This window comes from Ahaetulla prasina, chromosome 1, assembly GCF_028640845.1.
Source record: "Ahaetulla prasina isolate Xishuangbanna chromosome 1, ASM2864084v1, whole genome shotgun sequence".
In the NCBI taxonomy this organism is placed as follows: Eukaryota; Metazoa; Chordata; class Lepidosauria; order Squamata; family Colubridae; genus Ahaetulla; species Ahaetulla prasina.
Genome location: NC_080539.1, coordinates 237,354,124 through 237,426,212, shown reverse-complemented (window position 1 = coordinate 237,426,212; position 72,089 = coordinate 237,354,124). Strand labels below are relative to the sequence as shown.

Sequence of the window (72,089 nt, the reverse complement as noted above, 5' to 3'; positions counted from 1 at the left end):
GACTTCTTGACCCTGTGTGCAGTATGGTTTGTACCAAAGCACCGTGCATATTTTCTTAAATATTCGAAGTTTTATGTAATTGGTGTTACTCTCAAGTAATTGGGTATAGGACTGCAATGAAAACTTCCTCTCCCCTCCCCTATTTCCTCCCCTCCCCTCCCTTCCCCTCTCCTTTCCTTTTGCCTTGCCTTGCCTTTTCTTTCCATCCCTCCCCTTCTCCTGCTCCTCTCCTCTCTCCTTTCCTTTTTTCATGCTATGCTATGCTATGCTATGCTATGCTATGCTATGCAATGCTATGCTATGCAATGCTATGCTATGCTATGCTATGCAATGCTATGCTATGCTATGCAATGCTATGCTATGCTATACAATGCTATGCTATGCTATGCAATGCTATGCTATGCTATGCTATGCTATGCTATGCTATGCTATGCTATGCTATGCTATGCTATGCAATGCTATGCTATGCTATGCTATGCTATGCTATGCAATGCTATGCTATGCTATGCTATGCTATGCAATGCTATGCTATGCTATGCTATGCTATGCTATGCTATGCTATGCTATGCTATGCTATGCTATGCTATGCTATGCAATGCTATGCTATGCAATGCTATGCTATGCTATGCTATGCTATGCTATGCTATGCTATGCAATGCAATGCTATGCTATGCTATGCTATGCTATGCTATGCTATGCTATGCTATGCTATGCTATGCTATGCTATGCTATGCTATGCTATGCAATACTATGCTATGCTATGCTATGCTATGCTATGCTATGCTATGCTATCTCAAAAATAAAAGAGACCCCCTTTGCACCACCCAAAGCCCAGCCCCAGTCTGGCAAAGTGCAAAGGCGTATTAGACAGGGGTGGGTTTCAAAACCCGCCACTACTGGTTTGCTCGTGTGTGTGCGCGCGCTCACGCACAACGCTTCTTTACTTGCACAGAAGCGTCCGGGCAGGTGGGTGGAGCCTCCCACTGCCGCTGCTACCAGTTCACCCGATCCAGGGTGAACTGGTAGCAACCAACTGCCTAAAACAAACTGCAAATTGCCTCACTCCCATGATGTTGAAGTACCAGCTCCACAGTGAAAAAGCTTCTTCACATAATTTGAAAAAGAAAATCCTGTAAGTTTCTCTCTTCTGGCAAAACAATACATATTTAATTCAATATGTTTGATTATTTAAGGTGTTACATTTAAATGTTTAAGATGACTCACTTGTATTTAATGTTAGGAGAGAGCAGACTGTGTGGTTGCTGCTGATCCTAAAATATCATTCACTATGTTCCATGCCATCTTTCAATCAGAATAGAGCTGGAAGGGACCTTGGAGGTCCTCTAGTCTAACTCCCACACACACTCAAGCATGTGTTTTTGTTAAAAACCTCCAGTGATGAAACACTTACAACTTCCAAAGACAAGCTGTTCCACTGGTTAACTATACTCACTGTTAGCAATAGCAATAGCACTTTGCCTAATATACCACTTTATAGTGCTTTACAGCCCTCTCTAAGCAGTTTACAGAGTCAGCCTATGGCCCCCAACAATCTGGGTCCTCATTTTACCCACTTCGTAAGGATGGAAAGCTGAGTCAACCTTGAACCTGGTGAGATTCGACCTGCCAAACTGCTGGCAGCCGGTGATGAGCAGAAGTACTGCGCTCTAATCACTGTGCCACCACAGCTCATTAAGGAAGTTTCTCCTTCTAGATTGCTTCTCTCCTTGATTAGTTTCCATCCATTGTTTCTTGCCTTGCCTTGGATATTTCTTTTCTACAACCTGTTTTTATTAGATTTGCTCTCCCTACCTCAGTTAACATTCTTTGAGAGATTAGATCCAGAATCTTGGACATTCTGTTCTCTTTTGAAGTTGAACAGAAGACTCCTATTGGGACTATGTAGCAGTTCCACCAACAGGCAGCAGAGGTCAGCATTGTTCTGCTCAGTAGAACAACACAAACATCCTGCTGTGATAAGCTCTAGATGAAACCTATTGATGCACTTGGAATGAGTATTCCACTAAAATAAAAATAAATCAGCTCCTCAGAAGGCAACTAAAGGTAGATATGGATCAACATAGGCCACAAACAGTGCAAAACTTTTGATATGGTCACTTATTATTGTTGGAAGAAATTTCCCTGGTTAGTTCCCAGCTGGGAAGCAGTCACAGATGCTAAGAAGAAATAGACATGGAAGCAGCTGCCAGAAAAGGGATCCTTTAATTCAGGAAGGCAAGAAAAGTAGTGACACAGCTGGAGCGTTCCTGGCTTGCAAGCAAACTTGGAAGTGTGACATTGAGCCTTTTATTCTTAATTCCCCTTTGAAGCTCCTGCAGCTTGATGGGTTTATTTGTGTGCCTCTAGTTAAAGTGATTGCCCTGGATCCTGTCTTTCAGGTTAATCTGGTTCCTGGGGCTTCGTCTTTCCTATCCTGGGGGTTAATTCTGCCAGGAAAGAGGAAAAGGGGACTTCTATGTGAGTTATTTTTAGCCTGATTCCCCTTATCTTAAAGGCTCTACTTAAGTATTTCTATTGTCACCTCTGTTAGCAGGGCTGCTCTGTATTTTTTCTTTCAGCTGGTGCTTCTTGGTTTTCTTAAAGGGGGAAGGGCTGGCTTGAGCCTTTTGGTGCTGTTTTCTGAGGTTTCTGGTGTTATGAGGTCCCTGGCACTGTCCCCCTGGGGTACACTTCCCACATTATTATTTCAGAATCTGCATTCGGTCTTCTCAAATACCAAAGAGATTACTCCTCACACTTTCTGCCAATACTTAACCAGATGGATAAACTACAGAAGAGGTTGGTTATTCTTCAAGATTAGTCATCACATTATAGAGAAAGCTTCCTTCCCAGACTTCTTCCAGCACAGATTTTAGCCCAATTATTCCCTCACGGGAGCATTCCAAACCCACCAGCGAAAACAACACACAGCCATCTTCATTATTATAGCACTGCCTGCCGCCTAATGGAGTTGGTGGCGTATGATGGTTGTGAAGCAATACAGAATTTTAAACTGGCACGTTGGAATGCGGTGCAGATTAAATTAAAAGCATTGAGTGTAGATAATATTGTTCCCTGTGGACCTCGTTAATTGTCCTCTTTTGTCACGTTAAATGTGACGATAGGGTCCAATTTTTGAAGATGCTCTGAAGGTTTATAGTCTGGTGGGAAAGGAATCTCATCACCTACCATGTGTTATTGTGCCAACAAACCTTTCTCAGAGATTTCCTTTCTTTAGGAATGTTAAGTAAAAAGAAAAAAGTGGGGGGCGGGAGGGAGAACAGTTGATTAAGATGATTCTCCTTGCCTTGAAATTGTAGGGGGTGATATACCTGCACAGCACAGGTTTAATGCAGCACTGCCATTAAAGCGCTGCCCAATTAGAGGGCTCTCTCAGTTGTTTTATGTACCGTCTGGATATTCAGCAGCTTAGGTTGATTTGGTGGATGTATATAAAATTCCAGCTGTGGAATTTTAATCAGAGATGCCCACTAGGGAAGGGAGTTTGCTGAAGGCATTGTTGTAAACGCTATACTTAGGATTGCCTTATCCTCTCTGCACAATGGAAGACGATCAGAAGTCGTTACCAAAGCATGAAGTAGCTTCTTGTACTTCTTCGCTGTCTTCCTGGGGTTTTTTTGCTGTCCAGATCTTGTAATTCTAATGGCACCTGCATTTTGGAATGGTGCCGGGGCATAAGTGAGGACACGGTTCTACCTACTCAATGATCCATCTGTTAATGACAGTGCTCACCGAATGTAATCATGGAGTGGTGAGGGAGTAACCCATATCAGTATACAGTAATTTTTAATGGATTAAGCGATTAGGCTGCCGTCCATAAGTCACTGAGCATTGTTATTAAAGCCAAAGGATTGTGGTTTTCAGAGCTGATGATAAGCCAGCATGTCAACATAATTTTCCAAAGTAACATAGGGTCAATAGGCAATTTTGGTTGAGGTGCCTTATGCTCACTCTGAAGTCACAGTGTAATTTCATTATAGTTGCTTGGATGTTTGCATGACAAAAGATTGCCTTAAACATTGGATTACCATAACTAAGATGCTAAACTGATTCATTTTGTCCCACATTTCCTCAAATGGTCAGCTACTATTCTACAAAATCTGACTGCTGTGTAAGGAGTAAATAGAGACAGTGAGCATACATATAGTATAAGGACATGGGGACTGACCCCACCATATAACTGCATATGGTGGGGTCAGTCCCCATGTCCTTATACTGTATGTATGCTCACTGTCTCTATTCACTCCTTGCATAGGAGTACATTAATTTGCTCTAAAAAAGTCAAATGGATGCCCGAAGGGGGATTTTGTTTAATTTCCCTTTTTTGTTTTTTGCTTAAAAAAGCCCTATCCCCAAAATAAAAAAAAAAATCTCTGCTTGCTTTCCAAATAATGTTTACACATTAGTGCACTTCCAGAATGTAACCATAAGGCAATACCCTCATTAAGGCATCGTTCTGTTGTGTTGCCTTGCTTTGTTTTGTTTTAGCAGTTCGCACCCCCATCTGTAAAGCTTTCCTTCAAAGAATATTTTTTTTTTGTAAAAAAAAAAAAAGGCTGTATGATGCTAAATTGCAGGATGGGAAAAGGAAGCCATTCTTTGAATGCTCTGGAATGGAATGACTCTTTGAAGAAATAAATGGGTCTGCAATATAGAGACTTCCGCTTTTTCCAGGGTGATATTTAGTAGAAAGGATTGCAAATAAATGAGCTGCTTTGCTTAATTAGCACTGGAACTGTGGGTGCGTGGTTGCTGACTGTTAAAAGCCCATCTGGCCAAAGACTGTGCAGAAGCCTCCAAAACTGGCTCAACAAGACCTCCTAACTGTTGTTTGGGGAAGGGTAAGCTTTTATAAAAGAACACAAGGCCTTGTTAAAAGTCCCTAAATAAGAGGAGAAATTAGCGCTAGGATATGAAATGTTAATAGAGAAGAACTAGAGGCCACAGCAAAAACAAACATTTTCTAGGCCTTCTATGCTTCTGCACATGAGGAGAAGTGGAGGGTCTTTTCTTGATGTAACAGGAGGGAGCGATTTGCATCCAGGTTTATACAAAATAGGACACAATAATGGTCTGATTTTGCTGCCCAGATCTTGTAATTCTAATTGCACCTGCCTTTTGCACAAGGTTTGTACAAAATATGATGCAATAATTAATGGTCAGCCCAGTATAAATGATGACTTGTACGTCGGGAATTGTTTCTCGGAGGATTGCATCACTCTTCCCATTTGTGATTTATTCACCAAACCATGAATGAGAAAATGAGTGAACCAAATGAGTTTAACAGAGTCAAAGAACCATTTGGACCCGTTTCCCACAGAAAAGAAAACACCGGGAGCCACAAAACCTGGGTGGGCATGGCCAACTTGATGTCACTCACTCCCACCCAGTCACCCCCCTAGCCATGCCTACCCAGTCAGTCATTAGGGCAGAGAACCGGTTGTTAAAAAACACCGGGAACCACAAAAGGCAATGGTCAGATAAAAGTCTGGGGCAGAAATGTAATTTGAGAAACTCTCAAACAGGATCCCCCCTCTTTTGTTCTCATAAAGATAAAGGAAGGAAGGAAGGAAGGAAGGAAGGAAGGAAGGAAGGAAGGAAGGAAGGAAGGAAGGAAGTGCTTTCAGATTGTGTTAATTTTTGTGTGTTGGGTTTCCAAGTTTGATCTACCTTGACATATTGACATCATCTTGTACTTTAGCCAGGATTTAAGGCTCACCATGTCACCAACTCTACTTCTATGGTCAATATTTAGTCTCTCATTAAATCTGTGTTTCTTGTTAAGAAGAGATAATAGCAAGAAAAATTCCCACAAACTCTCCTTTCCATCCAGAAACGTTGCAGGATAGGGTAACAGAATCTTGAAAGTGTTTCTTTGCGCCCTGTCTTAAACAAATGAAGGCAGGGTTATTTGATTTAGCAATGAAATTTAGAGGGCACCTGGCTCCAGAATAACTTGAGCAGCTTACCTTAAAAGCAGAAAACATTTTTTAAAAATTCCAAGCGTCCAAATAAATTCATTCCCTATAACAGAAATCACAACCAATAGGAGATTTTACAGTACCCTTTCCTTGCCATACCCACCAAGCCAAACCCACAGAACCGCCAGTAAAAAAATTTTTAAACCCACCACTGGCTTCAACCCATCCCACAAACACCCAACCAACAGTGTTCTTCTAAAAAGTACAGGCCATTCACCTGTTACTCTCTACATAATACTATAAGGGGTGGTAATAATGTTTCCAAAAATCAGTTTCAAAGCCGTCACTGAGATAGGCTGAGATCTAGTTCACACAAGAAAAATATTGAAGCTGTAGTTGCTCACTAAAACCTTGGTAGAACTTAGAATTCCTGAAAGCATTTTGGTTTAGAACGTGACAAAATATAAATGACTGTGAGAACTAGTTTGGAGCACACACGATTATTCCTTTATGAGAGATTGCAATCCTTCACTTCCTGTCTCCCTCTAAATCATTCGTCTGCCTTTCCAACTGTCAGCAGGGTTATAGATTGCCTTGTCAGAAGCAATAAAGCTCATTTGTCTTCTCCCCCAAAGCCATAAATACCTGTGGGAAGTTTAGTATAAGAAACGCCAATAGAAGTGGCTTCTTCCGAATCCCATTGGTATCAAAACATCTGTAGTAAAAAGGTAGCTTCATCTGCTACCAATGCTAACTGAGGAAAGCTGAAATACATTCTTCACATCAAGAAGGAAACATTGCAGAAACTACCCAGATGGCGCTGAAGAAACGGTCGGCTTATTTGTGGGTTAGTCTGTTCTCTGAATCTTGTCATTGTGGTTTCTAAATCATGACTGGGAAATGAGTACTTTCAAATCACAGCTGGAAAAAATTCCTGGAGGCCACCTTTGTAATGGGTGGGTGGGTGAGAGGCAAGAGAAATTTGTCCATTTCAGTCTCTCAAAAGATGGCTGTAGCTCATTCTAGTGACAGGACAATGAAGTAATGTGGATAACTCACGAATCCTTTCCTGTTTTAAGCGGGGTGAAATTTAGCAAGTTCTGACAGGTTCTGGAAAACCGGTAGCAGAAATTTTGAGTAGTTTGGAGAACTGGCAAATGCCACCTCTGGCTGGCCCCAGAGTGGGGTGGGAATGGAGATTTAAGTATTGTGGCTAATTAGCACATGCAAACAAAACCAGCCGTTTAGAATTTTTGTACTGTTGTAACATAAAATAATTTAACAAGTTTGCTCTAATAAGAATGTTAGGGGTGAAAAACCGATCTTTAGGGCAGAAATAGGTGAGGCCTGTTTCCTTTCTGTTCAGAAACCAGGATAAAAAGGGAGAAAAAAGCAACATAATAGTGAGATCAGAGCCAAATAATAATTTATTTATTTATTTATTTATTTATTATTCATATTTGTATACCGCCCTATCTCCCGAAGGACTCAGGGCGGTTCACAGGCACATAAAACATTTATATATAAGTTAAGATAATCATTAAAAAACTTATTCTAATGCCAGATTATTAAAAATATAAATATAAATATTAAAACCAATTTAAAACCCCTATAAATTTAAAATCTAAGCCAGTCCTACACAGATGAATAGATGTGTCTTGAGCTCGCGACGGAAGGTTCGGAGGTCCGGAAGTTGACGGAGTCCTCGGGGGAGTTCGTTCCAGAGGGTGGGAGCCCCCACAGAGAAGGCCCTTCCCCTGGGCGTCGCCAGATGACACTGCCTAGCTGACGGCACCCTGAGGAGTCCCTCTCTGTGAGAGCGCACGGGCCGGTGAGAGGTATTCGGTAGCAGTAGACGGTCCCATAAATAACCCGGCCCTATGCCATGGAGCGCTTTGAAGGTGGTTACCAGAACCTTGAAGCGCACCCGGAAGGCCACAGGTAGCCAGTGCAGTCTGCGCAGGATTGGTGTCATACGGGAGCCACGAGGGGCTCCCTCTATAACCCGCGCAGCCGCATTCTGAACTAACTGCAGCCTCCGGATGCCCTTCAAGGGGAGCCCCATGTAGAGAGCATTGCAGTAATCCAGGCGAGACGTCACGAGGGCGTGAGTGACCGTGCATAGGGCATCCCGGTCTAATAATGGAAAGAGTAGGAGATGAGTGCCGAGGCAAATCTACCAGAGATCAGAGATTAAAACCCAAAATTCTAAAAACTGGCATCAAGATTGGAGCATTAGTGACCATTTCACGCTTAGATTTTATAGGTGTGAGGAATATCAAAATGGAACAAGGTCGTAAATTCTGTAACAAAAAATAAATAAAATTCAGTTTTACAAAACAGAGCATTGTGCCAGCACTCCGAAACATCAAGCTTAATTTAACAGTTCAGGAATATAAGATTTACCCAGGAACTAGATGCAAAAATTGCCATAAGACTGCAGTTGTTTTACTATTTGATACCCTTAAATAGTCAACATTCAGCCTCTTGCTGATTTATGGCAAATCATTTTGTAAGATCTGATCTCTCTTCTGTCAGCCCACACCTTGGAGAGTATCAATTTGTGCACACCGTTCAGATATTTGTAGTTATCAAATATCATTGGAAAGGGTTTTTAACCAAGCCATTTGGATAACTGCTTCACAGATGTGAAGTTTTTTCTTGCAAAGGCTCAAATAGTTGTTTTGCTCCCAAGGGTGGGTGGATGGTGGGAGCTACTGCAGATTAGCTCTTGCTAATTCTAAATATGAGTCTAACAGCAGTGCAGATAAATTTCTGCCTGGGTTCACATACCATTAAATTCTAAATTTGGGATGACAATGCACAATTCTTTTGTTCTGCTAATAAACCCCAGCCCCCTCAAAAAACCTCATCAAACCACAAAATGGCTCATAGTGATAGCATGCTAACACAGTGTTCAAGTTTTTATTATATGGCGAACCACGGACCACCCAACCTAGTTTAACCTACTTTACCATATTGTGTGTTTGAGATACCACCCAGCACGGAAAACAGTCATCCATGCAGGGCCTAGCATGAATTGTTGATTCCTTTTGTTCTCCATGGGCAGTGATTTTGTTTTTCTTTCCCAAATCCTTTTCGTTTAGCATAATCAATCTGCCCTCTATGGCAGGAAAATAATGGGGGAAGGAAAACAGAATCAACTAGGATTATTACAAAAACAAACTAATAACTCGTGCCAGCTTGGATTTTGGAAAGGGTAAGCAATATGCCACGTTGTATTTTTCTCACTCTTAATTCAGACTGTACAGTTATTTATCCAGTAGTCGGTACCTGTGTCAAAATATACATGCCTTGATTTCTCTCATTGTGGAATCTCACTGTTTTTATGTGGACAGCATCAGGAATGCTTTATGCAGGAAGAAAGAACCCTTTATTCCCCCAATGGCTAATTGTCTGCAAAAGCTGATTAGCAGAGATGGCTACAATGACTGCTTTAATTAAAGAAAAGATTAAAGAAAAGAACTTTGCTTCTACTTGGAAACCACTTCTGGACTTTGTGCTTGAGGTGAGGAAAAAAATGAAACATTGAATTTGGGTTTTGCTGATTAGATAGGTTTGTTGTTATAAAAATGGCTTTGTGCCATTTTTGAGGGAAGTAGTACATACATTACTATGTAAAGGTAAAAAGTTGAGGCTCTATATTATTACCTTATTCTACTGCACTAAAAAGAGTCAGAAATCAATGCTTTTCTTTCTTTTCCCCCTTTTACCTTCCCCATTTTCTACTTCCCTTTTTCCCTTCCTTACTCTCCCATTATTTTCATTTCTCTTATTGAATTCATAAATAAAAATAATGTGAAATCAATCATATTGGTGCTGGGGTCAACCGGAGATTTTCCTATCTCCTCTCTCTCTCTCTCTCTCTCTCTCTGTCTCTCTGTCTCTCTCTCTCCTAATTTACATAGTAAGAAGCAGTAGGTGGAGCCAGGGTACAAAAACCCAGATGGTTGGACTATAGAATAGAATAGAATAGAATAGAATAGAATAGAATAGAACTTTTTATTGGCCAAGTGTGATTGGACACACGAGGAATTTGTCTTGGTATGTTATTGAAACTGCTATAAAAACATAAGATTTCCTAGTTTATATTTCTCCTGCTCTGCTTTCACACTATAATGCCAGACATTCCTTAGATGTCTTATCTTGGTCTCTTTGAACCTCTAAGTGAGTTGATGCAGGGGTGAAATCTAAAAATTTTCCCTACCGGTTCTGTGGGCGTGGCTTAATTGGTGGGCGTGGCTTGGTGGTCAGATGACTGAGTGGGCATGGCCAATAACAATAAATAATAAAAATAATAAACAAAGTATAAAAAACAATAAGAGGTATCAAAAACCAACTTTCACACTTTACACACACACAAGACAACACAACTGACTCACACACAATGTAAAAGCAGCTGCACTTCACACTTCACACAGCCACAAAAAGCTCAAAAACCAACTTTCACACTTTACACACACACAACTCACACACACTCACACACTCACAAAATGCCATATACAGCTTTCTGAGATTTTGTGTGTTTGTGTACTTAGAGTGAAACACTACAGAAACACCCCAAATCTCAGAAAGCTGCACAAATATTTTATTTTATTTTATGTGACTTCAACTCCCAGAGTTCCTCAGCCAGCAAAGCAGGAAGTTAAAGCAAGCTTTTTTTTTTTCTTCAGTAGCTGAAGAAAACATGCTGTTGCCAGCCCAAAAGAGCAGTAATTATAGGTAAGTGAGGAGGGAGAATTGGCTGGGCTTGGGTGGGGGCTCTTGTAAGTGGGGGCTGTTAAAAAGTGAGTTTAAAAACCTGTGAGGATCAGGAAACTCCTCTGGGATCGCCAGAGGAGGCTTTTAAAACCTCCGTTTTTTTTCTTGTTTTTTTTCCCCCTTCGGCTGAAGGGTTTTTTTTAAAAAAACTTTTAAAGTGTTCTGATGATCTCTGCTCAGCCCCGCGATCATCAGAGGGTTTTTTTTTTCCTTTTCAAGGCATGTTTCAGTTGAAGAAAAACTTTTAAAAGTAAAAAAACCAAACCTCTGCTGATGGTGCGGCTCAGCAGAGGCAGGGGGGCGGGGCCAGGGATTTTTGCTACCGGTCCACCAAACCAGCAGCTGCCATCGCTACCTAATCGGGGGAGCCGGTGCGAACCGGGAGCATTTCACCCCTGAGTTGATGGCCACTAATATTTTATCAATTGAGATATTTTCTTACTCGGATTCAAATTCATTTCTCTTTGTGTTTTATACTTCGATAAAATAATAAAAATTTGTCAACCGAATTTCACTGTTGGGGGCTCAGTCCACAGTTAACTGGGACATCAATTAAACAATCCTGTGACTTCTTGTGACAGTTTCTTGGTTTGGCCTACTCTGAACCTTGCTGCCTTTGAGTAATAGTGGAAGTGTTCTCCAAGGCGTAGTTCTGCTGCAGGGACAAAGGTTGACTGCTATGTCCAAAACTGTGTGACATTGTGGGTGTGGACTGCCTCCTCCCTGACACTTTTCCACTGAGAACAAATATCATTTAAATACTCCATCGTTGCAAAGCTAGATTAAATCAGTTGCAGCCCATTACTTTAAATAATCAGTACCGGTAAGATCAGGCTGCCGTCTCTCACTTCACTGGTAAAAGCTGGAAAGTTAAAGGAGGAGACATGTAATTACAGACATTTTCAAGGTTCATTTTTGGGGAAATTAAAATCTAACATTATGACATTCGACAGGCTGTTTCTTTCAACAGCATTGGCTCATCCGTACAAATATAGACTGAGCCAGAGAACAGGGCAGAGAAAAGATTGTATTATTGAATTTTTTTACTGATGCTTTGTACTTTGCCAGGAAACTGAACATAATATTGAAGGCACAAATAAAATCCTTATTTTAAAAGATCAAATTATATTTGGACAGCTTGCATGCAGATTACATTATACTAGGGAAACGTGTGTCTTGTGTTTTTATTTTCCTTCAATCCAGCAGTGGGTTTCACATTATGTTATTACCCGTTCACTGTGCGTGCACACTCTCACTTCATGCACGCGTGAGCCCAGTTTGCATGTGAGCCCGCTTCCACACATGCACCCGGCCTTCCGCACAAGTGCCCTGCCTCAAAAACGTGCCTAAATAGGATGGCATAGAGCCAGGGCGGGTGGCAATTTTCACTACCGGTTTGGGTGAATCGGTCCAAACCAGCTGAATATCATCTCTGCTTCAATCCTATTGTGCTGATGACTCACCAAAGTCAACATGTAAAAAAGAAGCGTTATACTGGCTGGGAATAATGGAATTTACCCACCTGGAGTGGAACAAAATGAAAATAAATGTATCTGCGATGCTAAACATATCTTTTTGGTCTGCTATATTTAAATTAACCTTGAAATTTCAAAGTTGCCGCACATACATAAAATACAAAAGGCATCACAAAAAGCTGTTTACTTCCTCCTTAGAGTATCAAACCAAGCTCTCAACCTATAACTGTAGACATATGAGAAAGAAAAATAAGGGGTTGGGGTGGGCCTTAGCAGTGCCCAAAGCTGAATACTGCTGAAAATTGGTGAGAAGGTCTCAGCGCATAAAAGGAGCCCTCAGAATATTCGTGAGCTAGATGATTTCTGCCTGGAACAATGAGGAACATTCCAAAAGCAAGATTAGAAAGATTCTTGGATGTTAGCAACTAGCAGAAAATGAAGCTGTTATTTCTACTAAAAGAAGTATTGCAAAGTATTGACTGCAGGGGTGACCATAATTTGACACCTGCCATATTCATGGTAGTCTTATTTCAAAATATGCTCATTTTGAATCATGAACAACTATACATACAACATAAATATGCATTCAAGCACAAGATACGTTTATCTCTGTTCTATGTAGAAATTGTGTTGGTTTCTGCTCCCTTATAGATTCATTGAAACGTACAGTTGTATTAGGGGTATTTAAACATCTCTACATGGGGCTCCCCTTGAGGAGCACCCGGAGGCTCCAGTTGGTCCAGAACGCAGCTGCGCGGGTGATAGAGGGAGCCACTCATGGCTCTCATATAACACCTATCCTGCGCAGACTGCACTGGCTGCCTGTGGTCTTCCGGGTGCACTTCAAGGTGCTGGTTACCACCTTTAAAGCGCTCTATGGCATAGGACCGGGATACCTTCAGGACCGCCTTCTGTTACCACATGCCTCCCACCGACCAGTACGCTCCCATAGAGAGGGTCTCCTCAGGGTGCTGTCAGCCAAACAGTGTCGGCTGGCGACCCCCAGGGGGAGAGCCTTCTCGGTGGGGGCACCTACCCTCTGGAATGAGCTTCCCCCAGGACTTCAACAACTTCCTGACCTTTCGCCGCGAGCTGAAGACGTATCTATTCTTCCGAGCAGGACTGGCTTAACATGGGTTTTTTAAATTGGATTTTAAATGGGGTTTTATATTATATTATGTATTTTATATTTAATTTAGGCCATATTGAATAAGTTTTTTAAATAGTGATTTTATTGTAGTGTATTGTATTGTTTTTATCTGGCTGTTCACCGCCCTGGGTCCTTCGGGAGAAGGGCGGTATAAAATTAAATAATAATAATAATAATAATAATAATAATAATAATAATAATAATAATAATAATAATAATAATAATAATCTGCAGACAGGTATACATATAAGGGCTTTTGTTCAGATTGTTTTAATGTGAATGCTTTTATTCATATTAGTATTATGGTTTTAACCTTTTTGGACTGTCTTGTACTGAATTTTCTAATGCTAGAATGGTGCCTAGGAAAGAGTTTTATCATAAAATAATAATTTACACTATTCATAATACATAATACATACATCATGTAAATACTGAATTACAAGTCTGAGGTAAATAAAAAGAAATCCACTTTACTCTCACAACATCTGGTTGAGAGCTGCTGTAGAAAAAAAGGCTGGATTAGAAGCTTCTTGCAAATTATTTATTTTTATGTACGTAACTGGCAAAGCTGTTTTAAAAATGTACTCCAGAAAGGAATTTTTCCATGACATCTTTATTTCCAAATCATACTGAAATTCCATCCAATTTCTCTTGAATGAAGGTGTTTAGCATCTCTTTAATTTATACCAGAGAACACCAGAGGAGGGCATTTGTCTCCGTAAGGAATAAAATATTATTGACACATGTTATGTAGCAAAAATAAGAACCGAGTCAGGTAGTAGAAGTAGGAAGGAGGTATTCAGCTCCTAGGATCTTCTTAATCTTCCTTCCTTGGTCAAATTAAATCTCTTAATTAAATCTCGGTAAAGTGAATCTATCTGAAGCAAAACTGTACCCAAGTCATTACCATTCAATAATCTTCAACTCAGAAAATGTGCTTTTGTCATCTCTCCGAAATCATAACAGTGTTTTCTTTCCCATTTCCTTTTTTTCTCCAGTAACAATTACTTCTGAGATATTTAATAGGTTCCTTCTCTTTTTTAGAAGAGGAATGGAAAATGAAAGTAATATACTTTCCTTATTGCCCTTGAGTAACCCCTCTTCTAGAAACAAATCTTTCAGCTAGAATGTATCCCCAATAAATGAGTATAGACTGAATACGCTGCACAGAGCTTAATCTATATAGTTCTGAAACATCTCTCTGGTAATTAGGTTTGAAAGTGCTCTGGAAAGTATACACAGTAATAATTTCAGAAAGTTGGATTACATTTTTTTGCACATTCTACTAATGTTGTTGTTGTTAGTTGCGAAGTCATGTCCGACCCATCGCAACCCCATAGACAACATTCCTCCAGGCCTTCCTGTCCTCCACCATCCCCTGGAGTCCATTTAAGCTCACGCTGACTGCTTCAGTGACTCCATCCAGCCACCTCATTTTCTGTCGTCCCGTTCTTCTTTTGCCCTCAATCATTCCCAGCATTAGGCTCTTCTCCAGTGAGTCCATCCTTCTCATTAGGTGGCCAAAGTATTTGAGTTTCATCTTCAGGATCTGGCCTTCTAAAGAGCAGTCAGGGTTGATCTCCTCTAGGACTGATTTGTTTGTTCGCCTTGCAGTCCAAGGGACTCGCAGGAGTCTTCTCCAGCACCAGAGTTCAAATGCCTCAGTTCTTTGGCACTCAGCCCAAGTATTCTGCTAATACTTAGATTTTAAAATAGAGCAATAAATTCTTTTAATTTGGGGTTGGGGAATCCTATGTCTTCTTGAAATCGCCAACTGACAAAAGTTGGGGGGGGGGGGAAATCTAGACTACAACCGCGAAATGTTTAATCCATTTAAATCCCCTTTTAAGTTGATTGGGTTTCAGCAATTGAATTTCATGAAGGAGTGCAGTCCAGTCTTCTGGACATGTTAGGATTGTGGTTGCTAATTCATATACAGAAGGAGGTAAAATAACAGAAGGTCCTCTGGGCCTTATTGACTCAGGCTCTCTTCAGAAGCTCGGCAAGGACCGTATATTTTGTTCAAAATATCAGCTCCCCACCACCAGTAGAACCTGAGGACCCATGAGACTAGATGGGGATACTCACATGCTTTGGATAACTATCTCCTGCTAGTTGCTTTTTGGCTTAAGCTGATGGAAGCAGCAATGCAAACCCTTTAGAGAATGCCAAGTTATGGCCCGAAGGTGGCAGTGCAGCAATGATTTTATTTTCCTCTTTTTTCACTTTTTCCTAGTCATTCCCAAAAAGTAACACAGGGTGATACAGCCCTATTTTGCTCACACACCAGGTTAAGGGGAAAGATGCCAAGACAAGTGCAGATAGTGGGAGCCGGAATTACAGAGGTTGCTGCTCCATTAGGCAGAAGGAGGGACCGTGGTGCAAAGGCCCAGATATTCCAGCAACTTGTTTGGAATGGTAGAGGGTGTCCTGCTTGAGCAGGGGGTTAGACTAGAAGACCTCCTAGGCCCCTTCCATCTTTGTTACTCTGCATTCTGTTCTGTCTCTTAGCTGTCACTTAATGGTGTCTGTAATTTTATAGCCCTGATATGATCTAAAGAGAGCGGCTGCCTTTTTACAAAATATACATTTTTTACATTTTTGTTTACATTTAGACTTTACAAAATATATTTTTAATATATCATATTTAGAAACCACCCATCTCACTCAAACAGCAACTCTGGGCAGTGTATAAATAGATGTTAAGAATTATACATAAAAACAAAAGTGAGAATAAAATACTAAAATTCAAAATTTTTCAATATGTATAAAAGATTAGAATGTCTTACTGAAAAAACTCTTAATGTGAAATCAGTCACATTGGTTGCTGGGGTCAACTAGAGATTTTCCTACCTCATTTCTCTCTTCCTCCTTCTCTCTTTCTCTCTCTCCCTCCCCCGTCCCTCTCTCATCTTATGATCTATCTATCTATCTATCTATCTATCTATCTATCTATCTATCTATCTATCTATCTATCTATCTATCTATCATCTATCTATCTATCTATCTATCTATCTATCTATCTATCTATCATCTATCTATCTATCTATCTATCTATCTATCTATCTATCTATCTATCTATCATCTATCTATCTATCATCTATCTATCTATCTATCTATCTATCTATCTATCTATCTATCTATCTATCTATCTATCTATCTATCTATCTATCTATCTATCTATCATCTAATTTACATAGTAACATGCTGCTAGTTCAGTGAGCAGAAGGTGGAGCCAGGCTACAAAAACTCAGGTGTTTGGACTCCAGCAATTACATCATTTTAGTATGTTATTGAAACTGCTTTAAAAACATAGTATGCATCACAAAATTTCCTTTCGCTCTAGGTCTTGATTGTACAGTTCATGAAGTTTATATTTCTTCCTCTCTGCTTTCACACAATAATGCCAGACATTCCTTAGATTTCTTATCTTGTTCTCTTTGAACCTCTGAGCTGATAGCCGCTAATATTTTACCGAGTTTTTTTTTTTACTGAGATTCAAATTAGGGCCAATAAACAGCTGCAAACAAAGTTATACCTCGACAGATCACAAGAAATCGGACCACATCACACGCAGCTGATCAAATCAACCGGAAACCAGACCATGACATCATCAGAAGACATCTGAAAAACACTAGCACCAATTTACATCACACAGACAGGTACTTAAAACCAAGAACTATGACTCAGCAACTACAGCCAGCCAATCACATAACCTGAAATCAGACCAGGACTCAGAAAGGTATTTAAAGGCCAGTGCTCCCCCAGACAAGCACAATCCAAAGTGCACTGAAGATGTCTCCTTGAATGGGGATGAAAAATCACCAAGCTCGAAGCTCAAGCCAACAACATAACTACTAACCTGAGCTACTAATATTCAAAGACATTTCAATTATGGCCATGCCTTTCCTTTGATCTCCCACCTTAACTCTTCAAACTATGGTCTTTTTTTTTAAAGAGAAGAGTGCCCCTCCTCTCTGGTTTTATCAAGTTATGTATTATTAGACTTATTGTCGTATACTAATTAGAATGCTAGGAGTGCACAGGGAAACTATTTTCAGAAGATGAAATAAGGTTAATGGGTTAATTATGACTAGTTTCTTAGCCTACTTTACAGGGTTACTATGTGTATATAATGGTGACGGAAGAGAATTATTGATTGGGGATGTTGTCTGAATCCCTTGGAAAAAAGCTGGGCTTTTAAATAACCCAATAAGGCTTTATTTACACAACATGCTAAACCTAAAATCTGTTTAACAGCTTTTGATCTTTTTTGGAACCAGTCACTGAATATCATGGTATGGTTTATTCCTTAGTATGTAAACCAGAGGTGGGTTTCAGCAGGTTTCAGCAGGTTCTGACCAGTTCTTGTAGTGAACTGGTAGTAAAACCAGTAGCGGAAATTTTGAGTAGTTCGGAGAACCAAAAAATTCTGACTGGCCCGCCCCCATCTATTCTCTAACTCCTGAGTCCCAGCTAATCAGGAGGAAATGGGGATTTTGCAGTAACCTTCCCCTGGATTGGGGAGGGAATGGAAATTTTACAGTATCCTTCCCCTGCCATACCCACCAAGCCACGCCCACCAAGCCATGCCCTGCCCACCAAGCCACACCCACAGAACTGGTAGTAAAAAAATTTGAAACCCACCACTGATGTAAACTCAGTCAAGAGTGAGCTATTCAATGAACACAGTTAACATAATTAAAGAAGCCACAGCATAGCACCATATATGGTCCCAGTCCCAATATAAATATTTATCAAAGACTTACTGAACAAAATCAAGTTTTGTATCTGGATTAAAGTTTATTCTGTTTTCAGAATAACATGACTAGGAATTGCAATGGATTGGGTTGAAAGGGAAACCATTATGATATAAAATGAATGTGTGAACATAGTACTATGTCGCACTATGAGCACTGAAAAATTGGACCAACTTTGGGGTTCTTTTTCCTCCTTATCTGTCTTTGTTACAGAGACAGTTACATCCACTCATGCTTTGAACAACAAAGAACAATAGCTATTTAAGTAAGGAGTTAAATGTGTCGCATCGGCTTGGAGGAGATCTTGATATAGATTCTCAAAATCATAACAATCATGTCTTCCCAAGTACTCGATTAAATCCTATTTTACAGTTGGTTTAGTCAAGAAAATACATAAGTTCTTTACAATCTAGAGAGCAAAGTTGGAAATAGCCATACTGTAGGTGCACAGCCATTTTTCAATAGGATTTGTGTTATTTCTCTCAATTGTGAATATAATTAATTAATTAATTACTTAATTAACTCCTGGATTCGTGCTCCTCCAAAGAATTCCAAAATCATACAGTAATGAAGTTCAGCAACAAATTACCTAGGTTGTAAAAGCATAATTTGAAAGTCAGTTCGGTGTTGTGGTTAAGGTACCAGGCTAGGAATGGGAGACTGTGAATTCTAGTGCTGCTTTAGCCACGAAGGCCAGCTGTATGACCTTGGGCCAGTCATTCTTTCTCAGCCCAACTCATCCTACCTCACAGGGTTGTTGTGGGGAAAATAGGAGGAGGAAGGTGCGCTGAATATGTTGCTGCCTTGAGTTATTTACAAATACAATAAAGGTTTCTTTAAATAAACAAAGATCATTCTCCAAGATACTCTGTAGAATCCAGTGACAGTACACAATGTGAGTATGCATAAAATAAAACCATCATCTGCTGGTGATTTCATTATTTTGTACTTACGGTTTTGTAGTATTACTTACAAAATTTCTGTTCAGTAAAAGTTCCTTCGGTTTCACTGGCAATCTGAAGAATAAAGAGCTAGGGATAAATGCAATGATGGTGAAAATCACTGCAACTTAAAGAAAACATTGAGGAAAATGCTGTTTGGGAACAATAAGGATAAATACATAGCCAAGGAAGCCAACAAGTGTGAGCAATGATAACTTTGAAGTTGTTCTCCTATGGTTTATTTAATGCAAAATATAAATGGCTGTTTATTTCTTTAGCTGCAGTTCAAAGCGTGCCCAGAGGAGTGCTTGAAAATGATGAGATACCTTCAGGCAGTTTCTTAGGGGAGGATATGGTGCTTGAACAAAGTAATGATACATGGAGAATACTACAATGTACAGAGGTGGATTGAAATGAGAAAAATAAAGGTTAGACGGAAAAAGCCCTACTAGTTCTGCCTCTTGGTTTCATATGCCAATAGGCAGCTCTTCTCATCATTGTTGAAGACATCATCCCCGTCCACCAAATGAATGGAATGGGATGGGATGGAACAGAATGGGATGAGATGAAAGGGGAGGAGGGAGCAGAGGGGAAGAGAAGAGAACAGAAGCTAGGCTAGAAGTAAAGTAGAGGAATAGACCTGCTCTTATATTTTTTTTTTGGTTCCAAAATAAGCATTAGGGCTTATTTTCAGGGAAACAAGATATCAGGGTGATCAGTCCAGCTGGGCACCCCACCCCCTGATGCTCATACAAGGGGCGGTGAGCACACGGAAGCCGACGGTTTCCGGCAGCAGCTACAGCCTGCTGGCCACTTGTTCAGCACACTCTGGGGCTGCACCGCCCATGCAGCACAGGTGATTACATGTCCAAGCACGAGACAGAGGCAGAGGTGTGCGTGGGGGTGTACAAATGTCTCTCGGCTTGCCTGTGGCCTGTATGGAGCATCGGGATTGCCTGCCTTCCCCCCGCACCTCCGCCTCCATCTGCTTCTAGTGCAGTTATGTGAAGATGAGCCCCACATGGCCAGCTGCCCACTCCAGCCCACCAACTCTCAGTTTTCCCACAGCCTGCACAGCGCATCTGGATCATGTGCCTCCCACCACTGCTTGGACTGGTAATCAGCCCTCCCTCCACTGCTTGGATTGGTAATCAGCCCTCCACTGCTTGGACTGGTAATCAGCCCGCAGTGCGGGCTGCGGCCAGATACCATTGGCTCCCATGCCCTCGCTGCCTCCTGTGCACTCCACTCCACTCACACCCTGCCCCAGCTGATGATGACCTTAACTGGAGCTTATTTTTGGGGTAGGGATTATTTTAGGAACATTAGGAGCATGCTAAAAAAATCAGGCTAGGTCTTATTTTCAGGGAAACATGGTGGAATGGAATGGAATAGAATAGAATAGAATAGAATAGAATAGAATCCGCTTGTGTTCTATTTTCCACCTCTGTCTGCTGCTATTTGCACAAAAAGGTTAAAGTTGGAATAACCAAAGCTTCCTCCTTTGAGACTGTCCAAGCTAATTATATAGTCACAGTACTGTGGGTATGGTCTCTGGAAAGTTCTGAGCCTTGTGATACAGATAGGGAGATACAGACAGTATAAGAGTGATACTAAGTTCTCCACTCTGTTCTTCTCTTCTCCTTCTCCCTGCTTTGGCCTGTATTTTATCCTGCTTTTTTGTTTATGGTGTTTAGTAAATAAACATTGAACTATATTATGCTAGCTATACAGTGGAGAATGAGCTTATTTATTATTTATCTTTAAATAAAAAACATCTCCCTGGGGGACTCTTGAGTGGTGTACACAGAAAAAAAAATCAGACTATAAAAGTGATATATAAAAGTTAAAAATCAGGGTAAAATTAGTTAAAAGTTAGTTAAAAGGTTGGAATAAGGCCTTCAGGGCATTAGCCAAGCCCACAGATGTGTGTCCCTATCTGAACCCCAAGCAAGGGTGCAGAGCCATGTTTTACGCCATCCTCTCCTCTGGTGCCAGAATGTTCTTCAGAATAGTGGCAATGGCAGACTGATAGGCCCCATCAGTCAAAATTCTTTGTTGCTGGGTAAACTAGAGCAAGCAATTGCCCACAGTAATTTTCCAACATCCATGAGGCTGCTTCCTATTTTGAGCAATGTTTCCATATTTCATATTAAATTTCAGTATTATTAATAAACATAATAGGTAGCAAACCTACTAGGATTTAATAAAATGCCCAAGAAAGTCTTAGAATGCCATTTCTTGTTAGGGATTCTGACTGACTTAGAAAAATGATTGAAAACATTGACTGGAGTTGTAAATTTCAATACACAATTTTTTTTTTTTAAAAAGAAAAGTCTGTCCACATAAAGCCATTGCAGCTTGAAATAACTCCAGCTCAAGTAATTACTGCAATGTTGAGAGCCATAAAACATAGTTGATGTGAATGGGATTTCCATAGAGATACTATGCAAACACCTCCAGTTGCCTTTTCGAGTATATCAGCCAACTCAAATGATTGCAAAGACCAAAACCAGAGTGACATATAAACTGTCTCTGTGAACTGATGGTTTTGAGGTAGCAGTTTTCATCAGCAGTGTATATTTTGACATGTTTAAGATTGAGAGTGACATTTTGGATGGCTGATGCTATCTTTTGCGAATCCACCGTATCACTTATATAAACCGGTTGTAATAGGCAATAAAGGGAATACGTGAGCTGAATCTATTCCCGATTCCCTGTTTTTTCCCTACATAATGACTCTGGAGGAAGAAATCCCTTGCTTGCTTTGTTTCACAAGACTAGCCCTTTCTGGCACTTTTATTCTCTGCAAAAAAATGAGAGTGGTTTGCAGTTATGTTACTGTTTCTACAGTAACCTTTTGAAGCAGAGTCTCACAGATCAGATTTAAAGAGAAGGAAGGAAAAACACTTCATTCTATTGCCAGCTTCTTTTAAAACACTGGAGGAATTGCCAGGAATATAATGCCAACATAGATGTGTAGCTGCCATTAAAATTGGAAGCTCTAGATCAGGGGTATCAAATTCAAGGCATACGGGATGAATCCGGCCCTCAGGATATTTAGATTTGGCCCATGGGACCAACCTGGAAACAGCTAAGGATCAGCCTGCAGTTTCTCTACCACTGAAAATGGAGCTCGAGAGGGCCGCATATGTTATTTGTCCCAGCTTCTGCCAACCTAGCAGTTCGAAAGCACGTAAAAAATGCAATTAGAAAAATAGGGACCACCTTTGGTGGGAAGGTAACAGTGTTCCGTGCGCCTTCGGCATTTAGTCATGCCAGCCACATGACCACGGAGACGTCTTCGGACAGTGCTGGCTCTTCAGCTTTGAAACGGAGATGAGTTGAGTTCCCTAGAGTCGGGAATGACTAGCACATATGTGCAAGGGGAACCTTTACCTTTACCTAAAGTGAAACTAAGCTTTAGATGACCCTAACTGTTAACTCCAATTGTTTTGGGGGGAAACTTGATACATTCATATTTGGGCAGGCTTTTTCAAGTACTATGATTGGTTAAGGCCCTGTGAGCCTAGAGTATAAATTACAGGCATTTGCCTGCTGTTCCTCAGTTCCAGTTTTCAATCAATAAATGCTGTTGTAGCTATGCTGGTCTGGCTCTGCCTCCTGAAGCCCGCTACACAATAGTTTAACTATACTTTTAAAAAACTGTTTAACCATTCTGATATGCTGCTTTTTTAAAACTTTACTTTTTGCCTGGACAGCAGAATGTTACAAGGTGGAAAAAAATAAACCCATATTCTGCTGTGAAAGTAAGCACATTCTACTTTTTAAATTAAATGCCTGAAGCTGTATTCTCTCCACAAAAGTCATAAAAACAAGCAATGTCAGGATTAACCCAATTCCAAAATGAAAGCGGAGCAAGAGTTTTCAGTGTTCAGCTCCATTCAAGACCAGCCAGTTTTGTCATCAATTGTTCTTGGTTTTTTTCAAAGCAGAAATCCAGTCCTTGCCAAGACAGGGCTTCTGTGGGTGGAGATAGATTTAGCCTGTAAAAATGTACTTTGTCTGGCAGAGAATTCATTTCCTGCAAACTATTGTGACGTTTCAACAAACTGAAACTAGCAGCTCTGTAAGGACGAGACTTTTACAGGTAAGTACAAATGTTTTCAAATGTTGGTTTTAAAAGAAAAAAAAAACTAAACTGAAACCAACAATGTATTTTTCCTAAAACCCTCCCTTTTTTTCTCTGTTGCTATTATTGGCCTACATTTCTATAAATAGGGAATCAGATCTACCGGTAACTCAGTATTTTGTGTTCTGTGCTTGGAGCTATAGTTCTGTGCTGGGAAATGAAACACAGCAACAGCTGCAAAATTCTTCAAAATTAGACTCCATTCCAGTGTTCATTTGGACCAAATAATCAATGTTGCATATTTAAGTCCATGACTTCTGGATTACAGTTACTCAGTGACTTAGTTCTGAGCTAATTTGGATATGACTGCTCTATAAAATATTTTGCATGCATTTGGATTAACAAAATACAATATGCATTGCCATCCTTGCCATTAGGCATTATTGCTAAAGATTGTTTTGCATGTTTACATTTATATTTATAAGAGCCCTAGTGACACAGAAGAGCCATGGTGGCGCAGTGGTTAGAATGTAGTATTGCAGGCTAATTTTGCTGACTGCCAGCAATTCGATCCTCACGGGTTCAAGGTTGACGCAGCCTTTCATCCTTCCAAGGTCTGTAAAATGAGGACTTAGATTGTTGAGGGCAATCTGCTGACTCTGTAAACCACTTAGAGAGGGTTGTAAAGTACTGTGAAGTGATATATAAGTCTAAGTGCTATTGCTATATTACATTGCATTTAAATAACACATCAGACATGTACTCCATGTGGCTAAAGTTAGGAAGCAAAGATAAGAAGTCTGCAAGTAAAATTATTATTGCTACTAATAATACACGTAACCTGATTTTTAAATCTAAGCTGCAGCAGGCTTCTCTAGATTAAATGTGCAAAGATGTACAATATATATATAAAAAATATATATTGTTCATTTTTTTTTGCCTGAAATCAAGAAATATTCAAACTCTGAATCGTATGTTAAATAATCAAACCCATTTCAAATGTCATTCACTTGATCCTTCCCAGAGACTACTTAGTAAAAGAATGTATAAACATGGGCAGTACGGTTGTTTAGAAGGGCTATTTATACACAATTTGTAGTTGCCATTATTGTAAGCTATGAAGTTTGCTTCTCATGTATTTGAACTCCTTAGGGCAATGTTTCTGAACCCTGGCAACTTTAAGATATGTAGACTTCAACTCCCAACTTCCAATTTTGGAAATTGAAGTCTATATATCTTAAAGTTGCCAAGGTTGCAAAATATTACCTTAGGGTATCGTAAAAACTTGACTACCCTTTGTGTGTGTAAGTGTGTATGCAAAAGTTCTCACATGCCAGTTCATCCATTTCATTTCTCCAGCTACTTTTCCTCTGTATGGAAATTAACCAAGAGCAATTGGTAGCAATTCTCATGATCTTCCCAATAGCTAGACCAGTGATGGCTAACCTTTTTGCCATTGCTTGCCAAAAGTGGGGGTTGCGCAGGGGGGGGGTCGCACGCGTGGGTGCCCACACCCATAATTATATGCTCCCCCATGCATGCTCACATGACCCACTGGAAGTTGGCAAACGGGCCGTTTCCGGCCTCCGGGGGGGTTTTCGCCCTCTCCAAACTCCTAGAGAGGCTCTGGAACCAGGGGAGATCAAAATATGGGCCTTCCCCAGCCCCCCCAGGCCCTCCGGAGGCAGGAAACAGCCTGTTTCCCCACGTCTGGTGGGCCCAGAAGGCCCAAAAATCAGCTGGCGCGCCGGAGCTGAGCTCACGTGCCCACCGATATGGCTCCATGTGCCACCTGTGGCACGCATGCCATAGGTTCGCCATCAAGGAGCTGGAGAGCAGCTATCATTGGAAACTGCATAAAGCTGGAAAATTGAAGTATCTCTAACTTGATGGTCTGTGGTTTGCACATATCTCTCTGATCCCTGAGAAAGTGTCCTGTGATATGGTAGCACTAACTCAGCTGCAAATTCTGCACGATATCCTCTTCCTCTTGGATTTGGTTTAATACCTTAATTTGTTCATCTTGGTGATTGCATAATTATCAATTAGGAATATTTAAGGAAGAACTAACTGTGGTTACAAGAGCAGCTGTCTATAAATATGCTTTTAGAATTCACATTATGAATTCTAATCTGACTTCAATTGGACAATCCTAGTCACTTTTTTCCTGCATTAACTTACCCAACAATTCTTCAATCAATTTGCAGGAATATTGATTGGTCAAGGTGGCTTCGTTTAGAAAGACAAGATACCACCTGTGCCTTTCCAGATAGGGTTATCAGACATCCAGCAAAAGTCTTCCTTTTTGTCTTCATGTCTGGCAGGCAAATACATTTAATAAATAAATAATAAATAATTGATTACTACCTTTGGGATGGCTTGGCTGCTACCAGAAATTGACAAAGCCATAATCATCTATGAACACCGATTACCAGTCAGAAGATACAATAAAAACTCCATAATTGCCATGGACATGGACAGACTTAAGCATAGTTTCAGCTGGGAAACTGTAAGCATCCTAACCAAGCCAAATACAAAAACAATAGGTAATTTCTGGAAGCCAGGGAGTCAGACAAATCAGCCATCAACAGGCACATACAGATAAGCAACTTTTGCATACCATTCAAAAAAGGCAATCAAAAAGCTAAAAAGGAAACAAAACATCACCTCAACATCAATCAACACCCAGATAAGCAGAGATTAACACCAAGATTAACTCTAGACCAATAGCCCACCACAAGACCTAAAACAATGGGAAATAAACAACAATCAAGGAACTACCAATTCAAACAATCAATCAATCAATCAATCAAAGAAACAAACAGTAAACAACAATCTAATCAAGGAATAATCAAATTACTTCCATCAACTGGCAGAGCAAGCCACTTGTATATAAACAGAGAGCAAACCCCACTCCCTTCTAGCACTGATGATGTTACTTAGTTGGGTGATGAAACATCTGCAAGAAAATAACCAAATTCAGAAAGCACCAAATCCCCCACAAGGCCATAATCAGTTACACTCTGAAGGCCTTTGCATTCTAAGTCTCTAGCACATTTCTGTGACTGAAAAACCAGTCTTTCTGATGCTGGGAAATGTACGATAGTTTCATATACTGTATGTATAGACCTAAGTACTTTTCTTCCTGTACTTTTTGTCTGGGATGCTGAGAAGTTTAAATAAAGTGTCCTCTTCAATGTGTCCCACCATTTGTCCTCTTTTCCAATTTTCCATGTCCTAATTTGCCTGTTTGGATATCTGGTAACCCTACCTTCAGATGTACTAATGGTATAGATTTCCAAATTCCCAGCCAATTACACCATTGCCATGGTGACTAGGAATCTAGGAGATTGTATTGTAGTCCCCACATAGATGATGGACATTTAGTCAGTGAAGACTGAGGCAGATAATAATATTGTGTTTCTTGGTTGCATTTGCTCTCTGTGTTGTTTAAACTGTATGAGGAATTCCGGGCATGCAAATGGAAATGTAATTAATCTTGCATCTTTTGCTTTGAACCTGCCTTAGCCATTGTCCAAGCTGTTGTGAATATTGAGTTCAGTATTTGTGACTTCTCGGACAGAATTTGCTGGCAAGGCAATTATTAAGTCGAAGGTTCAGAAGAAAATGCTGACATGGGTCTCAGAAATGTTAGACGAACAAAGAACGCGCTGACTGAAAAGGACTGGTAGCAGAAGGCCCAAGGGGATGGAAGATGAGGGATAATCTCACTGAAGATCTCAAAAAATACAGTACGAACAGATATATTTTATCAGTAAAAGGAGAGAAAAGAAACAATATTCTTGACAGATTAAGATAGAAGTAAAAGGATGGGCAAGTATGTGTATCATAGAATGTACTGGATTAAAAAGACATAGGGTTTTGTTTTTTTCTTGGGCTGGATGGAAGAAATAGAGAACTAAGGAATTTCAAAGTGAACCTTTTATTTATTAATTTTATACTGCCTTTATTACTTTTTAAGTAACAAGGCAGCAAACCTACATAATATTTCTTTATCCTCTTCCCCACCCACAACAACCCTGTGAAGTGAGTTGGGCTGAGAAAGAGTGATGGATTGGCCCAAGGTCACTCAGCTGGCTTTCATTGCTAAAATGGAACAAGAACTCAGTCTCCTAGTTTCTAGTCCAGCAGCTGAACCATTACACCAACCTGGCTCTTAGATACTTTAAAGCTGTGGTGAAATCCAAATTTTTTTACTACTTGCTCTGTGGGTGTGGCTTGGTGGGCATGGTCTGGCTTGGTGGGCGTGGCTTGGTGGGCATGGCAGGGGAAGGATACTGCAAAATCTCCATTCCCACCCCACTCTAGGGCCAGCCAGAGGTGGCATTTGTCGGTTTTCCGAACTACTCAAAATTTCTGCTACCAGTTCTCCGAACTATTCAAAATTTCCACTACTGGTTTTCCAGAACCTGCTGGATTCACCCCTGCTTTAAAGAGTAGTTCCACAGAAAGCACTTGTAGCAGACCTTTATGACATAATAAGAGTGACTTAAAAAGTTCCCTTAAGCCAAATTCCCTACTATTAACTATTAAATTGCTTTCCTACATCAGGTTCAACCCTGCTTCCCTTTTTCAAAATCAACTAGATGCTACTCTTTGCTGAAGTGAGAATAATCGATAACAATGAGCCCATGAACGTTTGGCCCAGTAGTTATAACGGTGGGAATGGATTCTTTGCTATGGTGGCCCTCTGGATTCTGGGAATCCAATGATAGTTGAGGATTAAGGGGCCTTCCCAAGCTATGAGAAAGTGATCTCATTCAGCCCTGATTTCCTATTGGATCTTCATTTTGTTGGGCTGTTTAGTAACCTATCATCAAACTTAGTGAATGATGAAGAGTAACAACTGCTTGCTTAGAAGTTAAATAAGGATAAAGTAGTCTAGGTATCATCAGTATATTGATGGCACCCACTCCAGTGTTCAACATGAAACCCACAATACTCCCAGGTATGGCCCAGACCAGATTAAAATGCATTCCTAATTTTATTAGGAAAATAAAATAAAAATACAACAAAATAGAAATAATATTACATTTTGAAACTCAATAAGAACAAATTTAATGACCAATCTCTCAAACGTGAGGCTTGTGACTCAGAAAAAGTCTTGCACAAACTTGTTTCCTAAGATAAATTGCAGCAGAAAAGATAGGGCTAACGAGATGCAAGATACTAGATATCCGAACAGGCAAAGGAGGTCATGGATAATTGGAAAGAAACAGTCCACACTAAATTGAACGTTGCAGTTACTCAAACTCGCACTAATTGTGACCTACCTGTACCTTTTCCCCAGATGACCAGCAGGCAGGCGGCTTGCACTGTTAGGTGATCATGACCTGCTCCAGACTTCAGAGTTTCCAGAGCATAAAGGAGTATCTCTGTCCAAAACAGGTGGAATGATTTCCTCTCCTTAAAAAAAAAGGATTGAATGTTCTCCCTCCAAAAGAGGTTGAATTTATATACTGTACTTGTTGAGTTTCAGGCTGCTCAAGGTCCTTGATCATGACTAACTTTCTAAAGTTTGAAAAATTTTGCAATCATTAATAATTAAAGTTTAAATACCATAATTTTCGGAGTATAAGACTCTCTGGACTATAAGACACACATACCTTTTATGGGGAGGAAAACAAGAAAAAAAAATCTGCATCTGCCTCCCATCAATTTGTCTCCTTGCAGCAAACAGTCTGTTTCATTTTCATTTTCAACACAGCCTGATTAGCACAAGAAACAAAATCTGCCTCTGCCTCACAGCAATTTGCCTCCTTGCAGCAAACAGCCCATTTCAATTTCAGCTTCAGCACAGCCTGATTAGCACAAGCAGCTGATTGTTGGTTGGATCGGCCTCCCAAAGATCAGCTGTTTCAGGCTGCAGGGATTGCCATAGCCTATTGCTGCCTCCGTGCGCCCCATTTTCCGGGAGGCCAGCGAGTAGGCAGGGCTACATTCGGTGTATAGGACTAGCCCAAATTTTCACCCTCTTTTATGGGGGAAAAAAGTGCATCTTATACTCCAAAAAATACGGTAAGTGCAAAATACGTTGAAAAAAATACGGGGGACAATGAAAGAGAGGTGGTGATTCAAATGACTTGCTATACAAGTAGTCCTTGACATACAACTACAATAGGCGCCAGAGTATTTGTTGTTAAGCAAATTTTTGTGGCTTTTACATGACGCAACATGTGATCACACTTGATTTTACAACCTATTTCTGATGCAGTTGTTAAGCGAATCACCATTGATTAAGTGAGACATCACATGACCGGGACTTGCGACTTTTCCTGCCACCTTCCCCAATGACTTTGCTTGTCAAAGTTGACTGGGAAGATCACAAAGACTGACACTATCACGGTCACAAGCGGGAGGACCAGTCATCATTTTCTCAGTGGCATTGTAACTTTAAAAAAAAATATGCTGTATGAGTGGTTGTAAATTGAGAACTGACTGTAATGCTTTTCTTTCTTTTGTTTTTTAAAACTATCCTCGTTTTGTAACCCACACATTTTAACTTGGTTTGGGAAACGCCATAAAAAAACATTCCCCCCCCCCTTATACATGGGATATCAGAAATTAGAAGGGACATTTCAGGCAGGTGAAAAGGAAGCTTGCTTATTTAACGGTAGCCTGGGAGGGAGCTGAGTGTGGGAAGGAGATAATCTAAATATCTAACTGTGCATGTGAATACGTGAACACACAGACACGTACTATAAAAATTCAAGGGCCTATAAATATACATAAGTACTGAAAACAAATTTGTAATAATAAATGCAATGATATGTTTTTTCTAATGTATTGGTCATCTCTTGTTGTGTTGATGTATTAATATAAAAGATTATTATTATCATTTTATTTTTCTCCTACCTTTTCTTAGATATATAACACAAGGCAGCCAACATACCTAACATTCCTCCTATTTTCCCCAGAACAAGAACCCTGCAAGGTCTGCTGGGTGAAAGAGAGGGACTGACTCAAAATCCCCCAGCTGGCTTCCGTTTCATTTTCATCATCCCAAATCGGGATATATAAGCAAATATACCAGAGGTGGGTTTCAGCAGGTTCTGACCAGTTCTGGAGAACCAGTAGTGGAACTTTTGAGTAATTCGGAGAATCAGTAGTAAAAATTCTGACTGGCTCCACCCCCATCTAGTCTCTGCCTCCTGAGTCCCAGCTGATCGGGAGGAAATGGGGATTTTGCAATAACCTTCCCCTGGAGTGGGGTGGGAATGGAGATTTTACAGTATCCTTCCCTGCCACACCCACCAAGCCAAACATAGCAAGCCATGCCATGCCCACCAAGCCACACTCACAGAACTGGTAGTAAAAAAAATTGAAACCCACCACTGAAATATACCTGTGTGGTTTCCTACATTAAAATACAACACGCATGGTCCTTATGCAGGGTTTAGTGGTCCCTGTTTCTATTTGACTTTGACACCCCTGCTCTCCAGTACAGGTAGTCTACAGTATAACATTCTGATAGAATGGGGAACAATCACTTTAGAACACTGCCTCAGGCTCTGCTAAAACTCTTTAATTGAGTTTTTTCCCTTCTAAAAAATGTTTGAAGATGACACAGTATTGTAAAGTTTCCCCCCTTAAGCTGAACCTATTATGTTTTTTCAAATTCCCAAAGGATTGCCAGGATAAAACAGAATTTGAGCTAGTTAGAGACACAGAACTATTTTCCAAAACATTTCTGGATAGAAATTCTTATTATTACTTAGATTCTGATTCTGTTTTCAAAAGAGCCTGGGTGGGCACTCTGTTCTACAGGGAGCCAAGATGTTGTGGCAAAATCTGGTAAGAATACCAATATGCTGTTTCAGTGAATGCTTTCCTTACTTTCCTTACTTGCCTTAGGTTGAACAAGCCTTGCAACCCTCTTCAAGGTTGGACAAGGATTGAGGCTGTTCTTACTTTTCCCATCACTCTTCCTTGTCTCCTGCCTTTCCAAAACGTGAGCCCAATAAGTCTACTTTTTGTTTTTTTACCTATATCTCTAAGTAGGGTGGCAATTACCATGACCATGAGGAGTTTGTTTTCGAATCACAGTCATTACGTTGAAACTTTTCAAGTCTTCCTCCAGAAGTCAACTGAACATCAGTGTATGCTGGACTTCATTCACAAGAAGCTGCCACAATTAATTTCCAGGTAAATACAAACATGTTCTTAGAAATATTTGATGGATCAGGGGTGTCAAACTTGATTTCACTGAGGGCCACATCAGGGTTGTGTTTGACCTCAGAGGGCCAGGATGGGCATGACTGGAGTTGGGCATGGCCAGCTCAACATCACTTGTGTCAGGGCACCTGATTTTCAGTCTTAGGCTTATGTTGTGACTGCAGAAGACCTTTTTCATTTTGAAGAATGCTGTTCGAGCTTTCTCTATCCTTGTCTTAACTTCACTGATCATGTCCCAGCTTTCATGTAAATTAAAACTGAGGTACGTGATCCTTTCAACTTTTTCTAGTGGTATTCCTTCCGAATTTATCAGTGGTAAATTAATGGTTTGTTTGCTGATGACCATGATCTTGGTTTTTGAGGTGTTAAACTTCAAGCCATATTTTTCAGTTATTTCTGAGACTCTGTTGATGAGGAGCTGAAGGTCTTCATGCTTACTGGCAAGCAGAATCAGCATTTGTTGATCTCAACACCATTTACTTTGAGGCCAGCATCAATGTTTTCCAGTGCTTCGTTGAAAATATTAAACAGCAGCGGAGACAGAATACAGCCCTGCCTGACCCCTCTTTGCATTTCTGCATCATCTGAGTATTTTTGGCCTAGTCTCACATTTGCTACCTGATGCCAATATAGATTCTTTATGATTCGGATGTCTTTGTCATCTAGTCCCACTTGATTCAGGATTTGTAATAGTTTGCTGTGTCTTATTTTATCAAATGCCTTTTCAAAATCGATGAAACACCATGACTGACATCTCTAAAGCACTGTACAAGAACTTGAATGCTGAACAGGGCATCTCATGTACCAAGATTGTTTCTGAAACCAAATTGTGTGTTACTTAGACACTCCTCAGTTTTTTTTGTATACTGTATTCCTGTATGAATTATTCTCAGGAATATTTTCAGGGCATGACTCATTAAGCTTATTGTTCTGTATTCGGTACACTTCTTTGGATTTATTTTTTGGGGATTGTCACAAAGGTTGACTTTAGCCAATCATTTGGTATCTTTCCTGTTTCATATATTGGATTGAAGAGCTGCAGTAAAAATTTGAATGGCTATATACATGTTTTAAATCAATAAAATCAATCTGAGTGAGCTTTTTAATGTATTTGGTTGTGTGCAACTTAACTTTTCATTCCACTTCATCCGACTCACTTCTTTTCCTTTAAAAAAAAATAAAAAATAGTGGATCTCTCTAGATTTAGCACTAGATCTAGAGATCTGGATCTAGTACAATTCAAGGTTCCCGTCAATATAACCCATTAGCATTTTATTTTTTTACCCTTTTTTTTTGCTAGTTGACATGTTCGTCTAAAGGAGCTGAAAAGACTTCCTGCTCTTGTTTGTCTGCTACTTAGTTGAGTTTAGGTGTAAGCAGTACATGCTTCTCTTGCTCTGATAGCCCAAAGTCACTGAGACTTAAACTTGTTCCTAACCACAAGTCTGCAGTCCATCTGCGTAGCCACATCCTGACCACCCTTAATGAGCCACATCAGGCTGGAATGGAATGGAATGGAATGGAATAGAATTAGAATAGAATAGAATAGAATAATTTTTTTATTGGCCAAGTGTGAATGGAATTTGTCTTGGTGCATATGCTCTCAGTGTACATAAAAGAAAAGATACATTCGTCAAGAATCATAAGGTACATATACAATAAAATATACAATAAAAGACTGGGAGGTGCCTAGAGGACATTTTCTAGAAATGCAAGTCACCGGACCGTTTGAACAGCTTTTGATGTTATGAATTTGTCCTTCCCTCCTAGCATCAGTAATGGAAAAACTGAAATCAACGTTCTAAGTGTCGGTGGTGGTTCAGGTGAGTCAAAACACAAAGATATTATTTAGCAATCTGAATTATCAATGGTGTTACATATGCAGGGCATTATATTACATTCATATACTTGGGGGAATGTAGAAATAATTTAAAACATACCTCCCGGCAAAAGAATGTTCTGCAATGTGAGGATGAATGGGCAAAAAAGAATCAGATAATGAGAGTAATGTGCAAATTAAACCTATATATAGAATCAGACGCTCTCAAATACACTGAGTTTGTTTCATATAATTCTGCAGAAGACTAGAATGTTGGCTAGCCAAAAAAAGAAAAAGAATAAGATGGGGCTTTTCAATTTCTTATTCTGCCTTTCATTTTCTTTGTGACAAATGACTTTTTAAGCATATAGGAAAGGCCTTCTGGTTAAGGCCAAGACTCATCTTAATCTAGCATTTTGATTCTCATGATGACCAGCTGGATTCTGTGGGATTTGCAGGTTCTCCAGGACTCACATTTTCACTGGTAAAGGCCAAGGGTACTTTTTGCCCAGCTTCAGTTGGTACAATAGTTGCAATCAGTGGCGGGATTCAAATAATTTAATAACCAGTTCTCTGCCCTAATGACCAGCTGGGTAGGCGTGGCTTGGTAGTCATGTGACCGTGTAGGCATGGCCAACTCAACATCACTCAGGTCAATGGGTGCTTCGCCTTAGCTGTTACAATGTAATAAGGGTTAAACAGAGAGGCAGTTTCTGTAAGCAGGGCAATAAAGATTAGGCTAGAAACAACACCAGAATGTTTCCTTCCTGCCTTCCTTACAGGATTAGCCCTGAAAAGTGGAAAAAAACAATATACGAATTTGATACAATCAAAGGGGACATAGGGACAGGAACGGTAGGCACGTTGGTGCTCTTATGCACACCCCTTACAGACCTCTTAGGAATGGGGTGAGGTTAATAGTAGATAGTTTTTGGTTAAAGCTTTGGGGATTTTGGGAAGAGACCACAGAGTCAAGTAGTGCATTCCAGGCATTAACAACTCTGTTACTGAAGTCATATTTTCTGCAGTCAAGATTGGAGCGGTTCACATTAAGCTTAAATCTATTGTGTGCTCGTGTAATGTTGCGATTGAAGCTGAAGTAGTCTTCGACAGGAAGTAACTGATTATTCTATGAGTTAAACTCAGGTCATATTGAAGGCGGTGGAGTTCTAAATTTTCTAAACCCAGTATTTCTAGTCTGGTAGCATAAGGTATTTTGTTGTATTCAAAGGAGTAAAATATTTGTAAAATATTTTTGGACGCGCTCAATTATATTAATGTCTGAAATGAGGTATGGGTTCCAGACAGGCGAGCTGTATTCAAGAATTGGTCTAGCAAATGTTTTATATACTGTGGTTAGTAGTGTAATGTTTCTGGAGAAGAAGCTACACAAGATTAAGTTTACAATTCTTAAAGCCTTTTTTGCAATGTAGTTGCAGTGGGCTTTGGCACTTAGATCATTTGGTATGAAAACTCCAAGGTCTTTAACGGGGTGGGGGTCATCTACAAGGTAATGTCCATCGAGTTTATATTTAGTGTTCTGATTCTTTTTTCCAATGTGCAAGACAGAGCATTTGCTGGTTGAGATTTGGAGTTGCCAAATTTTTGACCATTCCGACACATAGTCAAGTTCTTTTTGAAGGATAGCCGTATTGTTGGTAGTGTTAAATAGTTTAACATCATCAGCGAAGAGAACACAATTACTTATAATATGATCACAGAGGTCATTAATGTATAATATGAAGAGTGTTGGTCCTAGAACGCTGCCTTGGGGGACGCCGCTATTGATAGGAGTGGGATTTGATAGGACACTGCCTATTTTGACCACTTGTTGTCTATTTGACAGGAAAGTTGTTATCCAATTATGGAGGAGTCTGGAGATGCCATAGGATTTTAGTTTTAGGAGACGTTTGTCATGTACCACTGAGTCAAAAGCTTTACAGAAGTCTATGTAAATTGCATCTAGATTTGTAGTCCATATGTTTTTGCAGTGAAGAAGTTGTAAATTATAGGATAAGTTTTTTCTGGAACCAAATTGTTTATTAGAGAGTAGGTTGTTTGTTTCCAGGTGGAGGGTAATGGATTGGTTGATGATTGATTCATTACTTTGCAGGTGATGCAGCATAAAGAAATTGATCTGTAATTTTCAACTAGGCTGGGGTCTCCTTTTTTGAAGACAGGGATGACCATGGCTTGAGACCATAGTTTGGGAAGGGAGTTGGTCCTGAAAGATTTTTCAGAGATTATGCTTAGGGGTTCTGCTATATTAAAAGGGAAATGGAAAGGTTCCCCTCGCACATATGTGCTAGTCGTTGCCAACTCTAGGGGCCGGTGCTCATCTCCGTTTCAAAGCCGAAGAGTCAGCGTTGTCTGAAGACATCTCCGTGGTCATGTGGCTGGCATGACTCAACGCCAAAGGCGCACAGAATGCTGTTACCTTCCCACCAAAGGTGGTCCCTATTTTTCTACTTGCATTTTTACATGCTTTCGAAACTGCTAGGTTGGCAGAAACTGGGACAAGTAACGGGAGCTCACCCTGTTAAACGGCAGCTATATTATTATGCTATATTAGTGGAAAGTTTTTTAGGAAGAAAGCACATAGTCCATCAGGTCTAATAGATAGAGATGGTTTCAGTTTGCGAAGGACAACATTATCTTCTGTGAAATCTATTTGTGTTAGGTCGTTGTACTTATTGTTGGTATGACTGGGGAATGTTGGGTATGAGCCATTACTGTTAACAAAGACTGAGCCGAAGAATGTGTTAAAGAGGTTTGCTTTAACTGTTTCATCATTATATTCTTTACCGTTAGATCCTTTTAGGGGTGGGAAGGATCTCGAGTCTTTAAGTTTGTTGTTCACAAAATTATAAAAAGCCCGACTGGATTTTGTGCGCAGAAGGTCCTCTTCTTGTTTGATGTAGTATTTGGTGCATTCGATCTTTATTTGGTTGCATATATTTTGGTAGTGGTTTCTAAAGTTAGCTACAGATTTTTTTTGGATTGGAGCTTTTTTATTGATATGGATTATTTATTTTTTCTGATTTTGTTGGTGGTTTGTGGTACGTATAGTTTAATGACTCTATTGACTTTTTGACATTTTTAAATATTTTTTTTATATTTTATATTTTTTTTATATTTGATTTTTTTTTGACAGGGGTTTGAGCAGTACTGATATTAGGTGAGGGGTTTTTGTATTTTTTAATTACATCCCCCCCACCAAGTTATGGATTTATTGGAAATTCGGGAATGCTTGAGTTTGCTAGCTATTTTACTACCAGAATTTACTTTTATTTAATTTAATTTTCAAGTGATTGAGTCATTATGACTTAAGTCATAAATTATTAGGGAAACATTTAAAACAAACAACAACAACCACCTCCGAATAGGAGCAATTAAACTTTAAAAAGTCTTCCCTTAGTCATGATGAAGTACTCAGTCCACACTGTAGCAGTAAAAAAAGAGCTGCTGGCATCCTTATTTATTGACCTGACTTTTTTTTTCCTGTTTTTGGAATGGTATGGGTTTTGTGCTTAAAAAGAGCAAGAAAGGATGCTTAAACGTAGGGCTGAGACAAAGACATGGGGCAAAATGGAGACGGGATGCTATTCTATAGATAACATAATTCTATGCATACATTTCCTTGGCTCAAGAGCTACACTACATTTTGTGTAATATATAATATAATATAATATAACAACAGAGTTGGAAGGGACCTTGGAGGCCTTCTAGTCCAACCCCCTGCCCAGGCAGGAAACCCTACACCATCTCAGTCAGATGGTTATCCAACATTTTCTTAAAAATTTCCAGTGTTGGAGCATTCACAACTTCTGCAGGCAAGTCGTTCCACTTAGTAATTGTTCTAACTGTCAGGAAATTTCTCCTTAGTTCTAAGTTGCTTCTTTCCTTGATCAGTTTCTTGTTCCCATTGCTTCTTGTTCTACCCTCAGGTGCTTTGGAGAACAGCCCAACTCCCTCTTCTTTGTGAGGGAGATATTGGAACACTGAGATATTGGAACACTGCTATCATGTCTCCCCTAGTCCTTCTTTTTATTAAACTAGACATACCGAGTCCCTGCAACCGTTCTTCATATGTTTTAGCCTTCAGTCCCCTAATCATCTTTGTTGCTCTTCTCTGCACTCTTTCTAGAGTCTCAACATCTTTTTTACATCGTGGCGACCAAAACTGGATGCAATATTCCAAGTGTGGCCTTACCAAGGCATTATAAAGTGGCACTAACACTTCACATGATCTTGATTCTATCCCTCTGTTTATGCAGCCCAGAACTGTGTTGGCTTTTTTAGCAGCTGCTGCACACTGCGGCTCATGTCTAAATGGTTATCCACTAGGACTCCAAGATCCCTCTCACAGGTACTACTATTGAGCAAGGTACCACATATACGGTACCTGTGCATTTTGGTTTTTTGGCCTAAATGTAGAACCTTACTTTTTTCACTGTTGAATTTCATTTTGTTAGATAGCGCCCAATGTTCAAGTCTGCCAAGATCTTTCTGTAACTTGAGCCTATCTTCTGGGGTGTTGGCTATTCCTGCCAGCTTGGTGTCATCTGCAAATTTGATGAGTTCCCCATCTATCCCCTCGTCCAAGTCATTGATGAAGATGTTGAAGAGTACTGGGCCTAAAACAGAGCCTTGGGGTACTCCACTGCATACTTCCCTCCATGTGGATGTAGTTCCGTTGGGGACTACACGTTGAGTGCGGTCAGCCAGTTACGAATCCATCTGGTGGTGGTGCTGTCTAACCCACATTTTTCTACTTTATCTAGTAGTAGGTTATGATCTATTTTATCAAATGCTTTACTGAAGTCCAAGTAAATTATATCGACAGCATTCCTCTGGTCTACTAATTTTGTCATTTTGTCAAAGAATGCGATAAGATTAGTCTGGCATGGTCTGTTTTTGACAAGCCCATGTTGGCTTTTGGTTATTACTTTGTTTGCTTCTAGGTGTTCGGTGATTCGTTGCTTGATTATCTTTTCCAGAATCTTCCCCGGTATTTATTTATTTATTTATTTATTATTTAAATTTTTATACCGCCCTTCTCCCGAAGGACTCAGGGCGGTTTACAGCCAGATAAAATAAACAGTCCTATTACAAAATAAATACTATTAAAATACCACTAAAAAACTTATTCAATTTGGCATAATTAAAATTTAGCAAATAATAAAACCCATTAAAACCCATTAAAACCCATCAATAAAACCCATTAAAACCCATAAAAACTAACCCAGTCCAGCGCAAATAAATAAGTGAGTTTTGAGCTCATGCGAAAGGTTGAGGTCCGGAAGTTGACGAAGTCCTGGGGAGTTCGTTCCAGAGGGCGGAGCCCCACAGAGAAGGCCCTTCCCCTGGGTGTCGCCAGACGACACTGTCGCGCCGACGGCACCCCAAGGAGTCCCTCTCTGTGAGAGCGCACGGGTCGGTGAGAGGTATTCGGTAGCAGCAGGCGGTCCCGTAAGTAACCCGGCCCTATGCCATGGAGCGCTTTAAAGACGTTCACCAACACCTTGAAGCGCACCCGGAAGGCCACAGGTAGCCAGTGCAGCCTGCGCAGGATAGGTGTCACTCGGGAGCCACGAGGAGCTCCCTCTATCACCCGCGCCTCCCCGTATTGAGGTCAGGCTGATAGGTCTGTAGTTTCCTGGATTTGTTTTTTTCCCTTTTTTGAAGATGGGAACTACATCAGCTCTTTTCCAGTCCTCTGGCAGCTCCCCTGTGCTCCAGGATCTTTGAAAGATATAGTTCAGTGGTTCTGAGATCACGTCTGCCAGTTCCTTCAGAACCTTGGGGTGTAATCCATCTGGTCCTGGTGATTTGAACTCATCTAGGGTAGACAGGTGTTCACTTACCATTTTCTTCCCTATTTTAACTTGTGTTTCTAATCTGTTTTTTGTGGTGCTGTTTTTGATAGGTTGGATTGTTTTTTTCCTTTTGTGTAAAGACAGATGCAAAAAATGAGTTAAGTAGATCTGCTTTCTCCCTGTTGCTTGTCATCTTCTTGCCATTTTCTCCCAGCAATGGGCCAATTGTTTCCTTTTTTCTTGTTTTTAACATGTTGGAAGAAGCTTTTTTTGTTATTTTTTACTTTTGTCGCTAGGCTTTGTTCATTGTGAACCTTAGCTTTCCTCACTTCATCTTTTCCAGGCTTGGGCTATTTGCTGATATTCTGCCTTAGTTACTTGCCCCTCTTTCCACTTTTTATATTTGTCCTTTTTGTCTTTCAATTTGTCAGATAGTTCTTTAGGCATCCATGCTGGTTTCTTCTGAGATCTATTATTTTTCTTCTTCATTGGTATTGTGCTAGACTGCGCTTTTATAATCTCACTTTTCAAAATTTCCCAAGCTTCTTGAGTTGTTTTCCTCCTGAGGATTCTCATCCATTGAATCCTTCTTAAGCTCTCTCTAAGTTTATTGAAATTAGCTCTCTTAAAGTCCAAGACTCTAGTTTGACTTAGTTCTACTACTTGTATTTGCTTAATGTCGAATTCCAATATTGCGTGGTCACTTGCCCCCAAGGTTCCTGTATCTTCAACACCTTCTATCATTTCATCTCTGTTAGTGAGAATTAAGTCCAGTATGGCTGATCCCCTTGTTGCCTTCTCTATTTTTGGGGAAACAAAGTTGTCTGCTAGGTTTGTTAGGAACCTGTTGGATCTTCCACTTGGTGCAGAGTTTGTTTCCCACTTGATGTCAGGGTAGTTAAAATCCCCCATTACTACTGATAAAGTAGTAATTTACTACTGTAGTAGTAATTTACTACTGATAAAATAGATAAAGGATCTCATTCTGAAAGTGGTAGAGCCAAGACACAGGTATGTGTGTGTGTTAAGGAGTGAAATAGGTACCTGTAGACTCCGCAAGACTTTTGCCCATTAGCCTCCCTCTTCAAAATAGTGCAAAAAAGGGGCTTAACCTTTTGGAGAGCTGCCATATTGGTCAGGGCAGGCCACTCTTTTTTTCACCCATGTAAATCAATAATGAAGAAAAACTCCAAACCTCTCTTGCTATGAAACAAATATTTGCCTGCAGTCTTAAAATTGATTGATTTTAATATTGTGGGTTTTTAGTGGGCTTTTAAATAGGGGTTTTATTCTATTTTTGTAATTTTCTTAATATTTTTAACCTATAGCGATCGAATTAGATTTTTAAACTGGATATTGTATTTTAAATTTTTGGATTATTGGTGTTTTATCTGCTGTACACCGCCCTGAGTCTTTGAAGAAGGGCGGTATAAAAATTTGAAAAATAAATAAATAAATAAATAAAATCAATAACTCTAATATTTAAGAATCATTTAATCAATGATAATCAATGAAATGGACTGTTTAAATACCATACAATACCATATACCATAACATAAAAAACATAGAAAACTGACAATGTAAAAAGATCTAGTGATCAATCAAATCTGCCCTTTGAGGGTTTTTTAATTTTAATTTAATTTTTTAAATTTTTGTTGGGTACAGATACGTGTTTTATCCCAAGTATGTTTAAACTCAGTTACTGATGATTGACCTACTATCTCTGTTGGAAGTTGGTTCCAAGTTTCCCCTTCTTTCTGCAAAGTAATACATTCAAAGTGTTACCATGCCATACCATACCATACCAATTCAATTTTGTTACACCGGATACCACCAGCAGAAGGATTGCATGACTCACAAAGACAGTGATATTGATTTATAGTGCTGGTAGCTGGTAGCTTAAAAGTAAGAGGCAAGTAATAAGATTTCAAATGATTAGGAACATGGCCAGAATTGGCTATTTTATAGGACCAGATGAGCTCCATTATCTGATCCCCATTCAACTATTAGTGTCTGTGGTAGGCTACTGGCATCAGTGGTGGGTTGCTACCGGTAGTAAACATTTTGAGTAGTTCGGAGAACCGGTAAATGCCACCTCTGCCTGGCCCCACCCGCAATCTATTCACTGCCTCTGGACTCCCTGCTGATTGGCTAGAAGGAAAAAATCAGGACTCGCTTCTCAGCCAGTAGGTCGCTTGGCAAAGCAGAAGAAAAAAAAAAAGATGCCATCACTTTAAATTGACGCAGCTGCTGGAAGGAGATTTTTACTTGCAGAAGCAGTTTGTTTCTGGGTCAGCTGAACAACAAACTGGATAAGAGGAGGGATTCTTATATGGTTCTATGTTTTTGAAGTTTGGGGGTTTGTGCAACATGGGCTTTATATTTCTAAAAAGGTTTGGGTGATTTCCATTGTGAAATATCCTGTCTTGAATGAGTTTTCTGCCGGCTTGTAAATGGAGCCGAACTTCCGGCTTCCACTTTATATTATCTCTAAGCACCGGTAGCTGTTTTCTGCTTACAAAGTTTCCTTTATGCAGCTGGCAGGAATGTGGAGGGAATGGGGATTTTGAAGTAACCTTCCCCTGGAGTGGGAAGGAAATGGGGATTTTAGGCTTGCTGTCAAACATCAGCCGTAATACTAATGACTGTTTTGAACAATATGCAGGTTGTGTTACACGAATGGCTATTTTATATGTGAAATTATGACTGAAACCTATATTGGTTCACACTGTCAGGAAGTTTCTTCTTAGTTTTAGGTTGCTTCTCTCTTTGTTCAGTTTCCATCCATTGCTTCTTGTTTTGCCTTCTGGTGCTTTGGAAAATACATTGCTCCCCTTTTTTCTGGCAGCCCCTTAAAAGCCTATCACACTCTTGGACAAAGCATGTGAGCCATTTCCTCCTTTCAGTGGTCCATGAAAGTGCATCTATAAGAGATCTCTAACCTTGGCCAATTTAAGACTTTAAGACAGCAAAGCTGGCTGAGAAACTCTGGGAGATGAAGCCTACAAGCCTTAAAATGGCCAAGGTTGGAGACCCGTAATCTATAGTATGTAGATAATAAAGTTGAAAAAAGGTGAACATTTTTGCAGAACTATAGATACGTTGAGGCTGGGTGTGACAAGGAATGGCTGGGAGGGGAGGGGCCAGGCGAGGCACCCCTTGACATCAGTGACATTGAGTTGGCCACACTTACCCAGTCACATGACTATCAACCAACACCCACTGTCACATGACCATCAAGTCACACCCACAAAATAAGCCATGCCCACAGAACTGGTAGTAAAAAAAATTAGAACTCACCCCTGACTGGCATGCAGCAGAAGTCATGCTAAGAGTTACGGGACTTGCATCTGATGATTTAGCCCAGTTCCTAGGTCCTTTGTTCAGTATTTATTTTTAATAGCAAAGTGTCTGGAGAGCAAAGAAGAAAATTGAGGATCACATGTAAAATGCTAGTTGCTCAATGTGCTCCAAAGTTTTGACACGTTTCTTATTCATTTGAATGATTTATTTAAAAACATTTCAATAGAATAGAATAGAATAGAATAGAATAGAATAGAATAGAATAGAATAGAATAGAATAGAATAGAATAGAATAGAATTTTTATTGGCCAAGTGTGATTGGACACACAAGGAATTTGTCTTGGTGCATACACTCTCGGTGTACATAAAAGAAAAGATACCTTCATCAAGGTACAACATTTACAAAACTTAAAGATAGTCATAGGGTACAAATTTAACACTTAATGATACACTTAATTCTGAAGAAGTCCTTCTCAGCTGTTCATTATACTAGTGTTGACAGTCGGTATGGAAAAGCTTGTGGGAGCAAAATGCTACATCAGCAAAGCTAGGAATGTCTAGCTTTAAATGGTCATATGAATAGTGAGGTGGTGTCATTCATCTATAGGAAAGTGTGTTCTGCTTACAGCTTATATCTTATTAATGTGGCCAACCCTTCTAATCACAGAAGACATTTACTGTGTGGTAAAATAGTGACTCTACTCTAAACGATCTATTTCCTTGAAAAGTTTAATTGGTAATTTAATGGCAAACATAGTGGTAGCCCTTTAAAGGTAATTGTATCAGAGTCCTTAAATAATTTCCAGAGCTTTAACTGATAGTTGTCAATTGATTTCCAGGCTGCCAGAAAACTGGTTCTGAAGTGCCCCAAAGCCCTTGTTTGCATATAAATAACTAAATGAACTCAATTAAGGTAGAAGATTAAATTACAAATCAGGAGTTTGAGGTGAAGAGGAGCTTTTAAAATAACCTAGGGCAATGGATTGGTTTCTTGTGAATGGGAATGAATGCATTATCCTTTCGGTCAATAAAAACACCAGCGCTCCAGAGGAGTCGATAACAGCTCCAGTTATCCCCAATCAGCCTGACCATATTGGCTAGGAATGGTGCACGTGAAGAGCACTAGGCTGCCTTAAGATAATTCAATAAAGATTGAATCTGGCATTTGCTTCCATCTTCTGCATGTAAGTTTAAGAGGTTCTTTGACCAAATCCAACATAAATACAATGCTATCACAAGCAATGCCATCAGCATTTTGTTACTTTTTCTTTTCTATTATAATGAATTGTTTTTGCATTGTGGCCTTAAGCCTCTGTTTAGAATTGGCCAGCACTGAATAGCTGTCAATTATGAGTAGGTCTATCCATCTATCTATTTCAGCCTCTGGATATGATAGATCCAGTCTACTTCTTTGTAAAGGATTGTATACATAAGTTGAGATGATGGACAGATGGATGGATCCTTATCGAAGGATCATAGTGTAAAGTATCTTCTAAAAGTGATACAATTGATAGATTTTGTTAAGCCTTTGTAGGTATCTATAATGTAACAATCATATCATAAACAATTTTGATCCCAATACTTTGGAAAAGAGATTACAGCGCTAAGAATACATGTAAGATGGTCAACGAAAATGATGAATAATAATTTGTCCAGGAATAAAAATGGCAAGTAAACGAGGACAAGATGGGGGAATAAATCCTATATCTGGTTTGTTCTATATACAAAATACAATAAAAATACATTTGCCGCATATGTGGTGGCAGCAGAATTGGGATAGTTTTTAAAGTACATTAAAACAAGTTCAGGAGTATAAAACTATTAAGTATAAAACTAATGAGTAGTAGTCATGGTGGCTCTTCATCACCATCAGGTTCAGAAGCAGCTTGCTTATCGATTCCATTTGCTGGTGTTGGAAGAAATGTCCATCTGGGTTCAGTTCCAAGTGGGGACAAAGTCACTGGAAACATGGAGGCTGCTTGGAAAGATGGTTTAACAGTGGCCAGGATCACATGGCTTGAGTTCCTGAACAGAAAAGGGATGAGATCCTGTGCGCTCCCTGGCTTTATGCTTTCTCTGAGCTTTGAACTTCCTGGGGCATAGGAAGAGTATCCTGATTGGTTGTCAGACTCCCAGGGGGTGGGGGTCTTAGCTAGCCTTGCTGGCTGATGTAATCTTCCCAGGTGTCATGTGGTGAGTTTCAGTTGCTAGATGGGTCCTATTATGTTGCAGATGATGTCCCATTGACAAAGGTGGGGAGAATGAGTTTCTACCTCTGACCTATTGACAAAGGTGGCGGGGTGGCAGGAAGTTGCAGGGAGCTGCTTTGTCATTAAAATACGTCTCTCCATTTCTCATCCAGGGAAATACATTCTGCCTTTTAAATATTTTCTAAAATATTTCATTCTTCTAGGAGGGGGGTGGGTGCTAACTTCCTACACTGGTGTAACACCAGTGATAGAGTACTATTTTACTCATGTTTTGTTCACGGGATTCATACGAGTTGTCAAAAGAGTGATTAGCCACATCTAGCCCAATGTAGTTGTTCTAATATTCAGCCAGCATAGTAGAATTGTCTCAAGGTCCTAATAATGATGGGATTAACTTGATCATAATAGAGCAGGGGTCTCAAACTCAAGGCCCGAGGGGCAGATCCAGTCCATGGGGTGCTTAGATGGGGCCATCCCGGAAACAGCGAAGGACCGGCCCACAGATCATATTATTTTATTATTTATTATTTTATTATTATTTATTAAATTTTTATACCGCCCTTCTCCCGAAGGACTCAGGGCGGTGTACAGCCAAAGATAAAACACAATACATATACAATTAAAACCAACAATTAAAACCTAGCAAATTTCAAAAGGCTGATAATTAAAAGTTTAAATTTAAAATTATAAAAATTTTTTAAAAAACCCAATAAAAACCCCAATTTAAGATTATAACTATAAAACCATTATGCCAGTCTCGCTTGAATAAATAAATATGGTTTTAGGTCACGACGGAAGGTCCGAAGATCAGGCACTTGACGTAGGCCAGGGGGAAGTTCATTCCAGAGCGTCGATGCTCCAACAGAGAAGGCCCTACTCCTGGGGGCTGCCAGCCGACACTGTTTGGCGGACGGCACTCTAAGGAGACCTTCTCTGTGAGAGCGTACGGGTCAGTGGGAGGCATAGGGTAACAGCATGCGGTCTCGTAAGTATGGCCCTCCTGAGCTCTATTTTCACTGGCAGAGGGTTGCAGGAAGCTGTTGCAGCTAAAAACGGAATTCGGGAGCCCATTTTTGCTGGCAGAGTGCTCTGTCTACCACTGTCTACCACAGGCGCCCCCAACACAAGTGATGTTGAGCTGGCCATGCCCACCCTGGCCATGCCCACCCAGCTCCCCCGAGGTCAAACACAACTCTGATGTGGCCCTCAATGAAATCAAGTTTGACACCCCTGCAATAGAGCAATGCTTTTCATATGCTATATGCCATTTGCTATATGCCATTTGGAAACTAATTTGACCATTTGCACATGAACCAAGTAAACACCCCACACACACACACACACACACACTTCCAGCAAAAAATGATATTAGTTTTTGGTTTCTTTGTTCTTCTTTGTGTCCTAGGGGAAATTGACCTTGAGATTCTTGCAAGATTACAGTCGGAATATCCTGGCGTGGTCATTCATACCGATGTGATAGAACCAAATGCAGAACAAATGAACAGTTACAAAGGTATGCTTAATGCTGCAGCTTCTGCTGAGCTCCACGTCACCGATCCGTTTGCCCCACGGCGTTCTAGAGTTTGTTATGGAAATAATGTGCTATTGAAATGTTTCTCTGAAACATCCATTTATCACACTTCCACTGAAAGGGAGGAAGAGATACAGCCTGATGTTTCTCAGCATGGTGGCAAGCCAGAGGGTGCAAATCCCTGCTTAAGTGACAGCAAACACAATGCAGTATTAATGCTACGGAAATGAAAAGGGGGAATTTTGCCACTGTTATTTGAAAAAAATATATATTAGGGATTAACTTTCTGAAACTTCAAGCCAGGACACAATTATTGATTTTCCTCCATGAGTTGAGGGAGGACAAGGCTGTTTTCTTGAGACTATTGGCGCTCTTGGAATTTTGAAAAGCCTCAAAATAGCTGCTGTGCTTTCTGACATTGTATACTCTCTACAATCTTAAAACCCTCACTTACTGCAAAACAAATTAGCTGGTTATTCTTGCCACCTTCCCAGCTCCACTCCGACTTATTTCTGACTTTTTATAAGCAGGTAGGTAGCAGTCAAATGAAGGAAAATTCCCCCTGTTAGAAATAAAGTGAAGCTAAAGGCTGGAATATGCCTTGCCACGTGCTATTTTCTGCAAAGGCTTCCGCTCTGCAGAGCCTGGTAGATGCCAAGGGTGGTGTCCACAGACATAGTGGGTGCCCGTAGGGATCACATTTCCTGTTCTGCAATGAACTCTCTCTTTGTTTTATAAGGCTATCCATAACACGATGTTAAGTTTGGCTACATGCTTAGCAAAATTCATAGTTTCCATAGAAGTTCCTCTCTTGTAAGTTTTCAAATCATCTTTGGTAGGCAGCCCAGAATTTTTGACATATTGATAGACATTAGCTTTCTTCTCACTCTTCATTTTCCCGTTGACTGTCTATCAACTGTCTGATAATGAAATAAAAAGCAGTTCTGGGGCATGTTATCTTCACTGTCGATATGGATTACTTGCAGAACGATGTCTGGGCTTAAAATACACAAAAGTTTCACTGCGGTCGTAAAGCCTAGGAACCAATAATGGAAGCAGGCTGGGATACAGCTGCGGCAGTTAAAAGTGAGACCACTCACACGCAGACAATACACGCATACCGGTATATAATACGCACCACATGAGCAAGAAAAAATAATAAAGCACCACTGAAACCAGAAATATGTAACAAATAATCATCACATTGATGAATCTTGACAACGTCCCTAAAGCTGTCCCAAATACAATGTTAATAGCCTTTCTGAGTGAGAAAACTCTATTTTTGACAATAGGTAGTACTCAACTTGCAACTATTGGTTTAGTGAACATTTGAAGTTGCCATGGCACTGAAAAAGTGACTTATGTCACACTTACATAGTTGCAATATCCCCTTGGTCAAAATTTGGACACTTGGACAACTGATTCTTATTTATAAGGCTTTCAGTGTCCTGGGGTCATGTGATCACCTTTTGCAACCTTCTGACAAGCAAAGTCAATGGGGAAGCCACATTCACTTAACAACCCTGTCACTAACTTAACAACTGCAGTGATTCACTTAACAATTGTGGCAAGAATAGAATAGAATAGAATAGAATAGAATTTTTTATTGGCCAAGTGTGATTGGACACACAAAGAATTTGTCTTGGTGCATATGCTCTCAGTGTACATTAAAAAAAAGATACCTTCATCAAGTACAACACTTACAACACATAATGATAGTCATAGGAAGAGTCATTAAACAGTGTAAAACTTACTCAATGGCTGTCTCACTTACCAAAATCAACTTTGGGCTCAATTTGTGGTCTTAAAACGAGGACTACCGTTTTTAGAGAGGAAAGAACCTGCCCTAGAGAAGCATTATCTCTAGACTCTCCCATCTTGCCACTTTTACAAATGGAAGACTTTGAGTAAACTTTCTTGGGATGAGTGAATTGAATGGGCTACTTCTACCTGAAGGAGGTTTCCCGGAGAAACCTGGAAGTCCACCTTTATAGGTTAAAAATAGCATTTTATATTGAATCCAGAAGCTCATTGAAGCCCATAAAGCATCTCTAAGAGCTGGCTTATGTGGCAATAACCTTCTGAACTATCTTCAAAGTCAAGCCATGTAAAGCACACTACAGTAATCTGGTATCCAATAGGAAACTTTTTAAAAAGCATAGGTTAGAGGGGTGGAATAAGCAAAGAGAGAACATTTCTCATCTTTGCAGGGAGGTATCATAATCAGATCCTTGAGAAAAGTAATATTTTCTTTTCTGCATTAAGTCAGAGTCTGTGATATTGTGAATGCTCTGTGCTCAGGATTTCTGATCACGTAACAGAACCCAAAATAATGGAATCGTGGTTGAGACAGTCTTACAGTATCAGTGATGGAGATCTTTATTGCTTTTAGGGAGCGAAGAAAGCCACATCCTTTATGAGTTTTCAGTGACAGAGTAGGCACTGTCTCCTTGTACTGGGAATTAAGAGAATAATGCAATCAAGAAAACATTCCAATTATTGTCTCAATGTCCCTCAGTTTTCAAGATGACACCGAAATCAGAGCTGATTTCACAAGGAAATGTCAAATTACAGCACAAGCTCTAGGTCAAGATTAGGGAACCCTGTGGCTTTTTGGTTTTTATGAAATTACAACTTTTATTAGCTACACCATGATGGCTAATTGTGCAAGATGCTGGGTAGTGTAATTTTATAACAAGACAAAGACTACAGATTTCCTTCCTTCTAGAGTCAAACCAAACATCCACCATTAGATCAGAAACCGGTTTTAGGTTATATAAAAATACTGAAGACATAGTTAAGTGTAGTTATCTTAAGCCATCCTAAATATTAGCAGTTTTATGGTAAAACCTTTTGGGCATTTTCACCTCCATTTAGATAGATAGATAGATAGATAGATAGATAGATAGATAGATAGATAGATAGATAGATAGATAGATAGATGGATGGATGGATGGATGGATGGATGGATGGATGGATGGATGGATGGATGGATGGATGGGTGGGTGGGTGGGTGGGTGGATGGATGGATGGATGGATGGATGAATGCGTGGCTGGATGGGTGGCTGGATGGATGGATGGATGGATGGGTGGGTGGGTGGGTGGGTGGGTAGACAGACAGACAGACAGACAGAAGGATAGATAGGAGAGAGAGAGACAGAGATACACAGAGACAGAAAGAGAGAGAGAGATGGAGATGCCAGAAAAGATCTAGAGACACATAGACATTAACAACATCTATAGACTATGCAAAAGAGACGATTAACCAGCCCAAAGAAAAAAAGACTCCAGCACCTCTCCACCAGTAATCAGCACTCAGGTCAGCATAGATTAACTCCAAGGTTAACTTCAGACCAACGATCAAGTACTGTAAGCAATATCCCAATCAAGAAACTGCCAAAGAGCCATCAGTAAACAGCCCAACCAAAGAATCTCTAAGACTTCCCCCAGCCACACAGACAGGCAAATCACCAGAATATAAACTGACAGCAAACAGCATTCCTTACTAGCACTGATGATGTTACCTAATTATGGTAATGAAACATCTGCAAGCTCAAAAAGCACCAGGCACACTCTCCCCTTACTTAAATAAATTACGTTTTCCAAAATGAGATAATATGAATACATTGTTGGTCTATATTGAAGTCCTGCAAGTATCAGAGTTCTAGACCAGATCTCAGAAATGTAGCAAAATGTACCTCCTCTTATATTAAAGTGAACAAAGGATAGCAGCTGAGAACTGGTCTCACCAATGGCATCGACGTCATATTAAAAATATATGGCGTTCAGCTGCTTTAAAAAGACTGAAATGAAAATGTATTCTGTATTTGCAAATGAGATAAACTGTGGAACTATCACATTTCAGAACGTGTTGCAAAGGCATCAGATTTCAAAAACGTAAAGTTCACTTGGCACAAAGAGACATCCCTGGAATATGAAAATCGAATTATGGACAGCAAAGAGATGAGGAAATGGAATTTCATCCACATGATCCAGGTAGGACAAAGGACATTATTACATTGCAGACCACTATTACTGAGGCATTACATTAATGGGCTATTTTTTATGCATGGTGTATTATTGTACTGTTACAAATGTGCTCTTTTTGTTTATAAACTATTTTCTCTCACTGTAGTTTTACCTTCCTGACCTGATAGTTATCCTGCTCAGTAGTGATGGGGAGGAGATATAACTCAACATACAGAGAGGAAATAGAATAGAATAGAATATAAACTTTATTACAGTCATCAATCAGCAATAGACATACAATAAATTAAAAAAAATACTGACATTAATCGGGAATAATAACATCCCTGTTATGAAAATACATGATCTCAAACCATTAGGGTCACTCCCTAATTTACATGAGTGGAGAGCAGTTAAGTATGTGAGTAAATGTATTTTTCCCAAAAATTGTTATAGGTATCTCCAAAAAATTGGCACAAGTTGACATCTATAATTCTGTAACCAATTTTTTTCTTGTGGACATTGCAGCAACACAGAATGTTGCCATTGCACACATGGTAGCCAGGTTTGAGTCTTGGAGGAGAAAGTCTACATAAAAGTTGTCTGTCCTCCCTGGCAATCTCTCTAGTAAGGAGAGAATATACATTGACCTACATACTCTGTATAACTCACAGTACAATAAAACATGTGAGATATCTTCAATTTCTCCTTTACCACATATACATACCCGCTCTGCTATTGGTGTTAAATCTTATACCTACCCTGGAGAAGTGCTGAAGGGCATACAGAGAGGAAGATTTTGCAAATATTTGAATTACAAAATATGCAAAATATTTGAATGATTTAACAAAACATTCCAAGAAATCTGCAAAGCCATTTCACCTTGAAATGATTCTTCTCATTTTTAGATGCTGTATTACGTAAAAGACATGCCAGCTACCATTAGATTCTTTCACAGCCTCTTGGCACCTAGGGCCAAACTCTTCATTATTCTTGTCTCAGGTTGGTTCAAAGCTGACATCTGATTTGTGTATTTGTGTATTTGTAGTATTTTATTATTTACATACCATAGGTAGTCCTCAATTTACGACCATAATTCAGCCCAACATCTCTGTAGCTAAGTGAGACACTTTTAAATGAAGTTTGCCCTATTTTTATGACCTTTTTTGCCACCGTTGTTAAGGTAAATCACTGCAGTTGTTAAGTTAGTAACACGGTTGTTAAGTGAATGTGGCTCAGATGGTTGCAAAAAGTGATCACATGACCTTGGACAATTAATTTTCCCAAGGGGCCACATCAGAAACTGGGTCTGTTGTGGAGGGCTGAACCAACAAGCCTGTGAAAGTGCATAGGCATGCACGCACGCACACACACACGTAACAACTAGAGTAGTTATTTGTCAACTATTTAAACCTTGATCCAGAAACTGACAAATGAAATCAGCCAGCTTTCCCCCATGTACTCTCTGCCTTATAGTATGTTTAGTCAGGTTGCTATTGCTTTGAAAATAAGACTCAGATATGTCACCAGGAATGGTGCTCCCACCCCCTGTGCATAGTGAAAACCAGATTATATTAAAATATTAAGAGTTTATTTGCTGATGTTTCATTTTATGGATATAAATAGTGATCTACCAAAAAACAACAACAACTATAAAGTGACTGTATCAATATAAAGATAACCCCAAATAATTCATTCGTCCCATTGAACTTGAAATATATCTATGGAGTATCAGAACAGATGTTAAAAAGAGGAAAGGATCTGAAACATTTTAACTCGTGGGAGGGAGGAGTCCAATTTCCATTAATGAATTCATTAATGTGTTTACAAATTTTTCAGAATGGCACCCATAACACCTGACTGTGTGTGCCGTTAAGCAAATAGCTAGAAAGTTCTCTCCAGCTATTTGGCTGGCTCATTTCCATGTTACAACTCCTCATTTCTTCCAGGATTGTGATTCTGGGTAAAAAGTCAACACTAGGAGGGTTATGTCTGAAACCTGAAAAAGAAAGATGTATTCAGGTTATCTGAAAAATGAAATATCAAAGATTGTGATAATGAAGCATTTGTTTTTATCTGGTACTGGGTGAGCAAAACAAATAACGTTTTTAGGATTAGTGCCTAATGCAAGCCTTATGGGTACAACTAGCCAAAATTAAGCACTTTCAGGTTTCATTGATTTCACAGCTTGCATTTGTTACTCTTGGGTTTCTGTTGTGAATAGAACAATATGTACACAGGAACAAGGGGAGGGATGGAAAAGAGAGTTGGGTTTATCAAATATCGTTCACAAAATAACAGCCTAATAATACAGAGCAATTATCATGGCAGCATCTATATAACCCAATTCAATAGGACTTATGCTCACAAAATACACTTTCTTCTAGATTTTTGAAAGAATTGTTTATCTGGTTATGTTTTTAGTGAAAACAAAAACAAGACTTTTGTCAGATGATTAGCCTGTAGTGAAACATTGCCCTTTAACCTGGAATTACCAAATTAGAGATTATTTCTCATCTCATCTCATTAACTTCAGCCATATGGTTATTCTTGTAAATAAAAGAGCCATGGTTACAGGTGCATTAGTTAGAATGCAGTATTGCAGGCTAATTCTGCTAACTGCCAACTGCTAACAGTTCAGCAGTTCAATTCTCACTGGCTCAAGGTTGACTTAACCTTCCATTCTTCCAAGGTTGGTAAAATGAGGAGCCAGAATGTTGAGGACAAGATTCTGACTCCATAAACTGCTCAAAGAGGGCTGTAAAGCATTATGAACCGGTATATAAGTCTAAGGGCTATGGCTAAAGTAAAGATATTTTTTAAATCTTAAAAAAATCACATACATATATACATACAGTAAGAAATTATGAAGGGCATTCTTATATTCAAATCACAGAGACATGTATACAGAAGAGGTAACCTAAAGAAACAGGACATATCATGCATCAAATATATGCCTGGACTACATCTGTGTAGACAGAAGATACATCATTGAATGCCCTTTTCTCTTAATATGTGCATATTGAAAGAGAGTTAATCACGGAGAAGACCATATTAGATATCAAGTGCTGACTTTACACTTACAAGAGAGATATAATCTTAAAGCTGTATTTCAGAATAATTAGTTATACATTCCTGAGTGCAAAACGTAAGTATACAACAAGCCAAATTTTATATTGATTATCTACCCTCTGCTGGTACATCTTGAAGGATCTGAAAAGAAAGAGGACATTTACAAGAAATTAGAAAAGGACAAAGAAAAAAAAATGGGTAAATTTGCCATGACCTGATTTTGGATATTTTTACTTATAAGCTTTTTAAAAACTCAAATCATTTTTCTGTCCCAAGTCTGGTACCCTTATTCCATTTTTAATTTTATTTCATTTTCTCTTCTCCAGCATACTTAGCAGACACAAGGAATGGAACAGGCAGGTATGCAGAAACCAGGGGTGAAATGCTCCTGGTTTGGACTGGATCACCCGATCCGGTAGCAATGATGGCGGATAGCAAAAATCCCTGCCCCCCACCCATGCCCAGCTGAACAGTTCCATCATCAGAGGCTTTTTTTTAACTTTTAAAAGCATTTTTCTTCAGGCAAAAAAATGCTTTTAAAAGTAAAAAAAAGCCTCTGATGATCGCGCACCTCAGCTGGGATCGTCAGAACCCTTTAAAAGCATTTTTTTCTACAATCACTTCCGCCGAAAGGTAAAGAAAAAGCTTTTAAAAGGCTCCTCTGGCGATCCCAGCTGAATTGCCTGATCACCAGAACCTTTTAAAAGCATTTTTACAACCTCTTCGGCCAAAGAGGTTGTAGAAAAAATGCTTTTAAAAGTTAAAAAAAAAAAGTTGGGCACGCCCACCCAGTCACATTACCCTCCCCAAGCCACACCCACCGAACCGGTAGTAACAAATTTTACATTTCACCCCTGGCAGAAACGCTAAGTCAGGGATGTCCAACCTTGGCAACTTTAAAACCTGTGGACTTCAACTCCCAGAATCCCTCAGCTAGCATGGACACCCCTGCTCTAAGCTGACTGAATCTAGGGCACCTATCAGAAAATGTTTATGGGGGCATCCATTGGAACATGAGATGCATCCATATGCAATTTCTTTTCTGCCAGCCGTTCCTCATTTGGGTAAAAGATAACAAAAGAAAGAAGACTGCCAAAGACAATCAGTTAAGGAAAAAATGTAAGATTCCATCATTCAGAGTGAATAGTGTGAGGTACAACAGAGTAGATAAACATCAAAAGAGGTGAACGAACAGAGGAACAGAAGAAGCCTTTGCTAAAATTAGACTTTTCTGAACATAGTCAACAAAACAACCTCTAGCACGCTGGTACCACGTCTTATGTCGAAAGCTACTCATACCTGCTCTTTGCAGTGCAGCCTGCCTTAGGAGGGATTCCCCAGTGAGTTGTGCTCAGTGTGCCTCCTCATCTAATAAAAAATTATATCATTTGAAATGAAGAGTAGGAATCTGATAAGAAACACGTGGGACATCTGATCCGCCCATATTTCAGTTGTCGGTGAAACCAGGCCAGCTATGAAGAAAGATATAGGGTTGTTTTTAAAGATAATATCCTCCTCTCACAGCCAGTTTGCCACAAAGACTTAAAAAACACCAGTCTGGCACCATATGTTTCATCTACAGGGAGTGATTATAATAATGTGCCAGTCAGGTAGTGTATAATTGCTCCGTTTTCAGAAATGGCATTGAGTCACAGAACACCGACACCAGTGCATTCCTTGCAATTAGTGCTCGGCATTCATTTCCCACCACTGGGGAGGAGGGAGAGACAGGGAAAGAATAAATAACACAAATTTGTTGTGCGGCATCCATTTAAAGCTGACAATGTTTATGTTTCCGAAAAAAACTCTTTCAACACTGACTGTTTTCCTCCAAAAAAAAAAAAAAAAGGCAGACAAGTGGCTTTATTAACATGGGGGATTTGCAGTCATACTTCTCAGCAGGCCCTCATTAGTCCTGAATTTATTGCTTTCCTATCCAAAGGGGCCAGGAGCTTTGGCTTTTTATAAATGATTCACATCAGAAATGCTGAATCATGCCACCAAGGGTACCAAATAAATGAATTAGCCTGGTGCCCCTTCCTACTGTTCCTGCTAATATATTTCTCTCTCTCTTTCTCTCTCTCGCTCTCTGTGGTAATATCTGTATAGCTAACATGCGACCAATTTTTAAATAAAAATAGCTCCTTTCTCACTGCAAAGGTTGCTAGGCGGGTGACCTAAGATTGCCAAGCATTTTGAGTAATTTGGGACATCTTTATACTAGAATTTCATGATTCTAATGGAGGCCTCCTATCCTGTCATCTTGTCACTCTATACAACTTTATGGAAACTACATTAAAGTCACATGTAGCCCCAGCTTATTTTAGGCCAACTGTAAATCAGGATGATCCTTTGTCAGAAGACTGGTATTTTCTTGCTTTTCAGTCTCCGTGGACTCGTCCGAATTAATTACAATTGCCTATGTTGGGAGCATATATAAGTCGATCTCTCAGCTAAATCATATGAAAGTTAATTAGATTTTAATTAATCATGACTGAAGCTGTACCTAGATGCATACATGCACTAAATGGACTTCCTTTCCAGTAAACAACCAGGATTAGCTGAATGTACTATTTTCCTGCTTTAATGGACTTACATGAACCTTTGCCGATCTAATATAGATTCAGTGTGCCCGATAATTTTGGAAATTAAATCAGGCGGGAGAAAGCTGACTTCGTCTTTATCATAATATTTGTTTATAAGATTTCTGTGTCAGATTTTGAAAGATAGTACACAATATCTGGACCCCTTTTTAAAGCTGGTATATTCAAATTATGTTAAACAGGAATTACAGCTGGTCCTTGAATTATAACCATAATGACATCTGCCCATCACAGATGTAAGTCATGATAGTCATAAAATGGCTGATCCATGGGACTGACCCAATTTTATGACCTTTTTTGCAGTGATTGTTAAGTGAATCAATGGTTCAATATGGGTGCGATTTTGCCAAAAAACAGAGGTAAATGTTGGTTTTCGGCAAAACCATTGTAAAATGTGGTCATGTGATTGTGGGATGCTGTACACCGCCCTGAGTCCTTCGGGAGAAGGGCGGTATAAAAATTCAATAAATAATAATAAAAACAGCTATAAATGCAGTCTGGTTCCCCAGTATCTGAGGTTCAGTCATGTCATGTGGGGGCAAAACATTGGAATTTTGAATCTGGTTTGTGAGTACCCCCAGGAAGGTCCATTGTAACTTCAAATAATCACTAAGTAACTGGTTATAAGTCGAGGACTACCTGTATTTCCTATAGGTAGAAATGAGAATGCAGCTTTGAAGTTCAGGATATCTTCGGTAACACTGACACACACACACACACACACACACACACACACACACACACACACACACACACATTTCCACATGTCCTAGAACAATATCAGACACATACATAGCCATTGTAAGAAATTAATTTCCCATCCTTCAGAAAGGATATATTTTGATACTATATGACGAAATACCTAAGAAAGGACAATTGTTATTTATATAATCACTTATCTCAAAATCTTTCTCTCAACGTCTAACGTCTGATTGCAGATTCAAAGGATGACTTTAAAGCTGAATAAATGTAAACTAAAGTTATTTATCTTTGGCAAAGTCAAGAGCTCTTGAGAGAGAGAGAAATGACTTTTGAAAATACCCAAATCATTCTCCCGCTTCCAATAAAAGTGTTTTATTTTAAATGTACAGTTATGTGTGGTGATCATAGCCTTCCACTGCTAGAATGATTTCACTAGCCCCTTGGGCAATTGCTTCCAAAGTGGCTGTTCAGCCCAGCTCTAAACCTGCTCTTCTAGACGATTTGAAGATTTATCAACCAGTTTCTGATTTATTTGTATGGGGTGGTGAGGAGTCAATCATGAGATCAGCTCTGGTCTCAATGATGTTCCCATTCATGGCTGGAAATGATCTTTAGCTTCTAAATTATGTACAAAGCTGCAGCAGCACTGAGAGAGATTGGAAAGAGTAAGAGGTCTCCTTGAAAATATATAACCACCCCAATTCCAAAACACGTAATGCCACCCCTGTTCATTATGGATAATGCTCATAAAGAAGGCGTCTCTAATCGTTTTGTGTGTTGAACCAACTTGGCCCTAGATTTGGGATATTTGTGGCCTGCAAAAGTCTCAAAAAGGCAAGGCATGTAGCAACTTTCTTATTTGAGACCATCTATGATTTCAGCCTGGCACATTCCTTTTTCTCAATATCTAGTTGCCAAAGTCTTTTTATTTGATATTCTGCCCATATTTTTGCCTCATGTTAAATCTGTGCAGACTGTCTCTGGTACTCTTGAACCCATGCGGTGAATTGATTTTCCTCAGATTTCTCCCCAAAATTGATTTTTTTTTCCAGTTAAGAATTAAGATACTTGTTTGATCCAATACTATTCACTACCTCCTCAGTTTTTCCCTCTTCTGTGAGACTATATTCACTCTTAAAAATCTCCAAAGAGCATGGCCACTGAACAAGGTTGCCAACAATTTAGGGATTTATAATGCAAATACATCTGAAGGGAACAACATGGGGAAAATGAACCTAAATTGAATTTGATGGACTTTCACTGGTTTGGTTTTTAGTTCTATTTCAAGCCCCGGGTTTAAAATATGGGAATCCATTCATTGCAAATTATATAACCCAGACAAACAAACAATAAACAACAGCTTAATCAAGGAATCACCAACATCATTTCCACCAACATTGACAGGGCAAGCTCCTACTATACAAACAGAGAGCAAGCCCCCACTTCTTGCTTGAACTGATGATGTTGCCTAGTTAGGTTAGAAATGTCTGCAAGAAAACAATCAAGCTTAGAGAGCCCCAAAGACCCACAATGTTCAACCCTGAGCTATAGATATTCTATTCTATTGGAACATGTATAATACAAATGATTTGTCACTGACTTGTTTGTGATATTGTTTATTTGACAGGACGCAGTGGCTGGGCCAAATTGTGGAGGAAATATGGTCCTCGTTTACCTCCGAATGATCTTTGTTTATATATTTGTTCTGCTGATGTTGAAGAGATGCTTGATGGTTCTGGACTGAAGTATCAGTCTTATGATCTTCCATCACACATGGACATTACAGATTGCTTTTCTGAAGGGAGCAAAACTGGAGAACTTTTGCTTGATTTTTTGACCGAAACCTGTAATTTCAGTAAAACTGCCCCTCTTGATCTAAAAAATGAACTCATTGAAGATCTTAAAAAGCCTGAATATAGTGAAAGGAGAGGTGACAAGTATTTTTTTAATAACACCCTGAATGCAATAATGATTGAATATTAAAATGGAGGCACTTATTTACAAACATATCACTATGAACTTGTTTAATATTATAATAACTGGGTTGTATGTGAAACCTGAGACAAACACAGACAGAAACACCCAAGTGGGATATAGTATTTTGTGCCTCGAGTTATCATTGTTAAGAGTATCAATACCAGTATGTGTTTGCAGACACCTTATTAATAAATTAAAACTTACTTTATTGGGATGCCTATCATTATTCCTATGTGAAGGTCCTGTGTCGAGATGATGAATCGGATCTTGAAAAGACAGAAGTCTATATTCATCTGGTTTATGAAGAAAGTGTGATTGACAATCAGTTTGCACTTACAACTTGTTGTAGTGCCCTACAATCACGTAATCACCATGTGTAAACACCATTTGTAACCTCCACGTAATCACTATTTGTAACTTTTCCTGCCAGCTACCCCAGAAAGTCAATGGAGGAGCCTGCAGGTTGCTGTGGTAAGGCTACCAGTCCCTCTGTGTTTGCAGCATGTCAGCCACTTTTGAATGCCAACAGAAGTATTTTTTGAAAGATATTTATGTTATTCTTTAAAGCAAAGACAATGGATTCTAATGGCTCTTATTATTAAACCCATCCTCAAGAAGCCATCCCTGGACCCAGCTGTTTTGGGCAATTACTGTCCAGTCTCCAACCTTCACTTTGTGGCGAAGGTTGTTGAGAGTGTGGTGGCATATCAGTTACCCCAGTACCTGGATGAATCTGTCTATCTAGACCCGTTCCAGTCCGGTTTCCGGCCCGGGTACAGCACGGAGACGGCTTTGGTCGCATTGGTGGATGACCTCTGGAGGGCTCGGGACAGGGGTTATTCCTCTGCCCTGGTCCTGTTAGATGTCTCAGCGGCTTTTGATACCATCGACCATGGTATCTTGCTGTGCCGGTTGGAGGGTTTGGGAGTGGGAGGCACCGTTTATCGGTGGTTCTCCTCCTATCTCTCTGACCGGTCACAGACGGTGTTGACAGGGGGGCAGAGATCGACTTCAAGGCGCCTCCTGTGTGGGGTGCCACAGGGGTCGGTTCTCTCGCCTCTCCTGTTCAACATCTACATGAAGCCGCTGGGTGAGGTCATCAGTGGTTTTGGGGTGAGTTATCAACTGTATGCTGATGACACCCAGCTGTACATTTCCATCCCGGACCACCCCAATGAAGCTGTCGAAGTGCTGTCTCGGTGTCTGGAAGCCGTGCAGGTCTGGATGGGGAGAAACAGGCTCAAGCTCAACCCCTCCAAGACTGAGTGGCTGTGGATGCCGGCATCCCGGTACAGTCAGCTGCAACCGCTGCTGACTGTTGGGGGCGAATCATTGGCCCCAATGGAGAGGGTGTGCAATCTAGGCGTTCTCCTGGATGGATGGTTGTCTTTTGAAGAGCATTTGGCGACCGTCTCCAGGGGAGCCTTCTACCAGGTACGCCTGGTTCGCCAGTTGTGCCTCTTTCTAGACCGGGATTCCCTATGCACGGTCACTCATGCCCTCGTCACCCCTCGCCTAGACTACTGCAATGCTCTCTACATGGGGCTCCCCTTGAAGAGCACCTGGAGGCTCCATTGTTCCAGAATGCAGCTGTGCGGGTGATAGAGGGAGCCTCTCGTGGCTCCCATATAACACCTCTCCTGCGCAAGCTGCACTGGCTACCTGTGGTCTTCCGGGTGCACTTCAAGGTACTGGTTACCACCTTTAAAATGCTCCATGGCATAGTACCCGGATATCTACGGGACCGCCTTCTGTTACCATATGCCTCCCACCGACCAGTGCGCTCCCATAGAGAGGGTCTCCTCAGGGTGCCATCAGCCAAACAATGCCAGCTGGCGACCCCCAGGGGGAGAGCCTTCTCTGTGGGGGCACCTACCCTCTGGAATGAGCTTCCTCCTGGACTCCGTCAACTTCCTGACCTCTGGGCCTTTCACCGCGAGCTGAAGACGTATTTATTCTTCCAAGCAGGACTGGCAATATGGGTTTTAAATTGGATTTTAAACGGGGTTTTATATCATGTCTTTTATAGTTTTAATTTGGCCAAGGTTGAATAAGTTTTTTAAATAGGTTTCATTGTATATTGTATTGTATTTTTATCTGGCTGTTAACCGCCCTGAGTCCTTCGGGAGAAGGGCAGTATAAAAATTAAATTATTATTATTATTATTATTATTATTATTATTATTATTATTATTATTATTATTATTATTATTATTATTATTATTATTATTGTTATTGTTATTGTTATTATCATTGTTATTATTATTATTATTATTAAATACATCTGAATCACCTCATGTAATTAGATAGATAGATAGATAGATAGATAGATAGATAGATAGATAGATGCTTTTAAAAGTAAAAAAAGAAGCCCTTGATGATCGCACGGCTCAGCTGGGTGCTAGCCAAAAAATTGGGGCGGAGGGATTCAGTTTTTCCTCCCAGCAGGCTTCCCTGAAGCCTGCTAGCCAAACCAAAAACCAGGGGGAGGGGGTGTGAGTCCATTTTTCAAGGAAGTCTGCTGGGAGGAAAAACGGACTCCCCTCCCATTTTTTGGTTTGGCTAGCAGGACTCCCCCCCGCGTTTTTTTGGTTTGGCTAACAGGCTTCAGGTAGGCTGGGAGGAAAAATGTATGTGGGGGGCTGTTTTTGAGAGAGAGAGAGAGGGAACAAAAGAAAGGAGGGAGGGAGGCAGGGAAGGAAGGAGTACAAACCTGGCACTAGACGCAGCTTCAGAGGATAATCCAGGCTGGAAGGGACCTGGAGGTCATCTAGTCCAATCCTGCTCCAGCAGGACATTGTTAGTGCGTTTCTGTCTTTTGATTCCCCAGTTACATGGTTACATAGCCACGCCCACCTAGTCACATGAATCCCACCAAGCCACGCCCACCAAGCCATGCCCACAGAACCAGTAGCAAAATAATTTAGATTTCACCCTTATATATATATATACAGTATATATATATACAGATATATATATATATCACCCTTATAGAACAAAATGCTTAGCTGATGAACAACACCTAAAACCCGAACTAGACACTCTCACTAACGTACTAACATCCAATGGATTCCAAACAAATAAGATTACCAAGATAATCCAAAAAGAACCCCCCACTAAAACCCAAGACAGAGAACAAGAAAACGGCACAGCCCTCCTCCCATATATAAAAGGCACCACAGACAGAATCAGCAAGATCCTCCACAAACATAACATCAAGACAGCATTCTGCACAAACCAAAAAATATCCACCATCCTAAGAAACCCCAAAGACAAAATTGAGTTAGAAAATCAAGGAGTATATGAAATCCCATGCCCCACCTGCCCCACCACATACATTGGACAAACCAACAGAAGAATAAGTGCACGCATTGAAGAACACAAGAACTCATTCAAAAAAGAGGAACCAACTTCTTCCCTGGTCCAACACTTTAAAGTCACAGGACATGATATTGACTTTAAAAAGACCAGAACTATCGCCAAAACTGAACACTTTAACAACAGAATAATCAGAGAAGCCATTGAGATAGAAAAACGCCCACACAGCATGAACAAACGAGATGACACCTCCCGCCTACCAGCCATTTGGAAACCCGCCCTTATTGACAAACGAGTCCCTAACATGAGGAATGACACCAGACCCACACTCACGAGGTCCACACAGGATGTCACCACCACATATCCACCCAGAAAGCAGACCCAAACCCACACTGATCATGAAGCACGACCAAGGACCAGAAGCCAGACCGCAGCTGCAACATTAGCCATTTCAAACCCCTCCAATCCATACATGCAGCAGACTGACACCCACTATGAAGATGTAGCACGACCACAAAGCCAAACAACAGCTATGCAGCTCACCAACTCAAATCCCCCTGCAACACAGACTAAACTAAGCACAAACAAGCCCCCACCAACACAGGACACACCCCAGCCAATCAGAGCACAAAACCCCCCCATCCAATCAGAACACGGCCAAGCTCCCACCCAATCAGTTCAAACCCCCATTAGCAGTTAAAAGGAAGAAACAGCTGCGATCACACATTGCTCCCAGAAGCACGAAGCTGAAGCCTGAAGATGACGAATGAGACTTCGTCGAAACGTCGCCAAGACACTTCCAATTTTACACGGGAGAAAACCCGAACAACCAAAGACCTATATATACATATATATATATATATATACACACACACACACACACACAGAACATATACAGTACATACACACACACACACACACATACACACACACACACACACACATATATGTAGGTCTTGGCATTTTCGGGTCTTTTCCCGTGTAAGGTTGAGAGTATCTTGGCAACGTTTCAACGATGCCTCACTCATCATCTTCAGGCTAGTGTCTTCGGCTTCATGTTTCTCAAGCAAAGAGTGGTCGGAGCTGCCGTCTCTCTATAAATACTGGTGGAGAGGTGGGGAGTGTTGCCTTGAGCGGGTTGGTTGGCTGTGTGGTTGCATCTTGATTGCTAGATGGAGTGGGTGTTTGCAGATTGGTCGAGGTGCAACCACACAGCCAACCACACAGCCAACCAACCCGCTCACAGCAACACTCCCCACCTCCCCACCAGTATTTATAGAGAGACGGCAGCTCCGACCACTCTTTGTTCAAGAAGCACGAAGCCGAAGACACCAGCCTGAAGATGACAAATAAGAGTTCGTCGAAAGATGACAAATGAGAGTTCACCAAGACACTTCCAATTTTACGTGGGAGAAAACCCGAATAACCAAAGACCTACATACAAACACCCACGAAAACCTCAGAAAATCTATCTATCTATCTATCTATCTATCTATCTATCTATCTATCTATCTATCTATCTATCTATCTATCTATCTATCTATCTATCTATCTATCTAATCTATATATCTATATCTATATGTCATACTTTAATTGTTGAGGTCTTGTTTTCTGAGTTGCTTCTGTTCCTGTAGATATTTCATGACCAGTTTGGGAAATATTATCAGTGCATGGGGGAATGGAGTTTTCTGGCTGTTTCTATATGGTAGCTGGTCTTATCAGTCTTGCTTGGGACATTGTTTCTTCTTTGATTGCTTTTTTGGTGAAATATTGCTTCTTTTTAGATTGTTCTTGTTTATCTGATTGCTGGTTGCTGCTGGTCTGGGTGCTAGTCAATAGATGTCTGATGAGGAAGGAAGTGTTTGCTTCTTTCCTTGACTTTTCATCACTTCTTGAATGGTTTGTGGGTTGGAGCTTATCTCAACATGTCTCTTAATGGCTGATTCACAGAGTGTACAACATCTAGGAATTTTCTTGCATTTTTGGTCTAAGATGTCTAGTTTCCCAATTGAAAATATGGTTGACATTATCAGTGTGTTGTGAAATTAAGGAGTTTTTTTTAAAAAAAACTATCAGTTGATGTTTTCATGGATCTGTTCTCTTTTCATGAGACATTGTTTTTCTTTTATGACCTGTTACATTATGATTAGGTGATTGAGGGTTTTTCTGATTTGGTTGTTTCGTTTCTGTATGGGGTTTGTATTTATGAGATTGTAGGTTTCCTTGTCATTCATCATCTTTTATACTTTTGGGATGTAATTTTTTTTTAATGAAAACTGTGGTTGGGCTGTTGGGAGGATAATGATGGTTTGATCATTTTCTAGTGTTTTTCGGGCTGCTTTTTTCTGCCTTGAAGTTATTCTGTTTCCTTATATGTTTGGTCAAAGGAATAATTCCTTCCTTTATGGAGGATGTTGTGTTCTGAGGTAGCTAAGAATGCCTAACCACCCATTCAGGTTCAGATTCATCTTGGGACATGTGAATCTTTTGATCTGAGATCACGAGGCCATCCAGTGCAGCAGTCAACATTAGCTTCAAAAGTACATTTTAAAAATCGTCAGGGGGAGGTTTATACTTCTGAAAGCTTTGCTGTGTTCTAGAACAGGGGTCTCCAACCTTGGTTCCTTTAAGACTTGTGGGCTTTAATTCCCAGAGTCCCTCAGCCAGCAAAGTCCACAAGTCTTAAAGAGACCAAGGTTGGAGACCCCTGTCCTAGAGGGCATACAAAATTCTTCAATTGTTTGGAGAATTTGGCAAAATAGATTAGTTCACAAAGAAAAGGGGAGGAGGTTGTTCCTCTTCCAGAAAGGAAAATTTTGACTGTATGCCAATTTGCGTGCTCTGCCATTCATTGACAGGTGATGTTTCCTAAGTGACTGACATTTTCTATTTTGGAAATTCCCAGGCAAGGAACTCAAGGGAGGTGGGGGAACAAAGTGTTTGTTTAGCCACACAATAAGCATTCCTTCAACAAGACATTTACACTCTACTGGAGGAGAGGCTGATTTCTTCTTCTTTTTTTCTGGATTAAAAAACAATCTTTTATGACTGATTTCCCATCTTTGCTATTGCTGTGGATGCAAAAGAATGTGGGAACATGAGCACAAAGCACACAAAGAAAGAGTTAATAATTCTGCTTCCAATTAAATTCCATTGGCTACTTTGATAGTTCTTTTTCATTCTGCATTGCTCTCATTAATACAAATCTGAAAGTGTAGTGCTGCTGCTTCCATTGGTGAGAGGGGGCATTGGATAATAGTGTGTGCCTTGTTCCCTCAAGCACATAGTACACAAATCCTTATATTTTCATGCAATTGTTGAATATACACTGCAGAATTAAACAAAGATTTATTTTAGCCATTAAAAGTCTTGTTTTGCCCTATCCTTGGTGGGACATCTGTGTAGAATTGCATGATCTTTCTCATCTTCAATCCAATTGATCTGGAGAAACAGTTTTTATTTTTAACATGGTCTCATTTCCCCCAGATATAAACAAGGATTCTTCAACCATGACAAGTCAATCATTCTTAGCAAGAGGACAGAGCAGGCCAAAATAAGATAGAGCTATCCTCCTTGCCATTGGTAAAATGCAGTGAGATGAAATCATTGGAAAGCAGGCGTGCTTAACCTTAATGTAGGTTCACAGCCTACGTAAGCTGGTTAGAAGCTTCCATGGGATGGAACTTCAATGCAGACCTTGAAGTGTGTGTGTTTCTGTGATGCTTCTCTGGAATTTCTTGACTGGCAGAAGGGCCCCGGGATCTTTCTTTGTCTTACTATATTCTTCAATACTCATGATTATTCTTTGATTGCTGTCTAATGTTATGCTATCGTTATTTTCTTCTTTTGCCTTGTAATAAAACCTTAACTGAATAGTTATTGCTTCTGAATGCAAAGGAGACATCTAGAAGTTGTTGAACTATAGCTCCTGGCAGCCCCAGAATACATGGCCAATGCTAAGAGATCCTGGGAGTTATAGTTTGGCAGCCTTTGGAGAGCTGGCTATAAAAGAATCCATCCACCCCTTTTGAAGCTGTGTGTAGGAGATGACCAGGCCGAGCCCAAGGGTGGGGTCAAATGAGTCATCAGTTTGCAGTCACTACACTCCCACAAGAGATCTAAGTCTAGTCCTCCTGTGAATTTTGCTGACTCTTATCTACCGCCAATTTGCCTTTAGTAGTTCAGATTCTTGTGTATAGGAAGCATGAACTAAACTCGTTGTACTTTTGAACCCTCTCTTGCTCCTGGTTTCTTACAGCTGGCATGCGTGCTCCATTGTAGAAAGCTCTCTTGCTAGGAAGCTTTTTCTAACATCTAGATGAAGTCTGTAGTTTTGCAAATTCTGCTCACTGGTTTTGGTTTTGTCCCCTGGAATACAACTCCTCTTCTCCATTCCAGATTTCTGCTATGGAAGAGTGGTATTGTATCTCTCCTTTAATTTACATTCCCTGCCTTAAATAGATGCAGATATTTCAACTATTAACAGGACTGCATCAACTTTCCCATCATAATGGTTTCTGTTCTCTTGGCTCAGTTCCAGTTGGTGAATATTCTTCTTAAAAGGCAATGCCCCAAACTGGATATAATGGTCTAGATGTGTTGAGGCTGTGATGAATGCTTGTGTAGAACAGCCTAAGATATTTTACAGCCTGAGGCAAAGAATAAGAGGACAGATCTTCTTCTATTCCCTCTACATAGCTTGACTAGACTGGGAACTGGAGAACGTATTAACCCTGAAGAAGTTGCCCTCAAAAGCCCATGTTTGAACAAATAACACTTTCGTGGACCCACTTGAGGTGGCTATTTAATTTTACCTAATGGTGGAGCCTGCTGTCCATAGGATGGTTAAGTGGAAGGCAAACGAGAAATCATCAGTTTCAGCCTTCTTTCCTGAATCCCGGCCTTTTCCCTTTATCTCAACAATTTCCCCTGGAGCTAGTCCTCATGGTTTGTAGACCAAATAACTTTATTTTCAGTTTATCAAGCCGCAGAGTCTTTAGTGGTATCCAAGATTATTTCCTCCATGCTCCTTTCATTTGACTGGAAATTGTTAAGTTACTCATTGTTAACTTTGACATATCACATCTTTTCTTCCACTGAACAATTCTTACAAGCAAATTAACAGGTTTCTCAAATGACGTCATCACTTTTCTTTTTTTTTCCCCCCTGAGCCTAGCAGCACCCATTTAATTATAGCAAGGTTTTTCATTCATAGGCTCCGCCCTATTTCAATATATTAGTAGGGTGGAGCTTTAATGTTTCATAAGAATATACAGGTTCTCATGAAAAGGATGAATATCTAATTTTATATCTTCATTTGTACAATGTGCCAAATTTGTCTTAAATATTTTGTTCTGGATGGAGGAACTTTCTACCAATTTAGGCTTCTGCTTCCTTTCGCTCTCCTTCTCTCCGGTCTGGAGAATGTTAACATAAATTGTAGCATAAATCTTTGCCTTGTAGAGTAGCAGAAGGCACATATAAAAACCCATATCTTTACTGCACATATTTCCCATTAACCATAATCTATTAGTAATTGAAGTTCATTACCAATTCTTGTAGGCTTTATTGCTATCATGCTGCATGACATAGTGAACCTGGCTTGCATAACAAGAAGCCCTTGCTGGGAATATCCTATTAACAATGACAGTGCATTTGTCATTGCGATAATAAACCCAAGAGCCGCCTGTAGATTATAAATTATTGTGATGCCATTTGCAACACTGTAGTTTAAAGTTTTGTCAGGCCTTCCATTTTAAAGACCCCCGTTTTTCAGTGAGTTATAACTCAACTATAAAAATTTGCAGCCCGTTTAAATTTGGCCTATAAGGACTCAACCCAAGAAATTGAAAAAAGACAAGGAAAAAATATATATAAAAGAAATGAAAGAAAGTCTAAATTCACCCCTAGTTAAATTACAGAAATAGAAGGCTGGTAAATGAAAAGGGTGCTCTTTGCTTTTTAGTAGTGCATACGCTTAACTTATTCGGTTTTAAAAATAGCATTTAATGAATAACAACACATTGTTATTGCAGTGAATTTAAGGCTCAATGCTCCTTAATAGTTAACAATAGTTAATAGTTTAACAATAGTTAAAGAGTTTGACAACCAGCTGGGAAACTCTGTGTTGTATTTCCTAATGTCCACACGAATTTTCTGTGGCATTACATATACTCCAGTTATTATTTTACAGACTTTATGTTTACATCGATCTCAGCCATGGTTAATGTCAGTTCCACTTAAGTAGGATTTGTGAACTCATTTGAAACACAGGATAGGAGAATGCACTCAGTTAAAATGTTTTGTGGTAAGTACTATACAAGCATAAATCTTGGCGTAATGGTTATCAGGAAAAGGGAAAGAGTACAGCTGAGAGAAGGAAGTGTGGGAAAATACATGGATAAAAAATGAGGAACATTCAGTTTAATATAATGCAAGAATGATTGGGTAGTTAGGTTTAAATATTAACAATTATTTCATAGTGAATTGCGAGGTAAGATCAGAGAAGGACAAGCAAAATTCATCCTGAAGTGAGGAAGGCAGGATGGATTATATTTCTGCCTTAAAATAACTCATTTGCAATAAAGAAAACAATTATATTGATTCATAATACTATTGCCAGTGAGACTCTGTGGTCTTGAACTGAACATAATGCCCATCCAACCAGTGCTGCTCTAAATTCCTGAAGTGGTGAAATGGTTAAATGTTAGTGCTAACATTTAAGCTTTAAAATATAGTAAAGATAAAAAAAATCTCAATTCTTTCTTTAGGAGACTGGAGGCTAAAACATGACGAACTATTGCAGGAACTGGGTATGTCTAATTTAATAAAAAGAAGGACTAAGGGTGACATGATAGCAACGTTCCCAATATCCCAGGGGTTGCCACAAAGAAGAGAGAGACAACCTATTCTCCGAAGCACCTGAAGGCAGGACAAGAAGCAAGGGATGGAAACTAATCAAGGACAGAAGCAACCTAGACCTAAGGAGAAATTGCCTGATAGTTAGAACAATAACTACCTACAGAAATTGTGAGTGCTCCATCACTAGAGGTTTCTAAGAAGAGATTGGACGACCACTTGTCTGAAATGGCACTGAGTCTCCTGCTTGAGCAGGGAATTGGACTAAAAGACCTCCAAGGTCCCTTCTAACTCCGTTATTCTACATTCTGAAATGGGAGTTCAGTGCCTCCCAGAGATGAAATTCTAGGATGCAGGAAGTCCCTACCCTTAAAACATTTCCCCAAATAGCCAAGCAGCAGGATGAAAAAAAGACAGGCTCATCTTGTGGTAACACCATTTTGTTATGGAAAAGCTACCATTGAACAACTGATCCTGGCCCGTAGAAATATTGGCCAGCCTTAATCTGGAGACTGATTTTAGATGTTGGTTTTAAATAGATGAGGCACATAAAGGAATTTGAAATATTTATTTATTCATTCATTTATGCTTGGCGTTCCAACTCCAATGATAGCAGTGACTCTTTTAGCATCTCATGACCTATTGACCAAAAAGTCCATACTCTTTGTTTATCACTCTACATCTTCTGCATCTAAAAGATGCTAATCTGAGATTGTGTTCTATCTACTTTTCCAGGCACCAATAAAGTACATGCTGTTTGGACCCTAACCCCATTGGGTAGGATCTAGTTAGTTAAGCTTTACCTAGTATATATGTCCTGTATCTAAAGCCCTTTTCTCCTATAGTTATAAAACCTGGTTCTCTAATAATTTCTCAAATCAGTTTCCTGGTCTCAGAAATATTCACATGTGTGCACTCACACAAAACACTTCAATCTCCAGCCATTTATACATTTTAATGCATAAAATCTAGATACATTTATTGGATTGCTTTATTTTCCCCCCACAGCTACGTATCAAACATAGCATTTTTATTTTTATTGGTGTGCTTCTATTGGCAAAGGCTTTTTTTTAATGTTTTAATATTATTTTAATAATATTGCCAATCTGTAGGAAGCCATTTAAATGTTAAATTTTCCTCAGGTAAAACCATTTTATTGAGAGGGCGAGGAAGAAAGTGTGTGTGTGTGTGTGTGTGTGTGTGTGTGTGTGTGTGTGTGTGTATCCTTAGATTTTTAAAAGAATTCTTCACCAGCTGTAACTAACTATTTTTCAGCTTCTATGCCTATAAAGTGCACTGAGTCTTAAAATACAGCAGATGTTTTCATTGATTGCATAATATATTTTTACCACAAGTCATATAAGAAGTTTGAATATATATTGCATTTTTCATTTCCAGTTGTCCCAAAACACCTCAGTGTCTTGAAATGTGAAAACCACTTCACCTTACGCAGAGGTGCTACATGCTCTGGAGTGAAATCTAACAGCTGTTTAAGAGCCCTCAGCACTATTACCCAACAATTTATGTTAGGGAGTAGAATTGAAAACTAGCTAATTCTGATAAAATTGAAAAAAAGAGAGAGAGACTGTAATTAGTTTAGGGAGGGTTGTTGAAGCTCATGCTTTGAAAATGAATGCAATGCACATATATTTAAGAGTAGAGTTATTGTGGTTCTGGAGAAGACTACTGAGAGTCCCTTGGACTGCAAGGAAATCAAATCAGTCAATCCTAAATGAGATCAACCTTGACTGTTCTTTGGAAGGGCAGATGCTGAAGCTGAAGCTCAAATATTTTGACCACCTAATGAGGAGAGAGGACTTATTGGGGGGAAAAACCCTGATGTGGGGAAAGATTGAAGGTAAAAGGAGACGGGGATAGCAGAGGATGAGATTAGAATATATAGAATATAGAGTTGGAAGGAACCTTGGAGGTCTTCTTGTCCAATCCCCTGCTCATTGCAGGAAACCCCATACTATTTCAGACAAATGGTTGGCCAATCTCTTCTTAAAAACCTCCAGTATTGGAGCTTTCACAACTTCTGGAGGCAAATTTTTCCACTGATTAATTGTTCTGTCAAGAAATTTCTTCTTAGTTCTAGGTTGCTTCTCTCTTTGATTAGTTTCCATCCATTGCTTCTTGTTCTGCTGTCAGTTGCATTGGAGAATAGCTTGACTCCCTCTTCTTTATGGTAACCCCTGTGATATTGGAACATTGCTATCCTGTCACCCCTAGACCTTCTTTTCATTAAACTAGACATGCTCAATTCCAGCATTCTTTATATGTTTTAGCCTCCAGTCCCCCAATCATCTTTGTTGTTCTTCTCTGTACTCTTTCTAGAGTCTCAACAGTAGGAAATCTAAATTGTACAGCTCTTTATATACTTCCATATCTGTGCTCAGAAATTTGGATGACCTCTAGATGGTGTCAAAGAGATACAATACACTATAACACTATTATCCAACTTAATACAGAGCCATTAATGCTGACACTTCGAGTGTAGTTTATGAGCATAATGAAGATTTGATTTGATCTGGGTATAGTTATGGATCAACCTTACTGTAATACCATGTTAAGAGTTTATCAATAAGATTGTTTTGTTGAAACAGTTCGAGAGCCCGTTTTCACTGGCAGAGCACCTGGGCCACCACAGGCACCCCCAACGTGAGTGATGTTGAGCTGGCCAAGCCTACCCTGGCCATGCCCACCCCAGCCCCCTGAGGTCAAACACAGCCCTGATGCGGCCCTCAATGAAATCAAGTTTGACACCTCTGCTCTAGAGTATTTGTGTGTGTGTGTGTGTGTGACTAAATAAATACAGATGCCAAAGAAGCCAATCCTAAATAAGCATTTTTTTCAAGCCAGTCTTGATTTCATGGGCACATCCATATAATTTTCCAAAACTGTATGGCAATGATTTGCTATTGCTTGCTTTTAGGAAGTAATTTTGACTTCCTGGTATATCTATATTTTTAATATTTCCTCACAGTCTCTGATCCAAAGACTTGGCTTAGTTTGATTAATCTTTTCAAAATCAACCAGGGTTGCCTAGGGGTTGCTACCTAGTTTGATTAAGTTCAGATCAGGCATAGTCAATCATTCTGGTCTTTAAGTTAATCATCCCAAGCATGATTTTACATGTTTCCTAGGACTTCTTGGACCTTCTTGCCATATGTTCCAGAGTTGTACAACACAACACAGAGTTGTGTTGTACTTATAAACACCCATGTCTGTTCGGGAGAGAATGAAAATAAACGACTATGGTGGCACAACAAAGTGTCACAGATGGTGCAGCCTACTGTTCAGACAGTGTATTGAAGTGTGAGGTCATTCATCATAGATCATACCTGAGTTCCAGGCCAACTGACATAAAAACCCATTTCATCCCATCAATCTGGTCATATCATCCCTCCTACTACAGTACCTCCCAGTTACCCCTCGGTGCATTATCATGCCAGTTGCAGCGCTCATGAAAAATCTTTAAAAGCATTAGTGTGCTGTGAAAGTAAAACATGTTAGCAAATATAATTGCTGCCTGGGAAGAAAATGAAGATGACAGCACAACCCTCACAGTCA

The 72,089-nt window shown here is 39.9% G+C and overlaps 1 protein-coding gene across 5 annotated transcripts; it reads left to right on the top strand.

The window, feature by feature from the left end:
• The first annotated feature begins 23,060 nt into the window (after positions 1-23,060).
• HNMT (histamine N-methyltransferase) lies at positions 23,061-59,269 on the top strand. 5 transcript variants are annotated; one of them, XM_058193779.1, is made up of 9 exons: positions 23,107-23,161; positions 28,455-28,552; positions 30,082-30,199; positions 31,166-31,309; positions 33,110-33,162; positions 45,896-46,003; positions 49,887-50,017; positions 50,896-50,989; positions 57,992-59,260. In XM_058193779.1, the coding sequence occupies exons 4-9, from the start codon at positions 31,179-31,181 to the stop codon at positions 58,345-58,347; spliced, it is 873 nt and encodes a 290-aa protein (XP_058049762.1). In that variant the 5' UTR covers positions 23,107-23,161; positions 28,455-28,552; positions 30,082-30,199; positions 31,166-31,178; the 3' UTR covers positions 58,348-59,260. The 5 variants fall into 5 exon arrangements, with proteins under 5 accessions (XP_058049779.1, XP_058049785.1, XP_058049788.1 ...); XM_058193796.1 differs by lacking the exon at positions 28,455-28,552 and having other exon boundaries at positions 23,061-23,161; XM_058193788.1 differs by lacking the exon at positions 30,082-30,199 and having other exon boundaries at positions 57,992-59,262.
• Positions 59,270-72,089: the final 12,820 nt, after the last annotated feature.

Coding starts and splice junctions, on each gene's coding strand:
- HNMT (XM_058193805.1), top strand. CDS start 31,179: ATGACCATGAGGAGTTTGTTTTCGAATCACAGTCATTACGTTGAAACT. Junction 31,310..33,109: donor CTGCCACAATTAATTTCCAG/GTAAATACAAAC, acceptor CTTCCCTCCTAG/CATCAGTAATGGAAAAACTG. Junction 46,004..49,886: donor ACAAATGAACAGTTACAAAG/GTATGCTTAATG, acceptor ATCACATTTCAG/AACGTGTTGCAAAGGCATCA.